At 47.5% G+C, this 72,089-nt stretch overlaps 1 protein-coding gene across 1 annotated transcript; it reads left to right on the top strand.

Moving 5' to 3' along the window:
* Window positions 1-14,990: 14,990 nt before the first annotated feature.
* Window positions 14,991-20,055, top strand: LOC142591654 (uncharacterized). The gene is made up of 4 exons (XM_075703939.1): window positions 14,991-15,077; window positions 17,769-17,979; window positions 18,961-19,148; window positions 19,927-20,055. The coding sequence occupies exons 1-3, from the start codon at window positions 15,066-15,068 to the stop codon at window positions 19,128-19,130; spliced, it is 393 nt and encodes a 130-aa protein (XP_075560054.1). The 5' UTR covers window positions 14,991-15,065; the 3' UTR covers window positions 19,131-19,148; window positions 19,927-20,055.
* The last annotated feature ends 52,034 nt before the right edge of the window (window positions 20,056-72,089 follow it).

The following is a 72,089-nucleotide window of genomic DNA, read 5'->3' on the forward strand; positions in this document are numbered from 1 at the left end:
GTACTCCCACAAGGAAGCGCGGTTTGTGCTAAAAGCTTCTGGCAAACTACGATGGACCGTATATTGTCATCGACAAAGTCAGCGAAGTGAACTATACTCTCGCGCTCCTCACGAACACTGGTAGACGTTCTGCTAGGACACAAGTCGCGCATGTCGCACGGTTGAAATCACGCAGGCCACGACAAGCTAGTTGACTCACCCAGTGGGCTTTGCCTGCGAGGAGAGGTATGTGTTACGTCCAAGCGCGTAAAAGGGACGCGGGGATCAAGAAGAGAAGAGGAAAACGAAGACTGTGCAGCGGCCATTCCTGTTGTTCGTAGCCTGCCGTGCCTGCTCTTGCACGCCTAAATAAACCCTTTTTTCCCGTGCTTGTAACAACATATATATATATATATATATATATATATATATATATATATATATATATATATATATATATATATATATATATATATATATATATACCAGAAAAAAAGCAGTTCTAGGTCCGGGTAAATATGCACAGTGAAGTAGACGCGCGTATGAAGCGGTTTATTGGCGTTTCGGCCGGGGTCCGGCCTTCTTCTGACGAAGGCCGGAATAAACCGCTTCATACGCGTGTCTACTTCCCTGTGAATTTATGTATATATATATATATATATATATATATATATATATATATATATATATATATATATATATATATATGCGTGTGTGTGTGTATGTGTTCGTTTTAATAAAAATTTTGTTGAGATTTAGCGCTCGTCCTGTCTGCTCCTTTCTCTGTCCGTGTCACTTCGCGCTACAATCCAAGATCATGTTATCTTTGGAGAAGTTGTGCGTAAAGCAGATTGACGCGTGCAGAGAGTTGAAATTGGAAATGAAGTCCAAAAGACTTTGTTCACTGTCGGCCCAGACAAAGACCATGTCATCCAGAAATTGCTTATAAAATATTGGTTTTGTGGCCGAGTTTGCGAGGAAGCGTATTTCTAACGATGCCATATAGATATTTGCATAATTTGGCGCCATTTTCCTTCCCATGGCGGTTCCGCTGATTTGAACATAATGCTTGTCCTTTAACTCAAAGTGATTATATTTCAGCACTAAATTTAGAAGAGTCTCAACTGTATCTTTCTCTAGTTACCTAGGTTGGCTGGAGCCAGCGTACGGTAAAACTGCGGAAGCTGTGCCCTCGGCGTGAGGTATGCTGGTGTACAAAGACGAAGATACACCAACATACCTCACGCCGAGGGCATAGGTTTCGCAGTTTCGGCTTACGCGTACAACTGACCATCTCGGTTTGGTGTATCTGAGAATGACTGGGCACCCGGTCTGGTGTCTTCACTATCAGGGCCGAACTGCCATTTTTTTGTAAGCCTTGATGAAGTTTGGGCCACCGATCGTAACCGTTTAAATTAAATACCTGGTCCGTTTACCTTGTAGCACCACTCAACTTCTATATATATATACATATATATATATATATATATATATATATATATATATATATATATATATATATATATATATATATATATATATATATATATATATATATAGCATAGAAGTGCGCGAAGCGAATCTACCTTCAATAAGCACACTTTCAAGATTGAAATTCTTTTGAACTCCTGGTGATTTCGGCTTTTATTCCTCCCCACGCAGGTCACCATCTGCACCACCCTGGTTTGCACTGCCCGTTAAGACGGTATCAGGTAAAATAGAAGCGCGAGCCAAAGTAATGAATTGGTGGGACTCAAATGGAAAACTTTTCTTACTGATGAGAACGCAACATATTTTGATTAATATTTCCGGGACAAAAGTTCTTATTTTTCTGAATCAAATCCGCTTTTCTGATTATTTTTATGGACAACTTTAGTGTGGTACACACATAGGACAAAATAGCGTTTTTGCGAAATTTAGGCTTTTATTTTGGGGCTTGTGAACAGCACTTAGGCAAAAATAAAATTTTAGGATATAGTACCGTTTAAGGATAGTTCTATAAAGCTAAGTGAAGTTTTAACCTTGATCATTTCTTGTCAAAAATTTATCAAAAGCGCTATAGTTTGCACATTTTCACCTCGGTGCTGATGAGTAAACAGGAAGGTATTTTGTGAAACTGTTTTATAATCACGTAGCAATATTCAAACAACGTAAAAAACCAAACTTTTAAATGATGCGCAACAGGGTCAATTTTTCGCAAAGGTCTTTTCGCATCTGGTTTTACATCATTTCGTGAAATTCAAATGGCGCTCACTTGGGCAAACATATCTTTCCGTTCAAAATATTTTAGGTAAATACTGTGCAAGTAATGCTTATCAACGTGTGTTTTTTTCATAATTTTTTTAGAGAAACGATTCTTCTCGAGCGCCATGGTTGGGATAGTTGCCATGGAATGACCCAGCTTGTATCATTACGAGAACTTCCTTGCATCAAGAGTTTGCAGATTGTTATCGATAGTATGACGGGACATTTTGAGGCAGTGTACACATACACAGGAAAATTTATGTATTTATTTTTTTTATTTTCAATACTGCCGCTCTCGATCCAGAGCATAACATTTTGCATCACAATTCTGCTTAGTTAAGCATAGCTAATTTATCATAAAGCTGTGGGTGCGTATTTAAAATACTCTACACGCCAGCCGGGCCAAATTACCGAGCGCCGCCGGAGCAGATGACGTGACTGAACTGCCGGTAGTTCCATCGCCAGCTACTGGGGGGCCGTCGTCTGGCAGACGTGCATATGGAACTCAGAAACTGAAATGTATAAGAAGGATGATACACATGGCATCAGCTCTTGTCTCCGATAATAATCTTTGCAAAATACATTCGGTCACTTTAGATGTGATTTCATTGCGATAAAAGACAATCGGAATAACTTTATTAAAATGCCGAAAACCAACGCTTAACGCCTCGTGACGTTAGCCAAGCGTCGATTCGAGGTTATGCCTTACTCTGCGTTACCCCAGTTAAGCCCGTTTAACGTGGGTCATGAGGGTTCTGCTGTTCGAGTGCACCACGGACCTGCTGGATGGCCCAAAGTTTGGTGTCCTTGTCTGCAGACTGCACTGCACATTAAAATTCGGGCGGGTATGCCCTGTAGGTAGCTTCGGTCGGGAACCTAGCACAGTCCATCATGATGTGCCATTTCTCCGCTGGACCCACTGCACAAACACATCACACACAACTCGCATAGAGTTCTGGGTGAAGCACGTGTAGCATGGCCGCGGCGAGGAGTGACCCGGTCTGCATCTCCCTTAGGATGACGGCCTCCTCCCGACTGAGTTTCTGGTGGGGAGGCGGCATTATCCGTTGAACTAAGCGGTAACACTTGGTAACTTCACCATAACTGGTCACTCTGTCCTTGGTGTCGTACCACCACACAGAACGGTCACTCTCGTACCGCCGAATGGGCCATCTCGCTGTGGTTCGCTGAGCATGCACACTGTCCGGCGTTCACCGGGAACCACTTGATATGGATGTTGCTGCCGCGGTCTTGCAGCTGGAGCTTCTCAATGATAGTAGCCACCGGGGCGCATACTCGCCCCTTGGCAAAGTTGCGCACGGCGTTCCTCGAGTTGCTGAGCACGGTGCGACACTCGGCCACGGAGATCACTAGAGAAATGCCGAATTCCTCGACGTCTATGGCGTCCGTGCACCGTACCCTCGCTGCCGTTGTCTTGGTGCCGGTAGACGCCGCTATGACTACTGCCGTGAAGCCTTCCCGCTTGTATTCCTCTGCGTCCACATACCGGGCGTGCGGGTCTTGGGCGTCTTGTTCGTTGAGGGCCTTGGCCCACGCCTGCCGCCATTCCAGGCTTCCAGGCTGTACTTTGCGTGCATGTTCTTCGGGATGGGGTCCACGTGGATGTGGGCCCGTGCTTCCTCGTTGATCTCACACGGTTGCCTGCTGAGTGCTCGGGGGGTTGTAGCCCACGGACATTAGTATACTGTGGTCCGTCTGGGTGGTAGAGAACCACTCCATTTGCGCCGTGAGCTGAGCCTCGGCTATTTCTTCTAGGGTGTTATGTACGCCGAGCTGCAGGAGCCGAGCTGTAGTCGTGGTCTCCATTAAGCCTAGCGCCGTCATGTAAGCACATCTGATCAGCTTGTTGATCTTGGTCCTCTCAGTGATCTGCCAGTTAAGGTAGGCCGCAACGTAGGCAATGAGACTGATCACGAACGACTGGAGAAAGTGCACTCATACCGGCCCGTCGTGTCAAGACTCCGTGTATGAGCCGGATGACGTCCATCGCCTTGCTGGTGAGCTTGTTGTAGGCCACGTCGTTGCGGCCGCTCTTGTTAATCAGCACGCCCAGTATACTGATCTTGGCAACTTCTTGGATGCGTTGCCCCGATGCAGTCACGATCTTGATTTGATCGCACTCCCGAGGGAAAGCGCATTTTCATCCCGGTAGTTGCGGTGTGAGGACGAACAGCTCGATGGCGGAAACCGCCGCTTGCAGCTGTTTCTCAATGCTGGCGTCGGTGCCGCCGGCCGCCCACGGGGTAATATCATCGGTTTAGATCATATTGACACGTGTACTTATCTCTATCGGGCGACCACGTTTCGCCGCCAAACAAATGTTATCGCACAGCGCGGGACGCGCCTGCATGTATCCGAAGTTTCTGGAAAGTTATCGATGCTTCTATCCGCTGTCTGTTGTCGCCGAACCTTGTATTATCTGATTTCATCGCGTGACGCGAATGGTGTAGAACTTTGTGGAAGGCACGCGGGTCCGAACGATTAGAATGGAACATTCGACGACTGCTGTATAAAAGCCGACGCGCTTGACCCGCAGATCAGATTTTCGACGATCGCCGACGGTGTTGGCCGCTATCGTTGCGCTTTAAGTGTAGCCTGTTTTGTGGGCACAGGTTCGCCCAATAAAAGCTAGTTTTGTCTTTCACAGTACTGCTACTGTGTTCTTTAACGTCACTACCACGTGACATCTGGTGGAGGTGCTAGTGCGTTCATGTACCGAACGCCCCCGAAAAGCCGCGATCCAAGCCCGAAGCCCAAGGGCAAAACTAACATCGCCCAAGACCAGCGTGCTAGCCGCAGACTGCAAGGACTGCCCCCAGAGCAAGGACTTCTACCTGAGTCGACAAAGGAGATCGTGGTCAAAGCAACCCCAATGGCTGCCCCAGCGTCCCCCGTTATCCTACAACAACCTCGAGACCCATCGACCTTCCATGGAGCAGCGACTGAAGACCCAGAATCCTGGCTGGAGACCTACGAACGAATCGCGACTTTTAACAACTGGGACTACGACGACAAGCTGCGGCATGTATACTTTGCCTTAGGAGATGCCGCCAGAACATGGTTTGAGAACCGGGAGTCGACCATGACGACATGGGACCTCTTCCGTACCGGCTTCCTGCGCACCTTTACGAGCTTCGTGTGCAAGGAAAGGGCCGAAGCCATGCTGGACGCCCAAGTGCAGCTACCTAATGAGAACGTTGCCATCTTCACGGAAGAAATGAACCGTCTTTTCCGCCATGCCGACCCGGATATGCCCGAGGAGAAGAAAGTCCGCCTTCTCATGCGTGGTGTGAAGGAAGAACTTTTCGGCGCAATGATACGAAGCCCACTGAAGACCGTAGAAGAGTTCCTTCGCGAGGCCACCAGCATCGAGAAGACGCTCGAAATGCGGAACCGGCAATTCGACCGCCGTACAAGCTCTACCCACTACGCAGGAATTCAATCACTGGCCACGGACGATCTGCGTGAGACCATCAGGGCCATAGTGCGCGAAGAACTGCTCAAGGTCTTGCCTTCGTCGCAGCCTCAAGTGGCCTCGATCGCCGACATCGTGAAAGAAGAGGTGCACCGATCGCTTGGAGTTCCTCAGGTGCAACCAGAATCACCACAGCCCCAGCCGGAAGCGATGACCTACGCCGCCGTCGCACGCCGTCAAGGCCACCCTCCGCGACCGCGCCAGGGCCCGGTGACGCCGCGATTCCGTCGTCCGCCGCCGCCGCCGCCAGCACGCCCACCCGCCGCCCAGCGCACCTACGCGAGGAAGACGGACATTTGGCGAGCCCCCGACCACCGCCCGCTCTGCTATCACTGCGGAGAAGCCGGCCATGTGTACCGCCGATGCCCATACCGCGACTTGGGAATGCGCCGCGTGCACAGCTTGGCGAGCGCCCACGTGACATCGCCGATTACCTCGACGCTACTCAGTGGAGCCCTTGACGGCCGTCCCGCTCGCCGTCACCAGGCCGCTACCTGTCGCCGCAGCGCCGACCATACACCGGCCCAGCCCGCGGCCGCTCTGCGAGCCCATATCCGGATAACTAAAAGCAGCAATCGATGGAGGTGCGGTTGCTGTTCGTCGAACTGACGAAGATACTCCGCCGCCGACGAAGACGACGAAGAAACCATCTCGACGACCTAATGACGACACGCCGCCGTTCCAACGAAGTAAGGAAGCCAAGACTACGCCGACGAAAGACGGCTTGACGACGCGACGTTCCAGCTTCAGTTCGACACGACGCAGCCGTGATCCGACGCCGAAACCTAACTGTAACGCCAGACAAAGAACCACCGACCTCGACGTGCTTCTCGACGGCCACGCTGTTACCGCCTTAGTGGACACAGGGGCTGATTACTCCGTCATGAATGGACACATCGCCGCCCAGTTGAAGAAGGTTAAGACTGCATGGGAAGGCCCTCAAATTCGCACCGCTGGAGGACACATGATTACGCCGACTGGAATCTGCACGGCAAGAATAACCATTCATGACCGGACTTACCCTGCTACCTTCGTTATCCTCCAACAGAGTTCACTAGACGTCATTCTCGGTATGGACTTCCTGAACCAACACGGCGCAATCATCGACCTGAAGTCGAAGTCAATAACGCTGTCGGAAGATAAAGCAATACCACCGGAGAGCCCTCGTAGTCACCACGCCTTGAGTGTGCTCGAAGATCAAGTGAGCCTCCCGCCTCGCTCCAGCATTGTTATTTCGGTCGGCACGGAAATACCCGCTGACGTAGAAGGTGTCATCGAAGGCGACCAACGTCTACTGCTAGACCGTGAAATTTGCGTCGCAAGAGGGATCGCTCGACTGCACGGAGGGAAAACTGAAGTGTTGCTGACAAACTTCAGCCAGGAGTTCAAGCACATCAACAAGGGCACGACGATCGCGTACATCGAGGAAATTCTGGAAACCAGTAATGCGTTTGTCCTCTCGGATTCCGCCACATCTACCCCGACGACCATGGTTCCCGAACCAGACTATGACATTAATCCAAGTCTCCCGGTGATTAAGCAACAGCAGCTCAGAAGTCTGCTCCGACGATACAAAGGCTGCTTTTCGACGTCATCGAGGATTCGACAAACACCAGTCGCCAAGCATCGCATAATCACCGAGGAGTACGCTCGACCACTCCGCCAAAGCCCTTACCGAGTTTCGCCGCGAGAACGCGAAGCTATAAGAGAACAAGTCGACGAAATGCTGCGCGACGACATCATCCAGCCGTCGAAAAGCCCGTTGGCATCCCCTGTTGTCCTGGTGAAGAAAAAGGACGGAACCCTACGTTTCTGCGTCGATTATCGTCGTCTGAACAAGATCACGAAGAAGGACGTATACCCCCTTCCACGGATAGACGACGCATTGGATCGGCTCTGCAACGCTAAGTACTTCTCCTCGATGGACCTCAAGTCTGGCTATTGGCAAATAGAAGTCGACGAAAGAGATCGCGAAAAGACCGCCTTCATCACCCCAGATGCCCTCTACGAGTTCAAGGTTATGCCATTTGGACTGTGCTCGGCGCCTGCAACGTTCCAGCGCGTGATGGACACGGTTTTAGCGGGATTGAAATGGCAGACCTGTCTCGTTTACTTGGATGACGTCGTTCTATTCGCCGGAAATTTCGACGATCACCTTAGGCGGCTTGCCACAGTACTAGAGGCCATCAAGTCATCAGGGCTCACTCTGAAGCCAGAAAAATGCCGCTTCGCTTACAATGAGCTTCTGTTCCTAGGCCACGTCATCAGTAAATCCGGAGTACGCCCCGACCCCCAGAAAACTGCTGCCATCGCAAAGTTCCCGCAGCCCACCGACAAGAAGGCAGTGCGTAGATTCCTTGGCATGTGTGCCTACTACAGGGGCTTTGTCAATGACTTTTCACGCATCGTCCAGCCGTTGACACGTCTAACTAAATGTGATGTTGAGTTCAAGTGGGAAACGCCGCAGGCCGACGCATTTGAACAATTCAAACGACGCATGCAGTCGACGCCGGTACTTGCACACTTCAACGAGTACGCCGATACAGAAATCTATACTGACGCCAGTAGCCTAGGCCTTGGTGCCGTTGTAGTCCAAGAAGAAACGGAGTCGAACAGGTGATAGCTTACGCTAGCCGGTCGCTATCAAAAGCGGAAGGCAATTATTCTACGGTCGAAAAGAAGTGAAAAAGAAAAGGAAAGGAAAAGAAACGCCTCGCCATCGTTTGGGCTACAGCTAAACTTCGCCCTTTTCTTTATTGCAGGCCATTCAAAGTCGTCAGTGACCATCACGCGTTGTGTTGGCTAGCGAGTATAAAGGATCCTTCAGGACGACTGGCACGGTGGAGCCTCAGACTACAAGAATACGACATCACTGTAACCTACAAGTCCGGACGAAAACACTCCGATGCCGATTGCCTATCACGCGCCCCCATTGACCCGCCGCCGCAAGATGACGAAGATGACGACGCCTTCCTTGGAATGATAAGCGCGGAAGACTTCGCTGAACAGCAACGGGCAGACCCGGAGCTAAAAGGCCTCGTGGAATATTTGGAAGGGCACACCGACGTTGTCCCCAGGTCATTTAAGCGCGGATTATCTTCCTTCACGCTTCAAAACAATCTACTCGTGAAGAAGAACTTGTCACCAGTCCGCGCCAACTACCTTCTTGTTGTCCCGTCAGGACTTCGTCCAGAAGTATTGCACGCCCTACATGACGATCCGACCCCTGGACACCTCGAATTTTCCCGGACACTATCGAGGATACAAGAAAAGTATTATTGGCCGCGCCTGACCGCCGACGTCGCCCGTTATGTCAGAACATGCCGAGACTGTCAGCGACGCAAGACACCGCCGACAATGCCAGCCGGATTACTACAGCCAATCGAACCTCCTTGCCGACCATTCCAGCAGATCGGGATGGACTTGCTGGGACCCTTTCCGACGTCAACAACCGGAAATAAGTGGATCGTCGTGGCGACGGACTACCTCACCCGCTTCGCTGAAACTAAAGCACTGCCGAAACGTAGCGAAATTCTTTGTTGAAAACATCCTGGTGCGACATGGCGCCCCAGAAGTCCTCACCACCGACAGAGGAACGGCTTTTACAACGGATCTCACCCAAGCCATACTGAAATACAGTCAAACAAGGCACAGGAGGACAACAGCCTACCATCCGCAGACGAGTGGTCTTACGGAGCGGCTGAATAAGACCATGCTAGCGATGTACGTCGACGTCGAACACAAGACCTGGGATGCCGTCCTGCCGTACGTAACATTCGCTTACAACACGGCGGTGTAAGAAACAACACAGATCACGCCGTTCAAGCTGGTCTACGGCAGGAACCCGACGACGACGCTCGACGCCATGCTGCCGCACGTCACTGACGAGGAGAACGTTGACGTCGCTACCTATCTCCAGCGCGCCGAAGAAGCCCGACAGCTCGCCCGCCTGCGAATCAAGAGCCAGCAGAGGACCGACAGCCGACACTACAACCTCCGACGACGCTTCGTCGAGTACCAGCCCGGAGACCGTGTTTGGGTATGGACCCCGATATGCCGACGAGGACTCAGTGAGAAACTACTCCGACGCTATTTCGGACCCTACAAGGTCATCCGACGTATTGGCGCTCTGGACTATGAGGTCGTGCCAGACGGCATTTCGCATTCACAGCGGCGGCGCGCACGATCTGAAGTGGTCCACGGGGTGCGCCTTAAACCCTTTTACGGACGCTGACGAAATTCCTTATTTTTTGTTGTTTTCTTTGCTACGGGTGTTTTTATTTCGCTTGTATGTAACATCGGGTCGATGCTTTTTAAGAGGGGGGTATTGACACGTGTACTTATCTCTATAGGGTGAACACGTTTCGCCGCCGAACAAATGTTATCGCACAGCGCGGGACGCGCCTGCATGTATCCGAAGTTTCTGGAAAGTTATCGATGCTTCTATCCGCTGTCTGTTGTCGCCGAACCTTGTATTATCTGATTTCATCGCGTGACGCGAATGGTGTAGATCTTTGTGGAAGGCACGCGGGTCTGAACAATTAGACTGGAACATTCGACGACTGCTGTATAAAAGCCGACGCGCTTGACCCGCAGATCAGATTTTCGACGATCGCCGACGGTGTTGGCCGCTATCGTTGCGCTTTTAGTGTAGCCTGTTTTGTGGGCACAGGTTCGCCCAATAAAAGCTAGTTTTGTCTTTCACAGTACTGCTACTGTGTTCTTTAACGTCACTACCACGTGACAATATGCCGGACGCCGGCTGCCGCTACTTCCCTGCTACCCCGATCATGACGAGGTTGAAGATCAGCGGTGACAGGACCGAACGATGCGTGCTACCCGTGCGGCCGAGCTTGCGTTCGGGGACCATGAGGTCTCCGGTGTGCAGTTCCACCGTGTGGGTGGTCAAGAAGTCTTGGATGTAATTGTAGCTCGTTACCCCCATGTTGAGTCTTCATACTTGTGCTAAGATTGCTCAGTCTTTGATTTTGTCGAATGCGCTTGAAGCCCAAGAATTACTTTGCTGTCTCGTGTCTAGTTGTGGATGATTTCTAGTTTGAGTTGTAGCATGGCATCCTGTTAGCTGAATCTTTGCGGGAAGCCAATCATCGTGTCAGGATAGAGGCCTTCCTTCTCCCGGTATTCCTGCCACTGGTTGGCTGCCACGTGCTCCAGCACTTTGCCCACGCAGTACGTGAGCGAAATGGGACGCAGGTTGCCGATGTCCAGTCGTTTGCCTGGTTTCGGGATCAGGATCGTTCTTGCCGTTTCCCACTACCGAGGAAGCTTGCCCGAATTCCAGCGTTCGTTTAAGTAATGGGTTAGGGCATCCATGGATGCATTGTTGAGGATCTGTAGCATTTGTTGCTAACGGGATCGGGGTTGGCTGCAAAGCGGGTGCTGAGCTCGTGGAGCACTACCCGCACCTCTCACATGCTAATCGCTCGGTCGAGCCACGCGGTGGGCATGCACCCGTACGGCAGGTGGGTTTCCGTTGGCGTGCTCAGCAGATACTTGGCTTGCAGGCTTTTCATAACAGCGTCTTTACCTTGTTGTTGTGTGGTGGCGTGCATGAGGCGGGTCAGGTGGACACGCTGGTGTGACTTGGTCTTCTTTTCGTTTAGAAGGTGACGAAATAGATTCGAGGTGCAACCGCGATGAGGTTCCCTGTCAGTCGGTTGCAGATTTCGTTCCACTGCTGACAGCACAGGACTTTGCAGCGGTGTTCGACAGCCCTGTTTAATTCGCTCACCTTCCTAATTTGTGATTCAGCCGTTGCCTCTTCCAGCGCGCCTGTATCGAACGATGGGCCTCAATGAGATGTGCCAGGCCAATCAGTGCATGGCGATAACGTCCTGGTCCGTTTCGATGGTCTTGGCGGCCGAGTGCACTGTATCGCGGAGCTCTGCTGTCTAGGTTTCGATGTCCGTGATGTCTTGTGCTGTGGTGGGGCGTCCCTTACCGAAACCGTCCCAGTCCATTCACTGGTGTATTATGGTGTTGCCCCGTAAAAGGTTGGGTATCATAATTTCTAAGATGTAGTGGATGCTGCCCAGGTCGACGCCTGTGTTGTGAAATGTTACTTTGCTCATGTGGTCGCTTTTGATGAATGTAAGATCTGGTGTGCAGTCTCGTGCTACGGAGTTGCCGATGCGGGTGGGATGAGCGGGTGCGTCATCAGGGCACAGTTGTGGTCCAGGGTATCATATAATAGGTCCTGTCCCTTGGCCATGCCCTTCACGTAACCCCCCGCTCTATGGACGGCGTTGAATTCCCCTCCGATCAGCAACGTGTTGCTTTCGCTTGGGCGCTGGCTGTGGGTAATAGGGTCTTAGATTTCGGTTTTGGATGCTTGGGGTTACTGTAGATGTTGGAGATGTACAGGCTGGCTTTCCATTGTTTGCTTGGGATGATATCTGTGAAGGTGCATTCCACCCTGCTACGGCCGTGTTTGAGTTGCTGTTCGATGAACGTGAGCCCTTTGTGGACAAACGTTCAGAGGCCCAGACCAGCCGCCGGGAGTTACGTGAGTGCGATACCGAGGAACTGTGGGGGTCGCCGTGCCCGTTCCGTGCAGCAGGATGATGTCGAGTTTCTTGTTTATAGTGGTGATGTGTTGTTGTGATAGTCATAGTATTAGTAACAGTAATAAGAATAGTATTGCGACCGTAATTATAGGGACAGTCCCGTAGCATTTCTGCCATCGGCGTCACCGGGAGGTATCCTAGAAAGTCCAACGTCGATAGTCGCTAAGTCGTCGATAGTCGTACAACATAGTCGCTACGCGCCGTATGTTGTACGTGTGTGTGAAAGTTTGCGAGGGTGAGCCGGTGATCGTGACTCTATCTCGCGCGTGAAACGGCGGAAAGCGGTGAGGAAGTGTGCCGCCTTCCGTCGCGCACAAGGCTTCGGAGGGAGGATGAGGGACGGGGGTGGTTTACTCCGGGCGGCCTGCGCGCACCCGGCCGGGCCATTGTGTCTTGAAAGCCATATGCGACGGGTAGAGTGCGCGCTGCGCTATGTTTTAGCGGCTTAGTTCACGTTGGAATGCGAGCGCCTGCACCAAGGTAAATTCGCTGGCTGTTGCTGCCGCGTTTCCTCACTGCAGTGTTTCAAAATATTTCTTTTGTCCTGTCACGTTTTTTCCGTTCGTACGGTATATATGCACCGCCGCGCGCGAAAATCAATGCTACAGTTGAAAGTGAAGCGCTGTCTCTGTGTATCTCTTTCTTTCAACGTCCTCGTTCAGTCGCGCTTATACACTCTATCATGGATTCTAGCCAACTAGCCCGCCAACGTGTTTGATCCAAGTGTTTTCATGGCAAGTTTCCGCAGTTATCGAGTGAGGTGTGTTCATCATGGCTTGTTTTCGCTTGACACCATGCATCTTAATTTAATTATTATGCCTATGTTTACAAGCTTATATGGCCAAGAAAACTACTATCCTTATTTCGTGAAGCTCGCTGTCCACTAGTTTGCTATCACAATCGATGCTTCGCCTTTCGAGCGAAACCGCGACATATTTTTGGTGCTGGCTCAAAAAAAAATTTTCTTCGTTTTATTTTGTTGTTGCCTTCTGTTAGTAGGGCGACAATGAAATTCGCAGCAACGGTCCTCATGCTCAAGTCCACACTAAAAATTCGCTAACAAGAAGTCGAACTCCCTATAGCATCTTCTTCACGATTTTAAAGTGCGTATCGGCAACCGTCATTGATTTTACGTCGAATATTTTTTGGCAACAATCTCACCCACCTATATCCTCATGACCTACGACAAACTTTCATCAGTACTTATTCTGCGCAGCATTTTGCTCATTTCGTGCAATTTATCTGAACATTGTAACGCCCAACCTACTTACACATAGTGCTCGGATAATTTTTAAATAAATAAATAAATAAATAAATATGCTCGTAGGTATAGCTAGCTGAAGGTCAGTCAAAATATGGCTAGTATTACCGCTTATTTCTTGTCATCGAAACACTCCAACTAATCGAAGCCTGTTTACGGCATCGTACTTGTTGCCTCCACAATGTCATTTGAAGCGTTGCAAGTGATTCTGTGGTCGGTTTTTCAAGCAGGGAACAAGATGTCAAGCAGATTCATAGTCTCTTGCAGATATACTCTCGATTTTGCAAGACTAGCGCGGCAAAAGTTGGGCCAAATACCATCACAAACCCAAAAGATTCTCGCTTTGTCTACTTGGCTACTGACTGGGAAAGTGTTCACCTGCCACCGTCCAGAGACGAAACCCAGGAAACCGATTACGACGGGCTCCGTCAGTGCAGTTATATAGATTTTTTTTGCGCTGGAGAGGGGAGGAGAGGGTGCCTGCCGTCGTACATAACACATGCCGCAGTGACATTCGACTTCAGGTAGATATAAACAGCAACGAACATCTTAATTCGGAAAAATCGGAAAACCGTTTCTACAAAGTTTATTGATCTATCTATTTATTATCTTTTTATTGTATTTTTGTTGAGGTAGTAATCGCGTTCAATGGCAGACATTAGTGTTGCAGAAAGACAAAACATTGCAACCTAGGTTAGTTTACACCAAAGCCCAAAGGAGCCGAATATCCCAGTATCCAAGTAGGACTAGCAGTCTAAGAACTATTCACCACAGGAGTGGTTTACCACGGAAAGGATCACTCGCAACAAAGCCACGCTACTTAAGAGAAGGAAGACCGCACTGCTCTCACCAAAGCGTAAGTTTTGAAGCCCTGACACTTTACTTGTTCTGTCTGCACAGAATGCAGTGAAGAGTACGAAGCGGATCACTACGTATGACAATGGCAGTGTTTTATTGCAGAAAGGGGCAGATTGCTTTGTGAACTGAAAAAAAGATAATTTTTACACGGGTGAGTGTTCCCGGTAGGATGCACCACGTAAAGTGAAAGGATGTGTCGATTCTCTTATTTTTACGCGACTTTTCAAGGACCGGGCCGTTCATGCTGTTGACAGCAGTACATGGGCGACGCAGTTGCAGCCACTGACTTAACACCATCTACAATACCACGCGCAACACCGGCACATTTAGCGAGAAGCGCTCACCTGCCTCAATTCTACGCGCTGCGTAGGGACATAGCAGTCAGGACAGTTATAGTGACGCGTGTTCGCAATTCGGCCTCCGGCTACCCACGCGAGCACGACCGACCGCCGGTGGAGTTGACCTTCCTTTATCGTACGCTCTCCCTCTCCGAGACATGAAACTGCAAGGCCCGCGCGCATTAGGCACGCGCTGTCTCGCCCGAACGAAAGCCCCGCCCTCCGCCGTGGGGCCGGGCGTATAAAAGCGGGCGCTCGGCCGCTGCCGAACTTGTCCGTAACCACAAACTTCAACGGCACCCATGAGCACGCTTGTGAGTTCTGCGCAATTATTATCTTCATTGAGACCGTAATGGGCACTTCATGGGCGCGTTTCATTGACGCTCACTTGGTTGCACATACAGCAGAATGGAAGGAAGAACTTGCCCGCACAGGAAAATAGTGGTGTACGAAGGAAGGACTGCTGCAACCCTTGTGTTCGATATAGTGAAGTGCACGAAATTTCTTTTTTGAAACAGAACAGCGCGGTTTTGACGGGAACAAGCAGGGAGAAGCGACACCGACGAGCGCTGACTTGCAACTGAAGTTCATTGCTTGGAACGAAGAATATATATGAGCTCCAACGAACAGTAGAAACGAAAAAAAAACATACATATATTCGCAGTCAATCATGCATGCCGCACGTAACAAGGGAGATAACTTATCATATATCCCCCCCCCCCCCCCCCCCGCGAAAAAGGCCTGTTCTTTGGACGTAATCGATTAGGAGGAGCTACTGACGCATGCGTCTTTTGACCAGGCGATGTGCGCTGCTTCGATGATTTCCCGCGATAGTTGGTTACTATGTTCGCTTGTTTACTATGTTAACTAAAGCGTGCAATCATCGAAGCAGCACACGTTCTGTCTCAAATATGGCTTACCAACTCGCCCGTACGTCCGTTTTAACGAGCATGAAATTTAATTTCATTGAAATAAACAGTGGCGCTTTAGAGTTTTGTTGGTCCTGTTCGAAGAAGCAATCAAGCATGCAGAGCATCAGGGTAGATTGTCTATTGTTTCACGCAGCATATGTCTCTCAAGCAAGAAGCATTAGGAGCGTAACAGAAGTGATAATCAAAATCATCCGCACATTTTTTATTTTATCTGTAGGCTGTTTTATGAAATATTCCACACTAACTCATTGCAGGAATTTGTGCACGTTTAGCTGGAGGTTGTCAAGCCGGGCTCGAAGAACGTTCGTGTACTTGCGACCCCTCCCTCCTCGTGCCCACTTGATTGTATCCGTCAATGAAGTTCTTTCGACTGTTCTTTTCTTAAAGACTTGTTCCTTCGCATTTTAGAGCACGGTAACTTCAAAGTTAATTCTTTTCGACGTCGCCATATGGAACGTCACTGAAAAGTGTGCTAATCTTGCGATTGCAGCTTTCTTACAGAATAGACCTGCTAAAGTTTAAAAAATGCAAAATCCGTCTTAAATATTATTTTCCATGAATAAAGGGAAAATCAGACATCCACCCGTTCGTAGCAATTGCTACAAAGGAAACCCACACGGGTTCCTCGAAGGAAAAGCCTCATAGCTGAAGAAAAATTCGTCGTGGTCCGGGACTCGAACCCGGGACTACCGCCTTTCCGGGGCAGCCGCTCTACCATCTGAGCTAACCAGGCGGTTAGGAGATGGCAGTGCGAAGTCGAATTTGTCGACCACACGAAGCGCTATTTTCCATGAGAGCCAGTGAATTTGATCTCTGACGTCATATTATATTTCTTTATTTATGCCAGAAGGTAATCCTCGCCTCTTCAAATAATCCATGCCACGCTGCAAAACATAACTGCCGTGAGGTTTTCAAAGCTGAAACGAAAACTCAGGGTTCGCGCATTAAAAAGAACGATTGCAGTGCATGCACCTCTGTTGCAGCAAGTACATTAGGCCCCATAGTTTCTAAATAAAGCATGAATGGACAAAAACAGATAAAGCCTGTTGAGCTACATGCACCGAACAGCTAAGCTCGATTTTGAAACAACAGTGCTCCACGACGATTTCGAAATGCTACCTTGTCGTTTGCGGTTATATATATATATATATATATATATATATATATATATATATATATATATATATATATATATATATATATATATATATATATATATATATATATATATATATATCCTACGCACAGAGCAATTATTCTGGCTACCTTTCAAATGTTAAGAACTTGAGTTGTGCTACAAGGTAAACAGCACAAGTATGCAATGGCACCAGCTTCGACCAATGGACCGATCTTCGTCAGCGTTTACAAGAAAACCCTCAGGAATATCAGTCGCCCGGTCGAAACTGAAATGAAATACATGTTCTGTTCTACTACCTTGCAGCTACGCTCAAGATATATATATATATATATATATATATATATATATATATATATATATATATATATATATATATATATATATATATATATCTGTGTCTGTGTGTGTGTGTGAGCGTGTGTGCTGTATTGCGCTAGGTTATACAACGCGAGTTTACCTTTACCAGGAACTTCATGAATGTTGGCTATTGATTATTGACCGTTGTCTAGTGCTTGGGCATTTGAAGGGCAGTTTTTCTATTTATACTTCTTATAAAGCAAAACCGTAATCCACACGTGTGTAGCACGAAGCTGTAAAGAAATTTGCATCTGGACCAAGACAAATTGTTCCTTAACGAGGACGCTTTGTTTTGAGAATTCGTGGCGGGTTTCCTTTGTAGCTTCGAGCTATAAATGGGTGGATGACGTTTCCTCATTTCGTGGAGCTCCAGCTTGCTGCATTCTGCGGAATTGATTTGACACAATACTCCCTGTTTTATAATATCACGCCAAATGATTTTCTATGCGCACGCTATATGCGACAGTGCAGCGGTGTATTGCAGAAAGTGGCATAACAGGAAATACGGACTTCACTGAATGCGATGATAATTTCTTCTGCATTTGTGTGCAGCTAGTGTCATATGTTGCTTTTCGCAGACACTACTCGCTTTCATCGGCCTCGTTGCCGTCGCGCTTGGCGGCTACGTGGCTGCCCCAGTGGCTGTTGGCTACGGCCACGGCTACGGGGGTTATGGCCTTGGATATAGCCACGGCTACGGTTATGGCGGCTATGGCGGCTACGGATATGGTCACGGTCCCTTCGCCATCACCACCGTCACCAAGACTGCCCACGTCGCTCCTGCCCGCGGTGAGCTGAAGTACTTCTGTGTTGTGTTTTGTGTGAGCGCTGTTAGTTTTATAGCATTGATGGCTTTCCATTCTACAATTTGAAGGTATGTAATTGTTTTGGCTGTACAACTCGATGGAATAAACGAAGCTTCGGCGCGCAGTCAGAACAGTTCACTTTACTATTATAAGAGTTATGATGTTGTTTTTACAGGGGTGAGTATTAGCTCCCTACATGGTGTTTCGCTACATGGTGTTTCGATACATGGTGCTTGTACGAAAAATTTAAACATTGAAAAAGAACCGTGCTCAATAAATGGACTCTTCCTTCAGAGACACGCCGACAGTGCTGCTGAGTAAGGGGCGACGGTTAAAACGCAGTAATTAGTCGCTAACTAACAAAAACTAAAAACTAAAGTTTTAACTTGTATTTCCAGTGGGTTGATTGTAATTGGGAAATTCAAGTGAGCTCTCGGCGCAAGTCATATCAACTTCTTTACCTTGGAAACTGCAATTACCTGCACAAGTTTGGAATGGGAGTTTTCGGTAGGGAGACTCTGTGAAACCGAAAGTGGGACGCTCGCACGGCCGCGTCTCTCGAGGCGACATTCTGTTCACGTTACCCAACAGCGGGCAGCCAGCGCGCTGATTTCCGTGCGCCTCGAGGGTGGCGATATGGGTTTGTCGGTCGGTCATCGTGGAATGGTATCTGGATAGTGCAGCAAAACATGGACACAAGAAGAAGTGAAGACAAGCGCTTGTCTTTGGCTTCGTTTCTTCTTGTGTCCTCGTTTTGTTGGGCTATCCAGATGCCTTCCCGTGCTCCTCGCTTTGCTATGGTTTCGGTTTGTACTTTTGGTAATTCTTATCATTTTGCGTGTCTACGTCTGCAGTATAGCTTTCTGCACTTATTAAATTAAAATGTCAGGACGAATTGTTTTTGTTCAAAGTATTTTTCTGCGTGTGTTAAAGAATACTCACACTTCTTGTTACCAATTTCTAGCTGTGGCTGTCGGCTACGGACACGGCTATGGACACGGATATGGTCTCGGCTACGGACACGGCCTTGGATATGGCTATGGCGGTCATGGTTACGGTGGTGTTGTGAAGGCTGTCGGCCTCGGCTATGGTCACGGATTTGGCAATGGTCATGGCTACGGCTATCATGGCTGAATTATCAGTTATTGAAAGGTAATTATCTTTTTCATGTCAATGCGTGCGTCGTTTTAATACTGTTTATTTTGTCCGCTTCGTTTACGTGCGGTTATGCAGTAAAATTCAAAAGAAAAGCCGAATAGGGTTATTGTTCGGATAGTAATAGACAGTAAGGTCTTTGAATAAAGAAAACACTCACGCATGTATAAAACCACAAATATTTTTTTACACCGAAATCTATTTCTGATGCCACCGATTCGCGCAGTAAAACTCTCCTATATAGTCCACTCAAATAACGAAGTTAAATAATCTTCCGTAATGCTTCATTATTTGAATTGTGTAAAGAGCCTGCAGTGTATCTCATTTCTGCCAGTGCGTAAGTAATATTATTAGTCTTAGTGGGCTTCGGAAGAACCACGAAACATGATTGGTTGGGGTGCTACGCGCAACGGTGGCTCAGTCGCTATGTCATTTTGCTGCTGACCACGAGGTCGCTGGTTCAGTTCCCAAGCGCGACCGACATATTCCAGTGCAGACGGAATGGAAAAACACTCGTGCACTGAACTTCACGTAAATGTGAAAGGACCCATTATGGTCCAGCTTCGTCGAGGGCCCTCTAATAGGGCGTCCCTCATTGACCAATGTGCAGCGTGTGGATGTAAAACCAGACTGTTTATATAAATTTTAGGTTAGAAGTGCATGGTAGTTTCAACGCGGGACAGTGAATGAAAATATCCACAATGAATACAGCTGTGGTTTGCAGTTCCATGCACGGTGGTAAACTCACTCTTGCACTTTTTTTCATTTATTCCAGGAGAGAGTTTTAATACCGGAAGAATGGGGCCGGCAAAAGTGCCATGAAGACGGTTTGTTCGATGCATTGGCCCTCCAAATAAACAAGTCTATTTATTTCCGAAATAAAATGCGAAGAACATTTTTTTTTACAAATGACTTTTGCTATTGGGACTTGTTGCAGCTTTTGTGTTGATGGTTTTTACGTTATACGTATGAGGAGCTCAAAGTTAGCACATAATAAGTTTCACACAGGGCGTGCGTTCGAACAGCCAAGCGCTAAATCTGAAAGTTCATGCAGGCAAGTTCTGCCCGAAAAGCGTGAGATCACGAGTGTGATTCATGGCCATGAATGCGGCAAGGTATTGTGTTTGTAACGAACTATTTTCTTGTGCCACGCTTTCGTTAGGAAACCGAATGTGTTGAAATTAAAATCATGTCTTTGACTACGGTGTAATAGCGTCAATAATAAACTCTCATTTCCGCTTTGCTATAGCAAGTGCTAATAAATGAAATTTAGTGAAAAGCACGTTCCGGCCCAACCACGCACATAAAGCGTGCGAGCCAACTGAAAATAACAGGAGCCACGCACAGCGTAACGTACTTGTGCTTCGTCTGAGCACTGGTCTTCCAGAACTCACACTATGCTACACCAACCAGCTCAAGTAGAAATCAAAGTGGCTTCCCAGCCAAAACGCCATATTTTGTGGCAAAATTTGTGGGCATGGTCCGCCTGATGCTCTAAAGGTTGGGTTAGTAAGTACAGAAGGCCCTAGTACAGACCGTTTGTTGTGAATATAGAGTTAGTGACAACTTTATGGGATGACTGGTCCTAGAACCACTTGTTTGTTTCATTCCAGACGCCTTTATTTTACCACGCAGTGAAACAGTCAGTTGCTCTAAGCAGTGAATAATCTTGTAGGTGGGAGATACATGGAAACGTTACTGCAAGAACGGCAACGTTATTCGGCGGTATTACGATAAGCAGGTGAAAGAAATAATGATCCATCAATGTGGTCCTCATTGGGCGTTCTGCCACAAGTTCAATTTTGGATTCCCAGCCGCGTAGGCCACATCATTACGAAGACTGGATGTATGAACGCTGGAGTGTTGTTCTTGCGTCAGGATCATGGTAATACAGTTCGGGTGCTTAAAATATACGAGCTGAATACATCGGGGAATAGGTTCAAGCTGGAGTGGGTGTACATAAGAGAGCAACAGCAGATGATACAGTGGGATGGAGCGGACATGACCTTGTATCGCTGCCACTTTGTAACGCCTTGTCTTTGGCGTCGTGTTTTTCTGCTCAGCTCGTATTTTCTGCTGAAAACAAGTGAAATGTCGTTGCAAAGTAATAGTAAACTTTAATTAGTGCTCTAATACGATACGCTAGTGTCTTGGTTAATGCGGCAATATGTATGTAAAACGTTAAATGATTGTCCAGTTTGATGCCTAACGACTAAGCGTGGTCAGGCTCAGCAAGAAGTCTGTTGATAGCGCGTATAGACGAACTTGCAGGGACCCTTCTTTGCGGAGGTGTGAAAATTAGAAAGCAAAATTTTAGTGGTAAATTAGGGTCCATTCTTGTTACGCACGTTTAATATATTTTCTGCATCGGTATTTAGTATGGATAGGAAAATATCGACATGTTCATTAGAAGAAAGAATGGTTGTTTTGTCAGCAGAGAGTATACGTTCAGAAAATGTTAAGCTCCGGGGGAAGTCATTATTATAAATTAAATATCAAAGCAGTCCAAGCATCGAACGTTATGCTTTACAGCGGGAGATCCCTTGGTGAAAGACATAAGGGGGATCGCCTATGACATCAGTGTTAGTAATAATAGGCTTAGAATGGCTACCAGATATAAACACAATTTGTTCCCCATCAAGCAGGTAGTTGCGGATTAATGTTAAGGCTGAACCAATGATCCCAGTGGCGTTAAATTTGTTAAACAATACTTCATGGACAATGGTGTCTAATAATTTCGTAAAATCTCAACTTAACGTGCCAACTAGATTGCCGTGCGGTAATGGAAAGCTTAATTTTGTCAGTTAAATCTATTCATGCGAGTTCAGTAGAAAATTGCTGCTGAAACCAAATTACTGTGAAGACAAAATGTTGAACTTAGAGAATTTGCCTTTGTAGGAGCAATTTAACAAATAGTTTAATTAAAAATAACATATTGGCTAACAATCTACAGTTTGGTGCCTGTCGTTTATCACGACTCTTGAAAGCCGGAATTACTTTTGCTTTTTCTAAAGATATGGGAATACGCCTGTCTTAAAAATTTGGTTGATGATGTGGGAAAAAGGATGGAATATCAATTGAGCTATCAGTTTAGTTTGGGAAGCATGGAAATTATCAGGACCACGGCTTGGATCCTCAAGTTTGTGGTTGACTGTAAATACGACATCAGGCCATGCAGGATAAAAAGAAACGCCGCGAGGTGCACGAAGGTATGCGTGATCGAGTGTAACAGTACAAGCATTCCGGTCAGCGCTAAAAATTAACAAACCGCATCTAATAGGTCAATTGGCTTATCATAGCTGGGATGGCAGCTGTAATAGGAGATGTGATGGCAGTACGGGAACTAGACCCACCTAAGCCGTAATTCATGCTATTACACCATTTCCGCAGGTCATTTCCAGCCTCTTTATTTTCATTTCATAGCACCTTACCTTCGCCCGCTTAATTTTGCTACCAGATTAGAATAGTAGTTGTAACTTATGCATCAGGGAAGGTTAAATGGCGAGTGTTTTTTTTTTTGTTGTTCTGCACCTGTTATTATTCTTCTTACCCAATTAAGAAGATTAGATGCCATCCATCGAGTTGGCATTGCTAAATATCTTTCCTTGCATTGAACCGCAGTAGGAGACACTGCACGAGCGTCACAAAGAATGTTGGCAAATTTTTGAAAGGCTTTTTCAAGGTCACCTTCCACAAGGACCGGCTCCCAGTGGCTATAGCTATTTATTTAAATTGGAATGAGTTGAAGTGCTCCTTTGGCAATTCTAAGTAAAGGCAATCCCTCGCAACATTTAATGGCACTAGGGCAGGATAGTGATCTGTTACTGAAAGCTGAATGAGACAACCATCTGGGGAGTTTATAGCTATGAAATTAGGTGACCTATAACAGTAACGGGTAGGAAAAGTTATCAGGCATTTGTAAGGATAACGATTTAGGTGATCACTCTATTCATAGTATAAGGAATTAGTATTATCGAGCACGCTATTATTTACGCTTCATGAAATAATCATATCCTTGTATTCCGTCGCAAGTTTGTGAAACACGCCATTGAAAGCCACACAAAATTTTGTTCCAGACGATGAAGGTGATCCGTACACGGAACCTACAACCATCTTCTTGTCGTGAGTAAGGAATGCATTCATCACATTCACCCTAAAATGACTCGGAATGCCTAATATTCAGTTGGAGTTCTGGCCTTAAGTAATTGCGATAATGCGACGCAATATACGTAGCCACAGCACCATGACTATTCTTGGTACAGTGACAGTATTAGGAGCAGTACTTTGAGAAGCTGTATATGTTTGTCAGATGTAATTAAACAAGTCTGACTAATACTGATAATTATGCTGATAGAAATTCATGAGAACTTCAATAATTTTTATTCAACACATTTGTGATTAGTTAAAATGTTTTTTTTTCAAACTACGAGCATTGAAACGAATCACGGACTTGCAAGGTAATGAAAACAAAGATGTAAATTCAGTAGCTGCAAAGTACGATGCCGCAGTGAAATAAAAAAGCCAAGTGTGGTAAGAATGACGTTACAGGGAGATTTACATGTCACTATGGGACCTTATGGGCAAGACCCGACTGCCTACAGTGTTTCTTTTATTTATTTGGCAGTTTTCCGACCACATCAAAAGCCAGTGCTTCTGTGTTCTGAGTGCTAGTGCCTGCAAATAAGTGTCTTGACACGCGAGAGATACTCATTTACAAGCTTGAGTGCTATGGCTTGAACAGTGAATATTTTGAGTATTCATCCGTACCTTGCGCGGTTCTGTAAAAAAATATTCTTTTTAGTTCTGAAGCAAACGCGGGCTGCAGCTAACGTGTCGCGGTCCGCGGCCGAGGCAGGGCATTCGATCTTTTTTGGCAATTGAAGCCACACTTCTGGCGCAGCCTTCTGCTCATGAAAAAGGTGCAAGCCTGGTTTAAACATGATTAAGACTCGAATATTGCTCGGGATCGCCTATTATTTCTTTCGTCAAAGCTTCGTTTTAAGCTTTTAAGGCCTCATTGTAATAATCATCAAGCAGCTGCGTGCGTGGAATATGGGAAAGATCATTGATCACCTGAAGCTTCCGTCGTGCCGGCATCAATTCCCTCGTCAAGAAGTTTGTCTTGAAGGCCTGCCGTAATTTTTTCGACGACCTCGTTCCAACTTTTCCCGAATTTTGTCTCTAGTTCACCTAATCGTCTACCAAGTCCACCGTTAGTCAACATTGCATACACGTAAGAAGTAAGAAAACAAAGGCACTCAAATCTATATTGTAATGCTAAAAACGTGCAGCAGCACTTGGGGTAAACAAGTATAATCGTTTATTGAAGAATACATCCAGGTCCAACGGATGGGTTGCTCAGCCTAGGGACCCACTGGCGTGCGCGGCATGCTGTGCTTGGTCGAGAAGGGCTTACAAGCCACACCTCCCTCTGCAAACTGTCGAAGTTTTGCCCGAAAAGGTGTGATTGGATTTGTTTTGGCCTACTCTGGCACCACCATGTGATAAGGTCAAGAGAAGGCTTCCCAGCATCATGGGCACAAGTTGGGGTACCGGGTGGGGTGTATATGCATTAGTAGGAGCAGATGTGGGTATGCACGTGCTTACAGTCTGTGCCAGTCCCGCATTTGGGCAGAGTCCAAGGATGGGTCTGGAAAGCTATACCGTTGCCTTCATCGTCTCTGTGCCTCCAAGGTATCTTTTGTTATGATCGCACATTCTGCGTGAGTGCGTTCCATCACTCGGTGGCGCTCCCCTTCATTTGTCGCTCCCCTTCATTCCGCCGTACACCGGACACCATGTAATAGCGTTGTGTTCCGCAATATTTCTTTCTAGGATTTTGATTGCGGCTGTGGGCCAGGTGCCTGCCATAAAAAGGTGATGTACCGAGGGCGAGTGGCTTAGTTTTAAAGCAGAACGTGGTCTCCTATCAGCGTCACGTATTTCTAGAGCCACAACTCTGCTGTGCCCACTGACTACTTCATCAGTTAGAGAAATAATTTTTGCGTTGTTCGCCACCAGAGTGAAAGTTTGGTCAACCTGTTTTCACGCGTCAGCGTAATACATCTGCGGATTTCTATCAAACCTGACCCGTGGAAGGCGCCGTTGTCTGTCATATTTCTCGCTACTGTTTTTTAGGGATTGGGGGCACGGAGATCTGAGCTCGTATGTACGTTGGCAGAAGTTCTGTTTTGACGCTGCAAGTGTCGGTCTGAGTGGGCACCCTAATCGGCGAAGTACTCGAGCTTGCTCAGTACCAATGAGCCTTTCTCGTTGTTCCATCAGTGTTCCAGCCACCAGTTTCTCACAAGTGTTACTAATACCCGTACCCTCAAAGAGGGTCGTGCTTGCGCAGATCTCTAGGCCAAGTGCTTTGTTATAAGCTCTGCGCAACAGGGCGTTTATTAGAGTTTCCTCTGAGTCTGATACGGCTCTTAGTTGATAGGTTATGCGGCTTATGATAACTTCCTGCACGAGCCTTGTCGTCTCTTCCTCCTTAAAGCCTTTCCTACTTCTGGCTACTCTGTCATTCTAGACACACTGTTGAACACTTTCCGGAGAGTTGCGATTGTGTGCCTTACTGCTCAAGTTTCTCGTATCAATAGTGAGAGCATACGAGGCTTAGCTACCTGCGGTATTGTTTGGCCTCCCAGAGCATGCGTTATCGGAGGTATATCGTCCTTTAGAGTATAAGGCGCTCTTACTCGGATTTTATCGGACTTCTCCAGGGCAAAGCTCATGCCAGCTTTCGCCACATGGTTCTTTACGATTCTAAGTGCCTTCGGGAGGGTTTCCTGAAGTTCCCCTAACGATCCCTTAGCGGTCGAAAGAATTGCGTTGTCTACGCAAATAGCTTGTCCTAAGTTTGGGATCCGTTGTAGTTTCACTGCTACTCCTTTCATTTCTATACTGAACTGAAGAGAAGCAGTGAAAGAATTTAACCTTGCGGCGATCCTTTTTCGGGGGTCCGTACCACGTCTGAGCACGTGGATCCTTTACCTATCGTGGTTGTGCGGTTGTCTAGAAAGGATTTTGTCCTATCGAACATGCCGCAGGGCATGTTCGATAGTTCTGTTAACACACTTTCGGGCAAGGTGGTATCGAAAACATTTTTGATATCTAATGCCACTATGGGGGGCGGGGGGGGGGGGTAATATGTCGTCATTTCGTCACTGAGAAATCCATCCTCTACCGACATATCCTGTCGAAAGTTGAACATGCTCCAAATAAAAATCACTAGGAAAGTGAAGGGGAGAGGAGGAGCACTTAGGGCTGTGCTTGTAAACACAACCACTGCTGCTGTGAATATGCTGCAAGGTCTAGGGTGGCGTATAAACCGTATTTCAGCTTGGGCGGTGTCGATTCGGACCCAAATAACTTCAATATGATGGGAGGTTTGGTTACGATGCTCATCGTTGTCCCAGATACGACGGCTGCGCAGGCGTATACAGCAGATGATCCGAGAACTTTGATTGATCCTGCAGAACATCTGTATGAACGGGGCGTACAGTTTGAAGTAAACAGGAAGGCCTTTTAGGGCTGTGCTTGTACCCGCAACCGCTGCTGCTACAGTTCTCAGAAAGAATAAATATTTGAATGAGTTATCGTTTTCTTCCTGCTTAACGTTATGTTCCGGTTAAATGCAATGGAAATCCTTGCTTACAACATTCTCGTCCAATAACTTGACAACGCAATGCATTGGTATGTTCAAATTCTACCGAAATGCATATAGCTGAAAAGAAAGCCGCAGCTTCCCCCGGAAGGCAAAGCATCCATTGCGAAAGCAAATTTCTGCATAGCTGAACCGAGTAGGGATAGTACTTTTATGGGCCGCATGAACTTGTAAAAATAGCTATACCAAATAAATAAACAAGCATGGTGTCACGCGTGCGCAACCAAACAAGAACACATCTCACTCGATGACCGCAGAAACTCGCTGTGAGAACACTGGAGTGACGGAGTGCGGCACCAGCAGTGAGCGAAAGGACCTTCATGCTGCCTCTCGCATCAACGCGAACGAACCCACGAAAACACTGAGCACGGCGGACTCCGTCCCTGTCGCAGATGGCTCTGAAGATACAGGGGCCAGGGCCGCCAGGGCCGCCCAGAAAGGAATGCGTACTCCTCCCTATCCTCCCCCAGAAGCCTTGCGCGAAACGGAAGGCGGCGCGTTTCTTCACCGCTTTTCGCCCTTGCGCGCGAGAGACAAAGCCGCGTTTGTCGGCTCATCCTCCCAAGCTTTAACTCGCACATGGATAATGCGGCTCGGGGCGACCGATTTAATCGCCCTTACATTCCATAAAGAAAATCAGGGTGACACCTACGGCAGAAGTGTGCGTAGTGCATCTATATAATTGCTATCGCAGCAAAATATCCGAGAATGCCTACGCACTTATGAGTTTTGAACAGGAAAGAAGTACATCAACTTTAACGCTACTCAGTGGTCTTTCGAGTTATCAACCCCACGCCGGCAAGCAAGCGCCTTGATACGCTTGGTCGAGGCGTTGCCTTGGCGCATTTTGATTTCGCCTTTGCGAGGCGATGTCAGATAGCAGCTGAGAGCTTGCAAGACCAAGAAACACGCCGATAACACAACCTTCCGAAAGAGAGAGCGAGGGTGACGGGGAGTCATCGCGTTAACCTCTCCCCTCACGCAGCACCTGGCGCGCAGATGTTCCCTTTCGCCCGCTCTGGTCCGTCGAGGCGCGCTGGTGACGTTGCATGATAGCCAATGGGAATTGAGGTGCCATTTTATAACGAACCTGTAATGGCTAGCCGATCCGTCCGTCCGCCCGTCTGTCGCCTGTAGGGCGAAACATCTTCCGGCGCAACCGAATTCGCATGTGCGAAAAAAGACAGAGAGGTGCTCGATTGGCTGCGCTAGTAGTTACGTCCTTGCTTTCCGTAGCGACCGAGTGCAGGCGCAGGAATCTCCCTCCGGCTTCGAAATGAGGCCGCGCGTCATACGTACTCCTCAGGAGCAGGCAGTTTTCGATCAGCAACGCCGCGAGCAGAACCGGGAAAGAGCTCGTCTACGCCTTACCGATGCTGCAGCCCGGGCACAAGAACGGGCTCGTGCAGCCGAGCGCAAGCAGCAAGTGCCTACCAAGGATGCGGCAGCCTACCAAGCCGTCTTCTAATGAACCGTCGGGTTTAACCCAAGCATAAACACGGGGGCCACACGTTTCCGCTTCGCTGGTTAACAATCTCTACGGAGTACCTGGTCGGTGATTTTTTTTATGTTGTCTGGACGTAATATGCCAGGTTTTTCGCTCAATGGGCCATGTGATGCTTTTGCTTCAAAAGTACTTACCCAATTTTTTTGTGAGATTGTTTTATGGGCCGTAGAACATGTAGTGAGTATATGAGGCATATACCCAGATAAAATGTAATGCTCAATCATAAGTACTGCTATTTGTGTTATTTTGAACAGCAGGCAAAACAAGTCTTCAAGGTTATTGGTAATACAAGGACGGACAGTGTTCCCGTGCTTAATTAGCATTCCTCATCCATCGCAGAAATCAGCTAGCTTTTCTAGTGTTTGATTCAAAGCAATTTGATAAAGACCAGTACAGCCTTCTGTAAAAAATTGTAGGCGACCTCAATTTTGTTTTAGGTTTCTCTTAATGCCACTCGCACCTCGGCGTTAGTGTTTTTTTTTTTTTTTTGATGTCGAGTGAACGAGCGTCATTCCCCTGGCAGGACATGCGAGCTAGGTGCAAGGAAGAAGCGCAATGCGCGCCACCTGGTGGGGCGTAGCCCCTTAGCGAGCGGCGTACGCAGCGTGCCTATCCAGTGCTGACGTCGAAGCATGTAACGAGAGCGTGCGCACAGCTATTGCGAGCGAGTGAGCAGGTGCGCGATGGTAGTGGAGAAGCGAGAGAGGAGGGAGTGACGTCACATCTGTTCATCTAGGCAGATGTTCAGGCTATGGCAGGCAACAGTTTTTCATTAAGTAGCTGGTTAAATATCATGCCACCTACTTGTATGTGACATCATCAGTGATGTCATTACTTCGACTTTCTACTTCCTGGTTTCCCAAAATTTCGCCAAAGTGGTGCTCACTTGACGGGTCTCTAAAATCTACAATTATGTGCTTTGATGAGCGGTAATCAGTGATTTCTAAGTAAATATAAATATTGCAGACATTTCAGTCACTCAACTCGTAATTATACTTATGCTTTGATGTTATATCTCATCTGCTGTATTATATTATATCTCAGCCTATGATATTGAATCTCAACTTATGCTCTGATATTATATACTCAGTACAAACAATTCACGATTTTCCCGAACACAATAACTAATAGAAAGCAAACTGACGCTTTATCCATGCATTTCAGTAAAGCATCGGAAAAGTGACCCACAGCAAATTACTTAACAAATCAGGTTTTATACTTAGAAACGATGAGCTATTAAAATGGATACAAGCGTACTAAACCAACCGTTTCCAATTTTTTAGGATAAACCAGACTTCCTCCAACGCATTACCTGTTGCTTCTGGCGTTTCCCAGGGATCTGTGCTGGGTCCTCTTATTGCTTTATATAAGTTACATAGGCAATAATCTATCTGTCAAAATTAAACTTTAAACAAACTTTAAACAAATTAAACAAATCAGGCTACATAGTGACTCTGGCAAAATAGTTGCATGATTCCATCAATGGCAAATGGCTAGTAACTACGAAAAAGAACGTCTTTATGAGAATACCACTAAGGAAAAAGCCTCTTCTCTTCCACTATTTTGCCCAGAACAGTTTTTCCCAGAACACCATTTCCGAAGTATCTCCCTACAGATATCCCGGTATACGCATATCTCACATTCTTTCCTGATCAAACAATACTGATACTCTAATGGCTAATGGTCTTCGCAAAGTGTTCAGCCTCAGGCAATGGCTAAAATTCTCCACACCAGCTGTCCGCCTCCTGCATATAATAGAATTGTTCGTCCTACTTTAGAATATGCAATAATCATTTGGCACCCCTACATAAAAACAAATATTGAAAAATTAGAAAGAAAAAAAGGAAGCTGTCTGATTTATCTAAAATTTTTACGGTCGAATTTACATAACAGATCTCCTCGAACGTAGTGGCTTTTCTTCGATTACAGAAGAAAATCGTATTTCTCGACTGAAATTCTTTTTTTCAGGTGATGAATGACCACTACCATATTGATACCTCACGCATCTTAACACATTTAACTGGTTATGCTACTCGTCATAAACAGTCCCTCGCAGTAAACCCATCAACACCGCATAACAACTGCTTCAAATACTGTTATTTTACAAGGACAATAGTGTATTGGAATAAACTTCCTGATGAAGTCGTTACACAAAATATCTTATCCCGTTTTCAGGCACACCTGCATTCATGACTGAACCTCACATAGTTTATTAGCTTTCTTTTCGTGTAATTTGTCATTTCGCCATGTTGAATTCAAGCGTCGGCATGATTGCTTGAACTGTATCTTTGTATGAATGTAGTTGTATTTTCCCACCCTGCTAAGATCTTCTAAAAGATCGCAGTATCTATAAATAAAAATAAAAAGAATATCTATAATAAAACCCATGAATTTGGTACTGTGCAATTTTTTTCTATTTGTTTTTCGCAGTTATGTTGAATTCCATCCCCCGTTCGTCACAGGAGGTGAGCCGGACGCGCTGCGCAAGTAAAGAGAGTGTCACTCGATGCTCCTGTTGCTAATAAATTCAATGTGGACATAGACGCATGACAGGAATGATGTCCTCACACATCTTTTTGTTCATTCCACAGCTTTTTGGTGCCCTGGTGCTTGGCTGGGAATGCCATGGTATCTCTCGTCATGGTGGCATGCTCTGCAACGGTTCGTTAACCACGGAAGCAAGTTTTCAAGACATCTGTACTTCACATGCCTCGTCTTATCCTGGCGACTGCTGCTTGCCTCCAAATGCAATGCTCCCTGTCGATCAGTGCCTCAGCGCAACGGTACAGTTGGTGAACCCTGCGATGAAGCTGCGATGGCGGGTGCTTTCCCAGCTTCCATGTCTCCATGCGCTGCCGCCCTCCTCTGGCAGGGCGTTTGCGTCACGGGTCACTTGTCGCCTGATGCCCACTGCGCACCTTCAACGTCTTTGGCTGCGCGGATAGCGAGTCACCTTAAAGCCGGTGCTCCGAACGAAATCTTCAGTGGGCATGGACGCACAATAGGAATGACGGTCTCACACATCTTTTGGTTCTTTCCACAGGTCAGTTGCCTTTCCATATCAAGGCTAAAAACCGACGATCCATTTATGATCGTGCTTCCATGCCCAGAAGCAGTGCTTGATCCTTTTTGTTCTTTGTTATTGCTTCTGTGCGGTGACGTTGAGAGTACTCCCGGTCCTCCGAGGGAACAACGATCAGATACATTATCCGAATTTCTGAAAACTTTACGCGATTTGAATCAAAGGTCTAACAGAATGGAGGATAAAAAAGCAATGATGGATACTATTACAGAGTTAGAAACATATCAGGAAACGGTGACGGATGCGATACCTGATAATAAAGAAAGACTTGCTACTATACAAATTCAGACCGGTAATTTTGTAAAATAGCAGCATGAACTGGTTGACGTGCGTTAAGCGGTTGGGAGTATAGCAAAGCAGGTTGCATTCCTACACTCCCGATTGGATGATGCGGAAGACCGCTTTCCTAAGGATAATCAACTTTTTTTATGGTTTAACGGACATCGCCACCGAGTCCGCTGTTCAATCGGAGTGAAAGATACTGGACATTCTAACTAACACTCTAAGTCTCAGCATAACTAGTGACAACATATGACGCGCACGTCGTAATGGTAGACTCACTCCAGGGAAGTCACGTCCATTGATAGCAAATTTTGCTGCCTATAAAACAAAAGAAGAAATATTTTCGAACCGTCTCATGCTAAAAGAAATGAGTTTCTGTGTTAGTGAAGATTTCAGTCCCGCTACACGTCACGCCAGAAAAACCCTCATCGAACACGGAAAAAGTCAGACTGCACCATTTGAACTAAGATACAAGAAGCTACTAATTGGTAGAAAATGCCATGCATACGACACCACTGAACAAAAGATCCATTAATTGAAGCCGTTAAGTAGTACCACAGATGTTCTCACGGCGTCAGTTCTATCCTTAAGATCAGACCGCAATGTTCCAACAGCGCGCCCATAGGATAACGCGAGGGATAGGGACCTCGATACAATAATATAAAGACTGCCGGTTCTTTTTACTAATATTCGTAGCTTCCTACCAAAAAAAGATGATCTCTGTAGCCTAATAAATGATTCTGATGAAGACAATTCCATTAACCAAAACGTGGTTGACGAGTAAAGTAGCACACTCCGAGTTATTCCACTGTATTAAAAATGATAAAGTTTACCGTACTGATCGCGCTAACACATTAGGCGGTGGTGTTTTATTTGCTGTTAATGAATGCTTTGACTGTTTCCCTGTAGCCATATCATGTAATATTGAATGTGTATGGTGCTGCATTTCTGTAAATTTCAAAAAAATTGTGATTTGTGTTTCTTACCGACCACCATCATCATCCCCGAATTTTTGCGATAGAAAGTACGATGGCTTGTGCCAGATAAGTGTTCGCTTCCCCGGAGCGCCAATATTACTTATGGGCGATTTTAGCTTCGCCAACATTTCCTGGTCAGGCACGTGCCCTTTATTAAATACAACTTCCGCAGAATCGAAGCTTTTTGTAGAGAGATGCGATGATTTCAGCTTGGTCCAGGTTTTTACTTCCCCTACACGTGTAACGAACACCACTTCATCTCTTTTAGATCTTGTTTTAACATCATCAACAGATATCATATCTAAGGTTACACACTCACTCGGCTTGAGCGATTACGACGTCTTGCAACGACGTCTTTTCATTAGCCTGGCAATTCTACCATCCAAAAACAGTATTAAAACCATTCGTGATTATAAAAACGGGAACTTCACTGCTATCAGCTACGAACTTGCTCTTTTCCTTGATAGTTACGTGCCTAAAGTGGTTGTGCGCTCACTGGATACTAAGTGGAATATATTCAAATAAAATATGCGCGATATTGTTAACAAGTTTATTCCGAATTGGAATGCATCATGTACCCGCGGAAACGACAACCAACGAGGAAAGCAACACACAAGACAGGCGCGGAATTTCAACTATTGTTGAAGTTTCGCGCCTGTCCTGTGTTTCCTCGTCCATTGTCATCTGCGCGGTTGCATGATGCATTCCAATGACGGCCACCAGCTAGCCCGCCTCTCCCTCTTAAAAATTTATTCCGAAGAGGCGCGTTTTTTCGAATAACAATGCTTCATGGTATACTAAATCTTTGAAACGCCTATACAACAGAAAAAAAACGTCTTTCCCGCACAAAGCCAGGCTAAATGGTCTGCTAACAAAGAAACTGCCTCGGCCTACTCATCTGCGATAAAGAATACAAAATTTTGTTTTTTCAGTAATACCCTTCCCAACATGCTCATAAATAATCCAAGAAGCTTCTGGAATGTAGTAAGGCCTAGTGCATCGAAAATCATATCATTTAGCAGGTCTTCCGGCGAGCCTACACCTCAGCAGCACCGCGCTACCATTTTAAATAATGTGTTTATAAAAACTTTCACTCTTTCACCACATGATTACACCTTCCAAGGCTATTATGCTGCATTTTTTTTTCCTATGGATCCCGTAATTTTTAAGTCTACTGGCATCAAAAAATAATACGCACTCTTCAGCTTACGTCTTCTTGTCGAATAGACGAAATCACGAGAAAATTGCTAAAAAAATACTACTGCGTATTCCTCTATCATCTTAGAGAGTATTTTTTCACAATCGTACCTGTCTTCATCGTTGCTTCATGACTGGAAAACACCAAAGATTGTTCCTATCCACAAATCTGCCGAAACTCAAGATCCATTAACTACAGGTGCATATCGATTACCTCAGTACCATGCAAAATAATTCAGGACATCAGATTTTCTAACCTTGTCAACTTTCTTGAATAGAATTTTTCTCTAACAGTCAACGAGGCTTTCACAAATTCTTTTCTTGTGAGACTTAGCTGGTAACTTTCAGTAATGACTTACATGTGTACCTCGATCGCGGTTTTTTGACTGATTGCATATTTTTGGATTTTTATAAAGCTTTTGACAAGGTCAAACACGTACTGCAACTACACAAGCTGAGCGCACTCAACATTGACCCGGGAGTACTCAGCTGGATCCAATCGTTCCTTCCGTCTCGTTCCCAATTTGTTGTAACTAATGATTCCACATCTAATGCGGCTCAAAGTTGAATCCGGTGCTCCACAAGAGTCTGTTCTTCGTCCTCCTTTATTTTTAATATATATTAACGATTTACCTGATAACATTTCCTCACAAATTTGTTTATTCGCTACCGACTGTGTTATATATCGAAAAATAACTAATGCATCTGATATAGCTAGCCTTCAATCCGTTTTAAATAACATATCTAATTGGTGCCTACTTGATGCAATGAACTGAACACTAATAAATGCAAATCTTTGCGGATTTCTCGTTCTAACAAAACTTGCCCTACCTATGCCCTTAATGACTGCCCCCTTCAATCCGTTACATGCTACCGTTATCTTGGCATTCATATAACTATCGATCTTTCTTGGAAGCAGGATGTACAATTTGTAATATCTAAAGCTAACCCCTCCTTAAGATATTTGAAGAGAATGTTTTTGCTTGCGCCACTTTTATTAAAACGGCTGTTTTACACGACATACGTCCGCCCCCAATTAGAATATGCCGCACCCGTTTGGGATCCTCATCTGATCGCCTTTATTAACGAAATTGAATCAGTGCAAAATCGCTCTGTTCGTTTCATCTTAGCTAACTGCCATCGCACTACTGGTGTTATATTAATGAAGAGTACCCTTCAAATCCCATTATTATCTGTTCGCCGAAAAGAATCACGCCCCCCCCCCCACCCATTTCGCTTCTTCGTAAAATCTACTGCCACAACGCATCTTTTCGCCCTCTTTGGATCCAACCTGTGCCTTATTATTTGGCTCGTCGTGACCACGTACATAAAGTTAACGTACCCCGTCATAACAAGGCCGCGTGCTCACAATCTTTTCTTCCTAGGACTTCAGTCGACTGGAATGATCTACCTACATCATTAGGAAGCATCAGTCACCCCACTCGTTTTAAGAATGCACTAATCAACATAAAATAATGTATGGCGGCAACTGGCATAATTATGTACTTATTCGTGAACATTTACTGCTTGCTAAAGTGTACTCTTTCTCTATTTTCATGTTACGTAAGTCCCTGTTATTTGTTATGAATGCATTACTAGTTTTCTTTATATTGCTTTTGTTCCTTGGAAATTCCTTGAACGAATCCTGTATTTTTGCACTTGGAATGTATTCTCGCCCCTCCCCTCTGCAATGTACAATTATGTACCTTGAGGGTATCACAAATAAATAAATTAATTAATTAAATAATTAAGTAAGTAAATAATTAACCTCGCAGCATACACAGAAAGAGCGTTATGACCGGTGCCAATGCGATGTACCGTTCGCCCCAGGTACATGGGTGCTCCTTCAGTCACCATGTCATCAGGTAGGCCTCTGCCATAAGCTTCTCTCTCGCTACACAGGGCCTGATGAAGTCCTGCGTGAAGTTAACGGCGTCAATTGCGATATTTCGCCGTTACAGTTTGATACATCCTAAAATCCGACACCTGTTGGCATCGTGGATGTTTGGCGGCTGAAGCCATACTTCGCTCGCAATTCTTCGCCTACCATGCGCCGAGATGGCGCTTCAGCACCTGGTGATTCTGTTATGGAACAATAAAAGAAGAAAAAAAATATTGAATCGCTCTGTCAAGTTTGTCAAACACCTCGCTGAATTCATAGCCTCAGTGAAAGTCAAAATAACATGAAGCACGAAAACTAAAGCTCAGGAATAAACACCGCAGTCCTAGGTTACAATTTACGGTTTAATGTAACCTGAAGGGACCGTGGTGTCTTCTCAAAACTAGCCAAATCATTTCTCAGCGCTATCTGGGTGGGGAAGCGAAACTCTGCCGAGTGAGGTTAGCTTAGCAGGACTCTTTGAGGTATTATCTGAAATTGTTTGGAATATTATTGGCCTTAGTGAGATTAGAAGAGCTGGTAAGGCGTGCACATTACTAAATAACGGCCAAGTCCTCTGCTATAGAGCTCTCACTGATAAGAAGCGATTCGGCGTAGGATTCCTAATCCATAAGGACATAGCGGGCAACACTGACGACTTCTACAGCAACATCGAGGGTAGCAGTAGTCATAATCAATCTTAATGCGAGATATAGACTACAGGTAGTACAAGCATACGCCAACACATCCAGTCACGATGATGAGGAAGTAGATCAGTTTTGTGAAGATGTTGGATTAGCGATGAGAAAAGTGCAAACTCGGTATACAGTAGTAATGGGTGGCTTCAATGCACAAGCAGGCAAAAAGCAGGCGGTTTAACAGGCAATTGCCAACTGCGGTGTCAGTTTAGAAAGGCTAGAACGGAGGTTCTGGTAGAATTCGCAGAAAGTAATAAGATGAGAAACGCAGCAACAGAAAGATGACCCGAAGAAGCCCTAATGGTGAAATAAGAAATGAAATTGATTTTATACTTTCTGCCGATTCTGGCATAGTGCAAGATGTAGAAGTGATAGATAGGGTAAAAGGCAGCGAACATAGGTTAGGGAGGGCCAGGATTAACCTCAATTTGAACAGAGAAAGAGTAAAACCGGTCAAGAAGAAATTCGTGAACTTGGAGGCAGTAAGGTTAAAAGCAGACAAATTTAGGCTGGTACATGCAAACAAATATGCATCCTTAGAACAAAGAAATGATGATGAGGATTTCATTAAGGTAATGAATGAAACCGTAGCGAGATTGGCTTCAGAGGGAGCAATTCAAGTGAGAGGCAAGGCACCAAGGAAACCAGTAGCCAAGCTCTCCCAAGTAACAAAAGACCTCATAAAGAAGCGACAAAGAATGAAAGTGTCCAACCCAAGAGATAAGCTAGAATTCGCGGAACTGTCAAAACTGATCAAGGCAAAAATAAGTGATATTCGACATTATAACGTAAGAAAGACTGAAGAGGCTGTCGAAAATAGACGCAGCCTGAAATCAGTGAAAAGGAAACTTGCCATTGGACAAAACAAGGTGTATGCACTGAAAGGTAAGGGTAATATCATGAGCATTCTCGAAGGTATAATAAAAGCAGCGGAATAATTCTATACTGACCTGTACAGTATCCAGAAGAGACAGGAGAACTCCATTCGAAACAATAATGAACAGGATACAGAAACTGAGGTCAGAAAATCCGTGCAAGACGTGAAACAGGGAAAGGCGGTAGGAGAAGAACGAAATAACAGTCGATATAATGAAAGATGGAGGAGACAATGCTCGAAAAACTGGCGGCTGTCTACACTAAGCGTCTATCGACTGCAAGGGTCCCAGAAAACTGGAAGAACGCAAGCATTATATTAAGCCACAAAAAGGGACACGTTAAAGAACTGAAAAATTGTACACCCATTAGCTTACTTCCGGTATTACATAAAATATTTACCAAAATAATCTCCAATGAAATAAGGGCAACACTGGACCATGGTCAACCAAGGGAACAGGCTCGCATCAGGAAGGAATGGATGACATCCACGACATTATTCAGGTTATTGAGAAATCCACAGAGTACAACGAGCCGTTCTCCATGGCTTTCACAGATTACTAGAAAGCATTTGATTCAGTAGTGATACCAGCAGTCATAGAGGCATTGCGTAATCAAGGAGTACAGACCGCTTACGTAAACATCTTGGAAAACATCTACAGTGATTCCACAGTCACCTTAATTCTACACATGAAAAGTAGAAAGATACCTATAAAGAATCAAGTCAGACAAGGAGGCACAATCTCTCCAATGCTATTCACTGCGTGCTTGGAAGAAATATTGTAGCTAGTGAAATGGGAAGGTTTCGGAGTAAGGATCGACGGCGAATACCTCAGCAACCTTCGGTTTGCCGATGACATTGTTCTATTCAGCAACACTGCAGAAGAGATACAACAAATGATTGAGGACCTTAACAGAGCGAGTGTAAGAGTGCGGCTGAAGATTAATATGCAGAAGACAAAGATGATGATGAATAACCGGGCAAGGGAACAAGAACTCAGGATCGCCAGTCGTCGTCTACAGTCTCTGAAGGAGTAGGTTTCCTAGGTTAACTAATCCCAGGGAACCCTGATCATGAAAAGGATAATTCACAGAATAAAAATGGGTTGGATCGCATACGGCAGACATCATGAGCTCTTGAATGCAAGCTTAACGTTATCATTCAAAAGGAAGGTGTACAATCAGTGCATTTTACTTGTGCTGACTAATGGGGCAGATACTTAGAGCTTGACAAAGAAGCTTGAGAACAATTCAAGGACCATGCAAAGAGGGATGGAACCAAGAATACTAGGCATAACATTAAGAGACAAAAGGAGAGCAGTTTGGACCTGAGAGCATACGGGTATAGACGATATGCTATTTCACAATAAGAGAAAAAAGAAATGGCGCGGGGCAGGTCATGTATTGCGCTGATTGGATAACCGTTGGACCATTAGAGTGGCAGAACGGGTATCTGGAGAGAGGAAGCCGAGCAGAGGACGGCAGAATTCTAGGGGTGTGACGAAATTAGGAAATTTTCGGGAATTGGAATAGGTTGACGCACGACACGGGTAATTAGAGATCGTAGAGAGGCCTTCGTACTGCATCGGCCATAAAATATGATGATGATGATGAAGAAGAAGAAGAAGAAGATTATGATGATGATTAGGTTCAAGATAATGTTAGAATGGGGCCCGGAATGTTGACGTAAAAAATAATCAGAAATCAAAACCAGCTTAGAACTTGCATTCCGTTCTTTTAATTTTTAAAATATGTTCTGTATAGCAAACATCCCCATTCCCCCCCCCCCCCCCATATTCTGTTCATCTTAAATAAGTTTCTACCGAGTGTGTTGTCAGGAAAGTTTTACGCTGTATTTTATTTATTTTTTCACTGGAAAGTCGTCCATGTTGATTGCTAACACATATGTTGAAATTATTTCAGATGAAGGCCCAGATATTATTGGGCTAAGGCACCTATGGGAACGAATAATCACCGAAACGCGTCTGATTCTATTTTTAGATGAACTGGAAGTAATGACGCTAGGTATATAATTATTTTACTGTAAATATAAGCCTGCCTAAAATGAAGGATAGTTTTGCAGACACTCCGAGCATCACGTAATCTTACGGTGGAAATAAACGTTTCCTGTAAAATCATTAAGACTGGATCCAAGAGTTCTTCCCATATTTTTAGGAATGATGCGACTATTTTCTGGTTCCTGTAACATTTTAACTCCTAAGCCTACTAAATTGTTGATTGTAGATCAGAAACACTCATGTGATTGATAGCACCCTTAGTATTTCTTATATAGAAACGCGAACCTGGCTTCAAAACGAACATTGATTAGCCAAGATATGTTTTATTGAATGTCGCACACATTAAATATGTTAGATGAATCTCATTCTAGGAATTACTGTGGCAGTGGTATAGAAAGACGAGGGGGCAATATACCTGTATAATAATGGAAAGGTAACCCTTCCTATTGTGGTAAATTTCAAAGTTCAGTTCTGACGGCACCTTCATGTGGATTTCGGTGCAGTGACCTCCGGAAGTGATCTCCGTGACCTTTGGAAGCTTGGTAATTTACTTTTATTTATTTATTTCACAAGAACACTAAAGGCCCTCTACGGAGGATATTATATAGGGTATAGGTTGCATCGGTGAGGCAAACAGTGCGTAAATGTAGATACGATAGAAAAACGAAACTGGGACAAAATTAATTACAGTCCATCCACGTATAAACCCAAAAAATTAAAAATAAAGATAGTTATCAGTACAGCAACTCTAAATGATTTGTACAACCTATGACAACGTCGTGGAGGCTTTCGTTATCGGCGCATTAAAAAATTCAGTTTACATATCAGAGAGTGCCATAATATATTAGGTATGCATGGTGCTGCGTAGAGCGTCCATAAATTTCGAGACATTTGTTTCCGTGACAATATGCGATGACAGATTGTTCCACTCTTTCGCGGTGCGATGTATAAATGACTAACCAAATGCGAGGGAATTACACATGATGCATTTGACTTTGCAAGAATGATCCCGACGCGGAAAAATGTCTGAGGGTTCTCAAAGGAACTCGTTATGAAGAGATACGTGATAGTAAAGCTTAGGGAATAGTGTTAAACGAGATATATTACGGCGAAGGGACAGAGCTTCAAGCTCGGCGTGATTTTTTAAGACTGTTACGCTGGTTTTTCGTGAATAATCTGAAAAGATGAAGCGTACAGCACGGTTATGCAAGGCTTCTAAGTCAGTTATTACGCATGTTTGATGGTAATCCCATATGGCTGACGCGTGCTCTACTTCAGGGCGTATTAGTGTTGTGTGTGCCAATTTCCATAAGTGTACGGGAGTATGTTCGAGGTTAGGTTTAAGGAAACCAAGTGAACGGTTTGCCGAAGCGAGGATATGGTTAATGAGATTATTCCACGTCAAGTTAGGGGTTAGGTGTACGCCAAGATATTTGTAGCTGGAAACTTGTTCAACCAGGCTGTCGTTTAAGATGCAAAATGTTGATGTTCGGGGTGTCTGATTACTAAAGGGCGTGAATTTAGTTTTAGGAAGATTTAGAGGCATTAGCCAAGTTGAACACCATACGTTTATTGCGTTTAGGTGAGATTGAAGAATTTCATGATCGCAGTTAGAGTGAATATTACGATATATGACGCAATCATCAGCAAATAGTCTGATATTGGATTTGATGTCGTCTGGTTGGTCAATAATATAAATTAGAAAAAGTAGGCGCCCAAGCATACTGCCCTGTGGTACACCAGATGTTACGGGGACTAGAGATGAGTTGATTGTTAACCGATGTAAATTGCATCCTGTTAAAAATGAAGTCTTTTATCCATGTGACAACAGTAGTCAATGTTCAGCTGTGTAACTTTGTGAATAGGTCGATGATGAGGGACACGGTTGAATGCTTTTGAATAAACTAGGAATATGGCTTCTACTTGAATTCCGGTGTCTATTGATGAATGTATGTCGTGAATAGAACCAGAGGGCTTAGTGTGACATGAATAGCCTTTGCGAAAACCGTGCTGTTGCTTAAATATGAGGTTATGTTCTTCAAGGTAGTTAATGACCTGGGAGTGCATAATATGTTCGGCTAAGTTACAAATGTTACATGTTAAAGAAATTGGCCGATAGTTAAGCGGTGAAGAACGGTCCCCAGACTTGAAGAATGGCACTACCTTAGCCACCTTAGCGATTGTGAGGGATAACGCCTGTTGATAGTGATTGTGAAAATAAGGCGGACAGTATTGGGAAGATGCGTGGGGCTATATTTTTTAGAATTGTTTCATTTGAGCCAGTATTATCAGCGGAAGATGAAATCTTAAGATTAGTAAGGAGGGAATAAATTCCAGAATTGGAAATTATTATTTCCGGCATAAATCAATCAGGGCGAGTAATGGTGGCTAACGGTTCTAAACATTCTGGCATGAATAGCGATGGAAATGTTCGTCGAGTGGTTGGGGACAATCAATGTCAGTTATAGCTGCGCCGTCATGATCAGAAAGGACAATGTCAGGATTATGCTTGGGATTAATGACACGCCAAAAGTGCCGAGGGTTAGTTGTTAACATCGATGACAGGTCCCGTTTATAGAATTGTCTCCGCGTGGCTTCGAGTAAACTTTGGTATTCTTTGTCACATGCTTTGTACCGACGCCAGGATTCAGCTGATATATTTCTGTCAGCTTACCTGAATAATCTTTTTTTCTTGTTTATTAGGCGACGAAGGTTCAGCGAAAACCAAGGAGCAGTGTTATCGGTTTTTATGGAAATGATCGGGATATATTTGTCGATGAGATTAGTGAGTGCGTTTATAAGTAGTAACCAGTTTTCTTCTACAGTCCGCTACAAGCAATCTCTCAGAAATTCGACAGAAAAAAGCGATAGTTCATTGCCAATACGATCATAGTTAGCTCTTTTGTAACACCTAATCTGCTTGCTGATAATTCGCCTTTTGCTAGGTGAAGGATCGAAGCGAGCAGTTAAAATATCATGATCGGATAGACCTCTAATATGAGTTATTTCAGAACATGTATCTGTATTGTTCATTAGGATCAAATCAAGAATATTAGAATAGTGCGCAGAACATCGTGTCGGGCGTGCAATTAACTGGGTAAGACTCAAATCGAGACAACACTGGAGAAACGCATGGGACTCTGACTGCGTGCTATAGGTTGATTGTGTGGAGCACGCTATGTCTGGGAAATTAAAATCACCAAAAATGATTACATTAGACTGTGGAAATCGGTGAGTAAGTTCGATAAAAATGCGATGAAATTCTGCTGTGAACCCATGAGTTAGGTCCGGTGGGCGATAAAAGACACCAACAATTTCGTTACATGATCTGAATTTAAAAGCACTTACTACGCATTAAAGGAAAGTGCTAACAACCAGGGGCACTACAATATAGTCTCTGTTTATTGCAATGTGGTATAATTCCACGAAAGCCGCACGGAACTCGTTATCGAGGCTCGGAAACTGCACAATGACCGGGAGGTACGTAGTAATTAGCCGTGACACACGTTTGAAGAAGCGACTCAGTGTCTGTTGCGACCCGTTCAAGTGAACACAAGTTGAAGTGTGCCAATTCCGTAAAAAAAAGGCACAGGAATCAGAAATTAGAACATTGGTGGAAGAAAGCTCCCATGGCTGCTGCCGTTCTCTTCAAGTACCAGGTAGTCCAGTAGGTTCTTCTCAGGACACTTCGTGAACCGACAGCCTGCGAGAAATTCGATGTTGGTAAAGCTTGCGTGCGGTTTAGACAGTACCTCAGCCGACCATGTGGTACATCAAAAATGTCACTGTCGTCATGACGCCGCCAAATAGCTCGCCGATGCGCAGAATATAATTCAAAAACAAAGCGTAGTCCGCCATAACACTCGAGTGAAGCAGTGGCTCACGTAACTTCAGTGCTACTTTGAGATTTTCAAGGGAAACGCTCGAGATTTTCTTAACTTTGGGAGCGTTTGCAGTCGATGGGGACTTGTGAAATGAAAAGAATTCACCGAAGATTTCGATACCCTTTAAAGCCAAATATGAGCGCAGCTTTATACGTGTTTTCATTCCGCGATATATTCGCTCGGTCGGACAATACTGTCGCCCGCGGCACATTCCAAACGGAGCAAACTGTGGCGCAAATACCTCGCTAATCGGTAAATCGAGATAGGCTGCGCGTGGGTGACGTGTGGGCGGGGTTCAAAGCGGCCGTCGCAGACTGACATATTCTCATGCAGCGCTTTGTTTCCATATATGGTATCGGTTGACCCGCTCGTTGCATGCCAACGGTGGACAGACGACGGCTCGATACCCTGGCGCCATCTGGTAGCGGTCGTTTCCTCTGAGTCCGTCTTGAGCACCACTACACTTTTCTTCTCACGCTTTCGTCATACAATGCTTCGCTTCCCGCCTCATGGTGTCGCTGCACCCTCTTCTTCTGTACTCCTCTGCTCCTGCTCGCGCTGTCTTCGCTATCAGCTTCGTCCATCCCCCGCTGCACTCCGCGTTCGCTCTTTCATTCTAAAGGCTCAACCACGGGTGCCTGTCGGCAAGCTTCCACACAAGCCAAAGCGTCAGCAGCATCGGTTGCGAGCAGGTTGAAGCGTGTCGACGCAGAGAGACTTTGTCGACTGCCGATGCTAGAAGTTCACTGACGCGTCGCGACACGTCACCGGCGTGCACCAATTAGAGGCGGCGACGTGTCTCCAGCGTCAACCACATGGAGGCTGCCAGGCCTCCGTCTGCTATGCCTATGATGACCGCCGCTCCAAAGGCGCTGGCACCAACGATCGTCCGAGACCCACTTTCAGAACACTATCTTTCAGGAACACTGTCGCACGCATCGTGCATCGGTGTTCTGAAAGTGGGCTGACAACGAGACGACTGATGACTGTGGACTGTGGCAGTGCTACATGGATCCGAAATGGCTTCAAAGGACGCTCACAAATCCAACCCGCCCACTGGGGTCTGCCGGTCTCAGTGCAATCGCCTGGAAAACATCCAACTGAATTACGACTGCCGCAACATCTGTGTATTTTGTCGTGATTGACACAAATGGAAGCATCCTTCCGAATTCCACATGATCTGCATGATCAACACTCGCCTACCGCCGGTGTAGCTTACGTTACATGTAGGCCTAGCCCGTCCATCAAGTTCGTAACTGGCGAGTGAAAGCTCAGCAGAAAAACTCTGTCGAAGGAAATTAGTTTTGAGTTTCATTTGAGGCTGCAGTGATTTCAAATATGACACTCCTGACTTCGTGTGCTGTGTGATGTGATGAATGAACCGTGTGGTTCTTAGGGTAATGAAGCGCGGCGTGTTTTTTTAGGAGTGAAGTGACTCAGGTTTAATGCGCAAGCTCTGCACTGTTGTCAGTGGCAAAGGGAACTATCGAAAGCATAAGACACTAGTAGCCGAACAATGGGAAGTACGTACGTCATCAGCCAAGACGCCCGTTTCAGCTTACAGTGCGCTATTCTGTTCGGCATGTGAATCCCGTTAAGTACAAATTCACAGTACTCCTAGCTTCGCTTTTTCCATGTGCATGCCTCTTATGGGCTAGTTGGGGATAAATCGCTCGTGCAGCCCTCAATAACGTTGACGCACTGATGGAAACAAGACACAGCGCCATCATGAGTGAGTCAGTGTGTCCTTATACCTCAACGCCGCAAAAAGGAATGATGCTTGCAATATGTGCGCCATGTGCAATGCATAGAAAGACCTGCATCGTGCAAGACCTATGCAGCCTGTGCATGCAGCCGCGTATACCACGATTGCTTCGGTGACTACTTGAGAAGTAGTACGTACTGAGTCACTGAAACTGTAATTGGTTTTTGATCTGTTTTTTTTTGTTCATGGCGAAAACAGATGGCGTGAGTGCATTGCGGAGAAGGCCAAAAGGTGTGATCAGTGCTTTGTACAGCCGGTATTGTTGCGATTCGCCTGCGACACGTGGTTTTGCCGGCGCGACTGCGGCGGGGCGGCAGACATTTTGGCCCGATCGTCGTCGCCGCAACACTCATCGCCAGGTGTTTCCAGGCGCGACTGCGGCGATGCGACCGCCTAGGGATCATCCTCGCATTCCAGTCATTGTGCCCGAAACAGGCGATGCCAAAGCAGGGACCATCCTCTCATTCCAGTCATTGTGCCCGAAACAGGCGATGCCAAAGCAGGGACCATCCTCTCATTCCAGTCATTGTGCCCGAAACAGGCGATGCCAAAGCAGGGACCATCCTCTCATTACAGTCATTGTGCCCGACCGGCAGCGCTACAACAGGGTGCTACGAGATCGTGCTCGACAGGGTGCTACGAGATCGTGCTCGTCATGGTGCTACGGCATCGCTACGACAGTGTGCGTCACCATTAGCCCATTGTACATTCACGTGCTCGTCTTTTGAGGGGTTCCTTCTTGCCCTCAACTGCGAGAGTATAAAAACAGCTGCCCCCGGACGCAAAAGGGAGGCCTCCGATTTCTTCTGTTGAGTGAAGTGCTCTCCCGTCTCTCTACTTCGGTCAAACCTGACCGCCAACTCTTTGCGATGTTAAAATAAACAAGTTGTTTTGTTGTTACCAGTCGACTCATGCTTTGCCGGGACCTTCGGATGCTTCCAGTTGTACCCCAGGCCGCCAGGCCAACGCTACCCTTGGGGCTTGCGACCCAGGTACAACCACGGGCGTCAGCGCCGAGTTCCCAACAGATCGTACCAGCGTCGCGATCCAAACATCTGGTTGGCAGCGGTGAGATCGCCTCCGACTTCAAACAACTGTCTGCCAGCGGTGAGATCGCCACAACGGAGGCCAGCAGCGAAGAGATGCAGTTGACTGTATGCTGAGCAGCTCATCGACGATCCGGGAGCAGTGCAACGAGCCCTGTGTGATGACTGGTTGCCTGCAGCGGAACGACTGCGCTGGACTCTTGGCTGCGAGGTTTGGTGAGTGCGGGACTTTCTTCTTCTGAGCTTTGCCAGGCTTTTGTTAGTGTCAGAAACAGAGCTGGTAATTGTGGTTGTCGTTGCTGCCGGGTTAGTTTGCGGCAAGACAATAGTAAGCAGTAGAGAAAGCAGCATTCAGAGCAGCCATGGATTTGAAGTCGTTGCGCAAACCGAAATTGTTGGAGCTTGCAAGAGAGTTGGGTCTGGATGTCTCAGACAAACTCAGAAAACCAGAACTGCTAAAGGCTATTCTTGAGTTAGAGGCTGAGGATGACGAGCTGTCGGAATGCCTTGAGACTATTGAAGAGAGGGAGACTGCAAAAGAAAAAGAAGAGCGTGAACGTAAAGAACAGAAAGAGCGAGAGCAACAAGAGCGTGACCGTCAACACGCTTTGGAAATGAAGCGTCTTGAGGTAGAAATGGAACGCGCTCGTAATGGAAGTCAGGCACACGGTGCAGGAGAACGCGTATTGTTCAAAATGACTGACCTAATGCGGCCGTTTAAGCTTGGAGAGGACATTGGTTTGTTCCTGGTTAACTTTGAGCGAACGTGCGAGAAGCAGGGGTTCTCTCGGGAAACGTGGCCACAGCGCTTGCTCACTTTGTTACCCGGCGAGGCGGCCGACGTAGTCGCTCGCTTGGATAGAGAGGAAGCAGAGGATTTCGACAAAGTAAAATCGAGTCTGCTAAAAAAGTACCGGCTGTCTGCGGAGGCGTTCCGTCGGAAGTTTCGGGAAAATGAGAAAGGCAGAAGTGAGTCATATACAGAGTTTGCGTATAGGCTTATGTCGAACATGCAGGAGTGGCTCAAAGAAGAGAAAGCGTTTGGTGACCACGATAAAGTTCTGCAGTGTTTCGGGCTAGAACAGTTTTATAGTCGGTTACCTGAGAACGTGCGATACTGGGTCTTGGATAGGCCAGACGTGAGTACGGTGGCTAGAGCCGCTGAGCTAGCCGAGGAGTTTGTGACGCGTCGGGCTCGCGGAGCTAAGGACGGTCAAAAGGGTGAATTTGGCTCGAAGTTTGAGAGGCCGAAGTTCGCACCCATGAGAGCAAAGGGGAACACGCGTAGTGAGGATGCAAGTGAAAGCAGTCCGACCAAACGTAAAGAGAAGGCGGCAGCCAAACGCAGAAAGCGGTTCGAGATGAGGCGAGCGCGCTTGTGTTATACGTGCCAGAAGCCGGGTCACTTTGCGGCGCAGTGTCCGGAAACAACACCAAAAGTTGTGTTTTTTTCAATAGGCAGCACTGACGAGAACATGAACCTTCGCGAGCCTTACATGCGAGACCTCCTCGTGAACGGGAAAGAGTGCCGAGTGCTTCGCGATTCCGCAGCTACAATGGATGTAGTTCACCCGTCTTACGTAGAACCCCATATGTTCACGGGCGAGTGCGCCTGGATCAAGCAAGCCGTGGAAGCTCATAGCGTGTGTCTGCCGGTAGCAAAAGTGCTTATTGAAGGACCTTTCGGAGCGCTTGAGACGGAGGCGGCAGTGTCATCTATGCTGCCCCCCCAGTACCCGTACCTATTTTCAAACAGGTCCGATCACCTCCTGCGCGAGAAGGGGCTTTTGTTTGGTGAAGCTAGTGTTCAGGCCTTAACCAGATCGAAGGTTCGGGAGCTCGCTGCAAAGGCGGTAGTTGCGGGGCCGACGTTATCAAACAACGAAAAAGGGTCAGAGGCGCAGCAAGCTGATATTCAGAGCACGCCCGAACTGAATAAAATTGAGTCTGTAGCGTTGAAGGCGCCAGATACTGGAGAGGAAAATCCCGATTCGGGAAAGTTAGAAGAGCTATCTACTGATTTGCTCATCGCGCCTACGTCAGACGGACTTGATAGGTTGCTAAAAGTCAGCCGGTCGGCTTTGATAGCCGAGCAAAAAAAAGATGGCAGCCTGGAAAACGTGCGCTGCAATGTCAAAGAAGGTATCGCCAGGAAAACTGCGCGTTTTGTGGAAAGAGGTGGAGTCCTGTACCGGAAGTATCTAGACCGCAGAGGAGTGGAGTTCGATCAGCTGGTCGTGCCTCAATGCTATCGTCAGGATCTGTTGCGCTTGTCACACGGGGGTTCGTGGTCCGGACACCTAGGAGTTAAGAAAACTAAGGACCGTCTCTTGCAAGAGTACTATTGGCCAGGGTGTTTTCGGGACGCAGACCATTTCGTGAGGACATGTGACACTTGTCAGCGGGTGGGCAAACCAGGGGACAAATCGAGGGCGCCGTTGAAATTGGTACCTATCATTACGGAGCCTTTTAGACGGCTCGGTATTGATACTGTGGGACCTCTGCCGGTAACAGCCACGGGGTACAGACACATTTTGACTGTGATCTGCCCAGCGACAAAGTTCCCTGAAGCAGTGCCGCTTAAAGAACTCAGCTCAGTTGAGATAGTTAATGCACTACTGTCCATATTTGCGCGAGTTGGTTTTCCTGCGGAAATCCAATCAGATCAGGGCACAGTGTTTACTAGAGCTTTGACGACAACTTTTCTCGAAAGGTGTGGGGTAAAGCTGTTACACAGCTCAGTGTACCACCCACAGTCGAATTCCGTTGAGAAGCTCCACTCCGTCATGAAGCGCGTGTTGAGAGCGTTGTGTTTTGAACATCGAACTGACTGGGAGCTGTGTCTGCCTGGGGTGATGTTTGCTTTAAGGACCGCGCCGCATGCGGCTACGGGGTTTTCGCCAGCTGAACTGGTGTACGGTCGCTCGCTTCGATCTCCGCTTCGCATGCTTCGAGAATCATGGGAAGGTAGGGGCGACGACCCAGTCGTGGTGGAGTACGTACTTAAGCTCCTCGAACGCTTAAGAAGGGCACAGGAGTTGTCAGGTGAAGCAATGACAAAGGCCCAGCAGAGGGCCAAGGTTTATTATGATCGGACAGCCAGGGCCCGTCGTTTTGAGGTTGGCGATGAGGTCATGATATTGCGCACATCGCTAAACAACAAACTAGACGTGCAGTGGGAGGGCCCAGCACGAATTGTTCAGAAACTGTCGGACGTTAACTACGTGGTAAGTCTGCCAGGAAAGCGGAAAGCACAGCAAGTTTACCACTGTAATCTGCTCAAACCTTATAGACAAAGGGAAGCAGTGGTGTGCATGATGATAAACGTTCCTGAAGAGCTTCCAGTCGAGCTTCCAGGACTAGGCTCAGTGACGAACAGCGAAGACACCGGTCAAGTCATTAGTGACCTTATCAGTAAAGCACCGCTGTCGCCCGAGCAGAAAACCGAACTACACCAGCTATTACAAGAGTTTCAAGGTCTGTTCTCTGAGAGGCCTGGTAGGACTTCGGTACTTACTCATGATATAGAACTTACCTCCCCAGAGCCAGTACGATCCAAGGCGTATCGGGTGTCACCCCGCCAGAGCGATATTATGGAGGCTGAGGTAAAGAAAATGCTACAGCTCGGTGTTATTGAGGCAGGTGAGAGTGATTATACCTCCCCTTTGATTTTAGTTGAGGTACCGGGCAAGGAACCTCGTCCTTGCGTCGACTACCGCAGGCTTAATTCCATCACTAAGGATCAAATTTATCCGATCCCTAACATCGAGGAGCGCCTTGAGAAAGTTAGTAGCGCTCAGTTTATTTCCACCCTAGATCTTGTCAGGGGTTATTGGCAGGTTCCACTTACAGAAGAGGCTAGTAGGTATGCGGCGTTCATTTCACCAATGGGAACATTCCGTCCTAAAGTGTTGAGTTTTGGTTTGAAGAACGCGCCATACTGTTTTTCAAGCCTCATGGATAAAGTGTTGCGGGGACAGCAAGAATTCGCTTTACCGTATCTAGACGACGTAGCGATATTCTCCGCATCCTGGTCTGAGCATATGACACACTTGCGGGCAGTGCTAACCCGCCTGCGCGAAGCGGGCTTGACAGTCAAGGCTCCTAAGTGCCAGTTAGCACAGGCCGAGGTTGTCTACCTCGGTCACGTGATTGGTCAGGGTCGTCGCCGCCCCTCTGAAATAAAAGTGGCCGCTTTGCGAGACTTTCCGCAACCGCGCACCAAGACCGATATTCGGTCGTTCTTGGGTGTCGCCGGCTACTATCAGAGGTACATCCCTAGGTACTCTGATATCGCGGCTCCCCTGACGGATGCTCTAAGAAAGACAGAGCCTCAAACAGTCGTCTGGGACGAGACCAAGGAAAGAGCTTTTAGCGCCCTAAAGAGTGCCCTAACAAGCCAGCCTGTGCTACGATCGCCAGACTATACAAAAGGGTTCATTGTTCAGTGCGATGCTAGTGAGCGAGGCATGGGCGTTGTACTGTGCCAACGGGAAAATGGAGAAGTAGAACACCCCGTCCTGTATGCTAGTCGTAAGCTGACCAGTCGTGAGCAGGCGTATAGCGCCACCGAGAAAGAGTGTGCATGTCTCGTGTGGGCCGTTCAGAAATTGTCATGCTATCTAGCCGGCTCGAGGTTTATCATTGAGACGGATCACTGCCCTCTCCAATGGCTGCAGACCATCTCTCCCAAAAATGGCCGCCTCCTGCGCTGGAGCCTCGCTTTACAACAATATTCCTTTGAGGTGCGTTACAAAAAGGGGAGTCTCAACGGTAACGCCGATGGCTTAAGTCGAAGCCCCTAACGTAGGAATCAGCCTCAAAATTGTTTGTTACTGATGTTTTTCTTCCTGAGGCAGGATTTTTTTTAACATATTGCTTTTGTTTAGTGTTTCAAAGTGATGATATGCTTTCTAGTGCAATTTTTCAATTTGTGGACGCGTTCTGAGTGATGCTAGACTACTGTAAGGAACTAGGCAGTGGTATAAAAAGGGGAAAGAGCCTGGCAGGGCTTAGTGAGGGTTGTGCCGTGCTTGCTGACTGAGCGGTTGAGTTTCAGCGTAGTTCTAACGCTTGCCGGGAACAAGAACAAAAATGTGAACTCTCCCGAAGTCACTTTGCAGTGTCCCGTGCGAACCTGAACGAGAGAACGAGGCCTTCTCTGTGCGCTGCGCTCAAGAAACGTCGAGGGACGCCCGACTTCGGTTATGAGCATCATCGAGCGACATCCCTCCGGACAGCGGATGCAGTCCCCTGTCCATCGGGATCTCCTTCCCCCGGCGGGGCGGTCTGTTGCGATTCGCCTGCGACACGTGGTTTTGCCGGCGCGACTGCGGCGGGGCGGCAGACATTTTGGCCCGATCGTCGTCGCCGCAACACTCATCGCCAGGTGTTTCCAGGCGCGACTGCGGCGATGCGACCGCCTAGGGATCATCCTCGCATTCCAGTCATTGTGCCCGAAACAGGCGATGCCAAAGCAGGGACCATCCTCTCATTCCAGTCATTGTGCCCGAAACAGGCGATGCCAAAGCAGGGACCATCCTCTCATTCCAGTCATTGTGCCCGAAACAGGCGATGCCAAAGCAGGGACCATCCTCTCATTACAGTCATTGTGCCCGACCGGCAGCGCTACAACAGGGTGCTACGAGATCGTGCTCGACAGGGTGCTACGAGATCGTGCTCGTCATGGTGCTACGGCATCGCTACGACAGTGTGCGTCACCATTAGCCCATTGTACATTCACGTGCTCGTCTTTTGAGGGGTTCCTTCTTGCCCTCAACTGCGAGAGTATAAAAACAGCTGCCCCCGGACGCAAAAGGGAGGCCTCCGATTTCTTCTGTTGAGTGAAGTGCTCTCCCGTCTCTCTACTTCGGTCAAACCTGACCGCCAACTCTTTGCGATGTTAAAATAAACAAGTTGTTTTGTTGTTACCAGTCGACTCATGCTTTGCCGGGACCTTCGGATGCTTCCAGTTGTACCCCAGGCCGCCAGGCCAACGCTACCCTTGGGGCTTGCGACCCAGGTACAACCACGGGCGTCAGCGCCGAGTTCCCAACAGATCGTACCAGCGTCGCGATCCAAACAGTATGCTGAAAGTGCTCAAATCTCTTCAGCTTCGACTAAATTTTTCTCCTGCAATACCACAAACTCTAGTCAGGAAAAATATCAATTCAAAGCCAAATTCCTAATGTATCTTCGCAGAAAGTATTTGGTTAACAAGTTAACACTTCCAGTGCAACATTATGATGGCGTACAACTACGCGCTTCAAAAAAAATACGTTCTGTAAAAGTGAACCACTAGACCTACAATAAAAAACTGTAGTCGCATTGCAAAAAGTGCTACCATGGGTATCAGCCACAACAAAACTGATGCGTTCTCAACCTAATTCCTCAGAGTCAGCCCTATGAACACTGTTCGGGCTCTTCCCATTCTGCCTGTAACATTCAGCCCTTTTCTGTACTTTTCTGTATATTGACACGTCTACGTGTTGATCTTTACCGGGTGACCATGTTTCACCGCTTAACAAATGCTATCGCACAGCGCAGGACGCGCCTGCTTGTATAGAAAGTTTCTGGAATGTTATCGATGCTTCTATCCGCTGTCTGTTAGCGCCGAACCTTGTGGTATCTGATTTCATCGCGTGACGCGAATGGTGTAGAATTTTGCGCAAGACGCGCGGGACCCAGCGATTAGTCTGGAACATTCGACGACTGCTGTATAAAAGCCGACGCGCTTGACCCGCTGATCATATTTTCGGCGATCACCGAACATGTTCGCCGCTATCATTGTGCTATAAGTGTAGCCTGTTTTTGTGGGCACAGGTTCGCCCAATAAAAGTTAGTTTTGTCTTTCACAGTATTGCTACTGTGTTCTTAACATCACCACCACGTGACCTCTGGTGGAGGTGCTTTTCGTTCATGTACCGGACGCCCCCGACAAACCGTGATCCAAGCCCGGACCGCAAAGACAGCACCAACGCAGTCCCGGACCATCGCGCAAGCCGCCGTCTTCAACAACTTCCCCTGGAGCACGGACTTTTGCCTGAGACCAGGAAAATCACCACCAAGTCCACCCCAATGGCAGCCCCAGCATCTCCCATCGTGCTGCAGCAGCCCAGGGAGCCTCCGACGTTCCGCGGTTCAACGTTCGAGGACCCGGAAAGCTGGCTTGAGACATACGAGAGGGTCGCTGCTTTTAACAACTGGAACAGCGACGCCAAACGGCGACATGCCTTCTTCGCATTAGAAGACGCGGCCAGGACGGCGTTCGAGAACCGAGAAGCCACCTTGACGACCTGAGCTGTTACGAAGCGGCTTCCTGCAGACATTCGCAGGCGTCGTACGCCGAGAACGAGCCCAAGCGCTATTAGAAACCCGGGTGCAACTACCAAATGAGACCACCGCGATTTTTACAGAAGAAATGAGCCGCCTATTCCGCCACGCCGACAAGGAAATGTCCGAGGAAAAGAAAGTCCTCCTACTCATGCGTGGTGTGAATGAGGAACGGTTTGTCACAATGGTACGAAGCCCACCGAAGACCATCGACGAGTTTCTTCGTGAGGCGGCGAGCATCGAGAAGACAGTCAAGATGCGAAACCGGCAATTCGACCGCCGCACGAACTCGACAAACCGCGCCGGAGTTCAGTCACTGGCCACCGACGACCTACGCGAGACTAAACGAGCGGGAGTGCGGGAGGAGCTACAGAAGCTGTTCCCATCATCACAGCCTCAAGTGGCTTCGATTGCCGACGCCCAGCTCCAACAAAAACTCGGAGTAGCCCCTGCACCGCCGCAGCCTCAGCCGCAAGCGATGAGCTACGCCGCCATCGCCCGCCGTCAAGGTCTCCCTCCACGACCACGCGAGGGCCCCGTAACGCCGCAATTCCGTCGACCACCACCACCACCGCCGCCCACACGCCCACCCGTTGCCCAGCGCAGCTACCTGAAGAAGACAGACGTTTGGCGCGCTCCTAACCACCGCCCGCTCTGCTACCACTGCGGAGAAGCGGGTCACGTCTACCGACGATGCCCATACCGGGAGATGGGACTGCATGGTTTGCCCGTGAACGCTCCGCGCCCGCAGCAAGGTGAACGCCCTCGCGATATCGCCGACTACCTCGCCGCTACTCAGTGGAGCTCTCGACGACGGTCGCGTTCGCCATCACCAGGCCGATACCTGTCGCCGTAGCGCCGACCATACACTGGCCCAGCCCGGGGACGGTCAGTGTGCCCAAATCCGGAAAACTAAAAGCAGCAACCGATGGAGCTGCAGTTGCTGTTCGTTAAACTGACGAAGATCCTCCGCCGCCGACGAAGACACCGAAGAAACTACCTCGACGACATAACGACATGCCACCGTCCCGACGAAGTCTGGAAGCAAAGAGTACGACTACAAAAGACGACCCGACGACGCGACGTTCCAGCTTCAGTTCAACACGACGCAGCCGTGATCCGACGCCAAGACCTAACTGCAACGTCAGACAACAAACCACCGCCCTCGACATGCTTCTCGATGGCCACGCAGTTACCGCCTTACTGGACACAGGGGCCGAATACTCCGTAATGAGTGGATACATCGCCGCCCAGTTGAAGAAAGTTAAAACTGCATGGGAAGGGCCTCAAATTCGAACCACTGGAGGACACCTCATTATGCCGACTGGAATCTGCACGGCAAGAGTAACCGTTCATGACCGGACTTACCCTGCCACCTTGGTTTTGCTCCAACAGTGTTCACGAGACGTCGTTCTCGGCATAGACTTCCTGAATCAATACGGCGCAATCATAGACCTGAAGTCGAAGTCAATAACGCTGTCGGAAGAAAAAGCAATACCGCCGGAGAGCTCTCGTAGTCACCACGCCTTGAGTGTGCTCGAAGATCAAGTGAGCATCCTGCCTCGTTCGAGCATGTTATTTCGGTCGGCACCGAAATACCCGCTGACGTAGAACGTCATCGAAGGCGACCAACGTCAACTGCTCGACCGTGAAATTTGCGTCGCTAGAGGAATCGCTCGACTGCACGGAGGAAACACGAAAGTGTTGCTGACAAACTTCAGCCAGGAGTTCAAGCACATCAACAAGGGCCCGACGATCGCATACATCGAGGAAATTCTGGAAACCAGCAATGCGGTTTTCCTCTCGGATTCTGCCGCATGTACCCAGACGACCGTAGTTCCCGAACCAGTCCTCGACATAAATCCAAGCCTCCCTATGATTAAGCAACAGCAGCTGAGAAGCTTACTTCGACGATACAAAGAGTGCTTTTCCGCGTCATCAAGGATTCGACAAACGGCAGTCGCAAAGCATTGCATAATAACCGAAGTGTGTGCTCGACCACTCCGCCAGAACCCTTATCGAGTTTCTACGCGAGAACGTGAGGCCCTAATTCACCAAGTCGACGAAATACTGCGTGACGGCATCATCCAACCGTCCAAAAGCCCGTGGGCATCTCCTGTAGTCTTGGTGAAAAAAAAGGATGGAAACTTACGTTTCTGCGTCGATTATCGTCGTCTGAACACGATCACGAGGAAGGACGTATACCTCCTTCATGAATAGACGACGCATTGGATCGACTCTGCAACGCTAAATATTTCTCGTCGATGGACCTCAAGTCTGGCTATTGGCAAATAGAAGTCGACGAAAGAAATCGCGAAAAGACTGCCTTCGTCGCCCCAGACGGCCTCTACGAGTTCAAGGTTGTCATTCGGACTATGCTCGGCATCTGCAACGTTCCAGCGCATGATGGACACGGTTTTAGCAGGATTGAAGTGGCAGACCTGTCTCGTTAACTTGGATGACGTCGTCGTCTTCGGCGGAAATTTCTACGATCACCTCAGGCGGCTTGCGACCGTACTAGAGGCCATCAAGTCATCAGGGCTTACTCTGAAGCCAGAAAAATGGCGCTTCCCTTACGATGAGCTTCTCTTTCTAGGCCACGTGATCAGCAAATCTGGTGTCCGTCCACACACGCAAAAGATAGCTGCCATCGCACAGTTCCCGCAACCCGTCGACAAGAAGGCAGTGCGTAGATTCCTTGGCATGTGTGCCGACTACAGGCACTTTGTCAAGGACTTTTCACGTATCGCTGACAACTAAATGTGATGTTGAGTTCAAGTGGGAAACCCCGCAGGCCGACGCATTTGAACAACTCAAACGACGCATGCAGTCGACGCCGGTACTTGCACACTTCAACGAGTACGCCGATACAGAAATCTATACTGACGCCAGTAGCCTAGGCCTTGGTGCCGTTGTAGTTCAAGAAGAAACGGAGTCGAACAGGTGATAGCTTACGCTAGCCGGTCGCTATCAAAAGCGGAAGGCAATTATTCTACGGTCGAAAAGAAGTGAAAAAGAAAAGGAAAGGAAAAGAAACGCCTCGCCATCGTTTGGGCTACAGCTAAACTTCGCCCTTTTCTTTATTGCAGGCCATTCAAAGTTGTCAGCGACCATCACGCGTTGTGTTGGCTAGCGAATATAAAGGATCCTTTAGGACGACTGGCGCGGTGGAGCCTCAGACTACAAGAATACGACATCACTGTAACCTACAAGTCCGGACGAAAACACTCCGATGCCGATTGCCTATCACGCACCCCGATTGACCCGCCGCCGCAAGATGACGAGAATGACGACACCTTCCTTGGAATGATAAGCGCGGAAGACTTCACTGAACAGCAACGGCAGACCCAGAGTTAAAAGGCCTCGTCGAATATTTGGAAGGGCACACCGACGTTGTCCCCAGGGCATTTAAGCGCGGATTATCTTACTTCAAGCTTCAAAACAATCTACTCGTGAAGAAGTTCTCACCAGTCCGCGCCAGCTATCTTCTTGTTCTTCCGTCGGCGCTGCGTCCAGAAGTATTGCGCGCCTTACATGACGATCCGACCGCCGGGCACCTCGGCTTCTTCCGGACGCTATCGATGATAAAAGAAAGGTATTACTGGTCGCGCCTAACCGCCGACGTTGCCCGTTACGTCAAGACATGCCGAGACTGTCAGGGACGCAAGACACCGCCCACAAGGCCAGCCGGATTACTAGAGCCGATCAAGCCTCCTTCCCGACCTTTTCAGCAGATCGGGGTGGACTTGTTGGGACTGTTTACGACGTCAACGTCCGGAAATAAGTGGATCATCGTGGCGACGGACTACCTCATCCGCTTCGCTGAAACTAAAGCCTTGCCGAAAGGCAGCGTAGCCGAAGTGGCAAAATTTTTCGTCGACAGCATTCTGCTACGACATGGCGCCCCTGAAGTTCTCATCACCGACAGAGGAACGGCCTTTAACGCGGAGCTCACCCAAGCCATTCTTCAGTAGTCAGACAAGGCACAGGAGGACAAGTGTCTACCACCCACTGAAGAATGGTCTTACGGAGCGCCTGAATAAAATCCTCGCCGACATGCTAGCAATGTACGTCGACGTCGAACACAAGACCTGGGATGCCGTCCTGCCGTACGTAACCATCGCTTACAACACGGCGGTGCAAGAAACAACTCGGATCACGCCGTTTAGGCTGGTTTGCGGCAGGAACCCGACGACGACGCTCGACGCCATGCTGCCGCACGTCACTGAGGAGGAGAATCTTGACGTCGCTACCTATCTCCAGCGCGACGAAGAAGCCCGACAGCTCGCCCGCCTATACGGATCAAGAACCGGGAGCGTACCGACTGCCGTCACTACAACCTCCGACGACGCTTCGTCGAGTACCAGCCAGGTGACCGTGTTTGGGTTTGCACCCCAATACGTCGACGAGGACTCAGTGAGTAATTATTGCGACTTTATTTCGGACCCTACAAGATCATCCGACGCGTTGGTGAACTGGACTATGAGGTCGTGCCAGACGGCATTTCGCAGTCCCAGCGGCGCCGGGCGCGATCTGAAGTTGTCCACCTAGTGCGTCTTAAACCTTTCCACGCACGCTGATGAACTTCCTTATTTTGTTATTTGTTTGCTTCTGGTATTTTTGTTTATTACTTTCGTTGGTTTACAGCATCGGGTCGATGCTTTTTAAGAGGGCGGTATTGACACGTGTACATGTTGATCTTTCCCGGGTGACCATGTTTCACCGCTTAACAAATGCTATCGCACAGCGCAGGACGCGCCTGCAAGTATAGGAAGTTTCTGGAATGTTATCGGTGCTTCTATCCGCTGTCAGCGCCGAAAGTTGTGGTGTCTGATTTCATCGCGTGAGGCGAATAATGTAGAACTTTGTGGAAGACATGCGGGTCCCAGTGATTAGTCTGGAACATTCGACGACTGCTGTATAAAAGCCGACGCGCTTGAGCGGCTGATCAGATTTTCGATGATCGTCGACCGTGTTCGCCGCTATCATTGTGCTATACGTATAGCCTGTTTTTGTGGGCACAGGTTCGCCCAATAAAGGGTAGTTTTGTATTTCACAGTATTGCTACTGTGCTCTTAGCGTCACCACCACGTGACAATATGTCGCCAGCACTGAATCTAAGGATCGTCGAATTCTTGCATTTGTGTCGTGTGTCCGGCTTACCTGCTGACCTGAGGTTTGCCGAGCACTCTACACTTCTATCACTGTACCACCGCTTGAGTACCGCTCATCAGTATAGTCCCTGTACCAAACACAGGTCGCTGACGAACTTGATTTTGTTCAGCGCTGAGCAACACCCACCTTCTACTCCCGTCCTTTTGGTAGTCGCGAGCTCATGCCAACCTACGAGGATCGCCTTAAAGCTCTCAAGTAGCACACCCTACAATGCCAGCGGAACATTGCACTAGTCTTTCTATTCTGCGGGGTGTTTGACGGGTCTCCAGACAGAATTAATATTTATTCAGTTCATCTGTACAAGCGGTCAATATAGCTTGAACCCCATCACGCCTGTACGACCGGACACCGCAACTACATACTGATACATGACATCCCGAGCTTTCTCTTCACCCACCCCCCTGAACATCCGCACTCCTCTTCGTTGCGACCGAAGTGAATTAGAACTCCTCCGTATTGTGCACCCGTCGACTACGCGTGTTTGTGCATTGCTCTGCGATTGAGCAAGTGCGGGTGTTTGTGTGTGTGTGTGTGTGTTTGTGTGTGTGCACGTGGAGGGGGCGGGTGTCCTCTGCACCCTGCATATTCCTGCTCTAGAAGGCTGGCTTTCAGATGCTCAAGCATACAGGCATCAGCCTTTTTTGTTTAGTGTTTGGAGCTGTCTAGAGTGCCATGTTACCACTAAGATTGTTATTATTATTAGAACAATCACAACGATTCAAATGAATGTATGAATGCCATCGTGGCACGTTTTTCAATATATTTGTGGAACTTCATGCACTCTCACTCTTCTATAGAGAGCGCCAATCATGAGCGCCTTCTTGATGAAAATGGTGATGGCTAGAACACTGCTGATGGCGTGGGACACTGCTGATTTATGCTCAGTATATGGTGTAAAAGATGCTTCGTGTAACCTTCCTTCCCGCTCTCGCATGGTGTGTACGCCATTAGCCAATGAAGACCTTGTTTACAAATGTATGAAGCCCCTCGATCCTTTCCTTTTTTGTGGTACTGATGGTATTCCTTCCGCAGTGCCCTTTCAGCCCTTTCAGACACTGTCTACACAATTGTGTCCAGCAAGATAGTGTATCAACAGCAAAAGCACTGATTAAACTAATCATATATAAAAAGTGTGTTGCATACATCTTGAAACACTTATTATGGGACCTGTGCAGAAATTTTCAATAACGTGTACAATATATTAGCAAAATGAGTGGGAATGTGGACGGTTGGGTGTTTTTAGTCTGTGCCAGTTTGTTGTAAGTAGCGAGCTTACTTTTATTCTTTTTATAATGTAATGCACCAGCAATACATTTCAAGCGGCTGGATAAGCGCTGTTCTGGCTTTTAAAATATTAAATTGTTCATTTTTATATTTGATGTTTCATATTTGATGCGAGTTTCCGCATGTAGAAGCAATTCTGTAAACTTCACATAACTCAATAAACAATTCAATAGTAATAATCTCTTATGGAGCTGCATGCTTTCTATGATTCTGGAGATGCAAGAAATGTGGCGAAAGCAAGTTTGCAGTCAACGGGATCAAGTGGTGTCTGAAAGAGTTATTGGAAGACTACTTGTTATGGAAGACTACATGAATGGAAGACTACTTGTTCCCTGTTCTCACAAGCATAACGTGTGGCATGTTTTCTAGCACTCGGAAGGCAGCGTAGACATTACACCTGAAGAAATTGGGTGCTAGATATGCAATCTACTAACTGCTGGCCCATATCTAACTTCTGCAGTGCGTCAAAGGTATTTGGATCAGTAATGCATTCCTTGCTTTCTGGTAGGGCTAAGAACACTCCAATAAATGAACAGCATAGCTTTGTGTGCCAACGATTAAAACTATTTCAGACTGACCACAGTGTTCACCACTGCATCAACCTCCAAAATGATATTTTTCACTCTCGAACTGGTGCAGAAAAAATAAGGTACTCTTAAATACTTCCAATACTATGACATTAGGCTATATGCGAAGAACACACAATCTGCAATTTAAATACACCGTTCGGGATATTGCCCTGGCAAGGGCGGATGAAATGAACGATCTTGATGTGTACTTCGACAAAACGCTAAGCTTCTGTTCTCAGAGATCCTCACACATCGTGGCCTTCACGCCCAATGAAGTGTATTTCCTATATGACATGATTTACACTTACCTTTTCGGTTCCTGAAATTGTATTCTGCTGTTTGCCTTCCACTACTAGCGTATGCCTTATTAAATGGGGGTGCAACGTGCAATTCTATTTCCAACCTCATTGAAAACGCCCCGAATAAATTTATATCTACTTTCAAGCACCACTTTTGACATTCTGGCGACCATAGCTCAGCCTTCTGAAATGTACCTCAACTTGCACCTCTAGAATTAACTAGACTTTTTGTTCCTGTGCAAGGTAGTAAATTTAATTATACATTTCCCAAAGCTTCTTGGTCATATGAATTAGTCCGTGCCGCGACAGTATACCACGCAGCATTACGCATTGTTTGCCTGGCCTTGTTGTATAAAAGACTGCGCTCTATATTATTCGACTCCAAAAGACATGTAGTAAGAATTGTGCCTGTATTGAAATACTTCAGAGTTCCTTTCCTGAGTTTTGTGTATGTGTATATAAATGATGAATTATTAACCCCCTTTTACCATTTCTAGTTTTCTTTTTACTCATTTGTTTCTCTGCCTGGCATTGTTTTGTCTACTACATTCATGTTTAATGCACATTTTATCTCACATATTGCTTTTTAAGTACACCAGTACGAAGGCTCCCTTGCTGTTCCTGGGCACTATAGTAAATATTTCATTGATTGATTATTATTGTAATTGGGAATCGTCCGTTTCAACTATGTACTAGTGTTTTACTTCAGTGGACTAGTTTCTGTGCAATTAAGAAAAAGATATGAAGAAATTCTATGTGCCTGATCATACGCATCACGCTATTAATTTTCGACGGTCGCCGACTTTGTTCACCGCTATCGTTGCAAATAAGTGTTCCTTTTGCTGGGCAGAAGTTCGCCTGATAAAGAGTTAGATTTGTTACTCCCAGTTATGACTGCGTCATTTTTCATCGTCACTACTACGTGAGAATATTTTAACACACATTTTTCAGTGATACTTTGCATGCCTAATTGTTTCATAGTTGGCTTCGCAATGAGCTGCGAAAAATAAAATCGCACAGCAGCTATTCATATGATGTGGCATGGTCGTACAGGTGTTTCCAAAGCTATCTTGTAGGCGCACGAGCGCTGATGTCGATAATTTGTGCACTAGTGTTATTCAAATAGGCAAAAATCTATTGCGCGAGGCATACATTCATTAACCAAGCGTGTTTTTCTAATAGAAAAGTGCACACAGACCACTAACTTATTGTTTGAAGCTTAGTATAGAGCAGGCTCTTTTGGGCCGGTTTTGACGTGTGGGGTAAAAATAGTCTAGCAACAGTGCGCCGCCGCCGAGGAGCGAATGTCGGCGCGCTTGAAAGATAAAAAGGTGAAAAAGTTTGTTCTGAGAAAATCAGCAAAAAGAATTGAAACAGCTGCACACTCAAAAAACAACTAGAGTAGCTAAAATTTACGTAATTCGTAGCTTGTCTCCTCTCAGTTCTTGATTCTGTCAAATCTTGCCCATCGATTACTATTATAGATTGTTTTGAAGCATCAACCCCACATCGGGAGACCTTCAAATGGAGTGTATTGCTAGACAAATTTTCAATTTGTAAAGACCATGTTCTATCGTAACTGGTTTCAACATGTCAGGTCTGTCTTTTTCGACATTAACGAAATGACATACCGTCAGATAATACAAGCTGGAGAATAGGAGGGCTTTAATAGGTTTCTTTCGTTGCCCATTCGCCAAGTCATAGTATTGAAGTATGGCATATTAAGGCGAAAGCCTTTCTATGCTCGTGGTGAAGTTTGTGTCAGCAGTCCTTACCGCCGGAGTGTCCGCCGAAGCATCGTCACGCCATATGAAGACATATTAAAGACCGATTAAGAATGACAATAGTGAATGAAGACGTTATAACAGACACTTGTAGAGGTTAATAATAACTAGTAGTGTGTAATAATGGCTACTAATGAATCCGTAATAAGCCATATGTCTAACGACGGCTTGCAATGACCACAACTGATTAGAAATGACTGTGAATCTCTAGTAAGGAGCAGTAATGACTAAAAAGGCTACTAATTACATGTAATGATTCCTAGTGACTACGAAATAACCAATATGTCTAAGGACGGCTTGGAAAAACCACAATTGATTACAAATGACTAAAGGTGCTTGCTAGCGAGCAGTAATGACTAATAATGACTCAAACGACTTTTAATTTTCCATCTGCTCCTGTTTCTTTAAAACTCATCTGTTACAAATCTTTAGTCCTAAGTAAACTTGAATATGCCTCTTCCTTTTGCGACCCCAGCACTGCTATGATAACATCCGCCCTAGAGCTTGTCCCAGATAACTCTGTCCGCTTTATTCTAGGAAACTACAGTCGTATGGCCATTATCACTTTAATGAAACAGTCTCTACAGCTTGCGTCACTCGCCTGTCGCCGCAAGTTTTCTCGCCTATGTCTTTTCCTCAAGATATACTACAGTCCTGCCCTAAACAAAAACCTTATTCTTTTTCATGATACATTTCCCCTCGTTTCGATCATGCACAAAAGGTGGGCATGATGCCGTTCTGAATACAAACACGTTATCAATCATTTTTTCCACGCACCTCAAAAGACTGGAACCACCTTCTCGGATCAGTCACGTCCACTTCTAACGACTACAATTGATTAGAAATGACTAAAATGATTAGTAATGACCGGTAACGACTAATAATGACTCAAATGACTTGTAATGACTAGTAATTACTACGAAATGGTCAATATGTCTAACGACAAGAATTCATTAAAAAGGATTTAAAATGCGTCGGAAGGAGCAGTAATGACTAAGGATGACTGAAATGGCTTTCGCCGTTCACCTCTTTAGAGGTATCTTCAGAGACCATGTAAGTTTTCGACTATGGGGGCATCCCATATGCATAATATATATATATATATATATATATATAAATATATATATATATATATATATATATATATACATATATATATATATATATATATATATATATATATATATATATATATATATATATTTATATATATATATATATATATATATATATATCGTAAAGGGGGTTTATTCGGCTCGTAGAGCAGCAGCGACAAACTCAGCACCAGCAGGTAGCGCGCAGCCAGCGAACGAACTGGGTACGTGCCACGCGATTGCAACGGGGCTTTTCAGCCTGCCGATCTTCTTCGTCACAATCACCCCCGGAATTGAAGAGTAGCCATCCTGGCGGCCTAGGAAGAGGTGGGCGGATCGTAATACTGCTTCAGCCGGTCAATGTGCACAGTCTCTCGCCCCCGACGATGCTGATCGGAAGATGGAGATACGGGTTCGACCACGTAGTTCACTGGTGATGTTTGAACAACCACGTGGCAGGGCCCGTGGTACTTCGAGAGCAGCTTGGGCGAAAGGCCAGGAGCAGCAACAGGCGGGACCCAAATCCACACGAGTGAGTCGGCGGGGAAGGGGTGAGGTCATGGCGTTCTTTTTGGCTGCACTGTTGAGCAGAAGTCAACGAACGGGCCAGTTGGCGGCATTTCTCGGCGTGCTGAGCAACCGTAGAAACAGGTGAGCATTCAGCAGGGTCCGGCCGGTACGGGAGAACCGTATCAATGGTGCTGGAGCGATGGTGGCCGTAAAGCAAAAAAAATGGTGAGAATCCGGTAGTGGCTTGAGAGGCAGTGTTATATGCGTAAGTGACGAACGGAAGTACAAGGTCCCAGTTGGAGTGGTATATTGCAACATACATTGATAGTATGTCACCAAGAGTTCTGTTGAATCGTTCTGTTAAGCCATTGGTCTGTCGATGATAAGCAGTAGTAGTGCGGTGAATAATTTGGCATTCAGATAGGAGTGACTGCAGGACATCCGAGAGGAATACGCGGCCCCGATTGCTCAGCAGTTCACGAAGTGCGCCATGGCGGAGAACTAAGTTGTTTAGAATGAACGAGCCGATTTCTTTTGCTGATGCGGCAGGCAAGGCGGCGGTTTCAGCATACCGTGTCAAATGATCTACGGCGACAACAATCCATCGGTTGCCAGCGCCAGTAGATGGAAGAGGCCCATATATATCCATGCCGACACGGTCAAATGGCTGAGCTGGGCACGGAAGTGGTTGGAGAGGTGCGGTGGAGAGATGCGGGACACATTTGCGTCGCTGGCAGGCAATGCAGGAGCGTACGTATTTGTGGACGAAGGCGTACATCCCTCGCCAATAATATTGTAGGCGAAGCCGTGTGTAAGTTTTTGACACTCCGCCGTGACCACACTGCGGGTCAGAATGAAAAGCGGAGCAGAACTCTTGTCGTAGGTGGCGAAGCACTACTATGAGCCATTTACGGCCGTCATTGTGGTAGTTGCGGCGGTAAAAAAGTCCGTCCCGGATTGTGAAATGCTGTGCCTGTCGGCGTAGCGCTCGAGGTGCCGAAGTTGCCGGAGGATTTGACAAAAAGTCGAACATCATGACGATCCATGGATCTTTTTGTTGCTCCGATGCCATGTCCAGGATGTCCAAGTGGTGAGATGTCATGTCTGTCGGTAGAAGTGGTGCGGTCTGAAGTAACTGGGGAGCGCGAGAGGGCATCGGCGTCGGCGTGTTTGCGTCCAGAGCGATAGACGACACTGATATCATATTCCTGGATTCGGAGGGCCCACTGAGCGAGGCAGCCCGACAGGTCTTTTAGGTTGGACAACCAGCAAAGAGCGTGATGACCCGTCACCACGTCAAAGCGTCGACCGTAGAGATATGGACGAAATTTTTGAAGAGCCCATACGATAGCCAGGCACTCTTTTTCTGTTACTGAGTAATTGGCCTCTGGTTTCGTGAGGGCACGACTGGCATAGGCGACTACGTATTCGGCATTAGTGTTCTTGCGTTGTGCGAGCACGGCTCCAAGGCCGACACCACTGGCGTCAGTGTGAAGTTCTGTAGGTACGCTGGGATCAAAATGGCGCAAGATTGGCGGAGACGTGAGTAGGTGACAAAGAGTCGTAAAGGTATCATCAGAGGCTTCCGACCAAGCAGAAAGTTCATTGTCGCATTGGGGAAGTTGGTTTAGGGGTGCGATCACAGTAGCGAAATTGCGAACGAAACGTCGAAAATAAGAGCATAGGCCAATGAAGCTGCGTAGTGCTTTCAAGTTAGTGGGCTTTGGAAATTCGGATACGGCGCGAAGTTTAGGAGGATCAGGAAGAATGCCTTCTTTGGAGACAACGTGGCCTAATATAGTCCGTTTTCGAGCGGCAAATCGGCACTTTTTTAAGTTAAGCTGGAGACCAGCATTGCGGAGACAGGTCAAAACTTGATGTTATGGCAAAGAAGTCCGACACGGCTGTGGACGACACGAAGGACGCGGACAAGAAGACGCAACAGCGTAGGCTTAGCCAGTCACACCACGAACAGCGTCTAGCCCGAGCCCCACTTCTGTAGCGCTGGCGATGCGGCTACGGAGCTCGGTGCGGCGCACTTCTTCCTTACAACTTCCCCCCTCGCTGAAGACGGAGCCGCACAGGAGGCCTAAGGCGTCGTGTGGACGAAGGGCTCGTGATACGGTTTGAGCCGATCTACGTGCACAATTTCGCGGCCTCGGCGACGCAGGTCCGTAGGGGGCGTCATAAGTTCGATAACGTAGTTCACCGGAGAAGTTTGGCGTAGAACCCGGTAAGGTCCATGGTATCGGGATACCAACTTGGAGGAGACACCTTGTGTCGAAGTAGCAGGCACCCACAACCAAACAAGAGCGTCAGACGAAAACTGGTGGTGGGGGCGCCCATCGTCATGACGAAATTTCTGTAGCGCTTGTTCTTGCGTTGTAAGGGAGCGAGCTAGTTGCCGACATTCTTCTGCATACCGGGCGGCTTCGGAAACCGGTGTACCCTCTGATAAGTCGGGACGGTAAGGGAGAATAGTGTCAATAGGAAATGATGGTTCGCGGCCATATAGAAGAAAGAAGGGAGAAAAGCCCGTCGTTGACTGGGGTGCCGTGTTGTAGGCGCACGTGACATAGGGAAGGATGAGGTCCCAGTTGGTGTGGTTGGAGTCGACATACATCGAAAGCATGTCGCCAAGAGTCCGGTTAAAGTGTTCTGTCAATCCACTTGTTTGCGGGTGATATGCGGTGGTACAGCGATGAATATAGCGGCATTCAGCGAGAAGTTCCTGAATGACATCGGCGAGAAAGACGCGGCCACGGTCGCTCAGGAGTTCGCGGGGAGCGCCGTGACGTAGAACGAAGCGTTGAAGGAGGAAGGAGGCAACGTCACGAGCCGTCGCGGCTGGCAGAGCGGCCGTTTCTGAATACCTCGTGAGATGGTCTACAGCTACAATGACCCAGCGATTGCCAGCAGCTGTGTATGGCAGAGGCCCGTAGAGGTCTATCCCAACCCGGTCAAAGGGTCGCGAAGGGCACGGCAAAGGTTGCATGGGTCCAGAAGGGCGGCAAGGATCAGGCTTTCGGCGTTGACATTCTGTGCAAGAGCGAATGTGCTTTTGCACAAATGTGTACATAACACGCCAATAAAGCCTATGACGTAGTCTGGTGTAGGTCTTGGAGACCAGCGTGTGCACACTGAGGGTCGGCGTGGAAAGCGGCGCATACATCAGTGTGGAGCTGCCGAGGTATTACAAGCAGCCATTTGCGGCCGTCGGAACTGTAGTTACGGCGATAGACAATTCCGTCGCGGATGGCGAAGTGCGAAGCTTGTCGGCGTAATGCTCGGGATGGTGGGCGTGTAGTTGAATTAGAGATGTAATCTATCAAGGATGAAATCCAGGAGTCCTTGCGCTGCTCCAAAGCCATGTCGACAGAAGCGAATGGGAGAAGTGGGTTGTCTAGGACGGACACACTGACGATGTCGGCGTGGACAGGCGAGCGCGAAAGAGCATCGGCATCGGCGTGCTCCTTGCCTGAGCGGTAGACAACCCGGATATCGTACTCTTGTAGCCTCAGTGCCCACCGGGCTAGGCGGCCGCAGGGATCCTTGAGAGACGACAACCAGCAAAGTGCGTGGTGATCGGTAACGAAATCGAAGGACCGGCCGTACAGGTATGGGCGAAATTTTGTGATGGCCCAGATGATCGCGAGACATTCCTTTTCCGTGACGGAATAGTTGGCTTCAGCTTTCGTCAGAGTGCGGCTCGCGTAAGAAACAACATATTCTTGGCAGCTGGGCTTTCGCTGGGCGAGCACAGCGCCAAGACCAACACCGCTAGCATCCGTATGGATTTCCGTGGGAGCAGTTCGATCGAAATGGAGTAGTATCGGTGGTGTTGTGAGCAGGCGACGTAGCGTCGCAAAGGCATCATCGCTAGCCGGGGACCATGAGGTAAGATTGGGGTCTCCTCGAAGAAGCTCTGTCAGTGGTGCCATAATCGAAACGAAATTTCGAATAAAGCGGCGGAAGTACGAGCAGAGGCCAATGAAACTGCGCAAGTCTTTTAGTGACGTTGGCCTCGGGAATTCTGTCACAGGACGGAGCTTAGCGGCATCAGGGAGAACGCCGTCCTTCGACAGGAGATGTCCGAGAATTGTCAGCTTGCGTGCGCCAAAGTGACATTTTTTCAGGTTTAGTTGGAAGCCAGCGTCGCTGAGACAGCGTAAAACCTGCTCCAAGCGATGAAGGTGAGTAGGAAAATCTGGTGCAAACACTACCACATCATCCAAATAACACAAGCACGTGTTCCGTTCGAGGCCTCGGAGAATAGTGTCCATCATTCGCTCAAAAGTCGCGGGCGCGTTGCAAAGTCCGAATGGCATCACACGAAATTCGTATAGGCCATCTGGTGTGATGAAAACAGTTTTAGGCTTATCATCTGGAGCCATAGGCACCTGCCAATAACCAGAGCGCAGATCGAGGGAGGAAAAGAACTCTGCGCCTTGTAAGCAGTCTAGGGCGTCGTCGATCCGCGGCAATGGATAAACATCCTTTCGGGTTATTTTGTTTAGGCGACGGTAATCCCCACAAAAGCGGATCGAGCCATCTTTCTTTTTAACTAAAACTACTGGCGATGCCCATGGGCCTTCGGATGGTTCAATGACACCACGCTTTAGCATGTCACCTACTTGCTCATCAATGACGCGCCGTTCGGTCGACGACACGCGGTATGGTCGCTGCCGTAGCGGTGAGTGAGAACCGGTGTCATTACGGTGACATAGAGTCATCGTTCGGCCCAGAGAAGTGGTATGGCTGTCAAAAGCAGGGCGAAATTTCTCGAGGAGATGAAGAAGGTCATGGCGTTGCTTGGGGTTTAAGGCATTGTCGATGACATGGTTGAAAACGTCTTCAGGCGATGTGGACGTCACGGGACTACAGTAGAGGGTGTTGACCTCTGACGATCCAATAGGAAGTTGCAACGTGGTAATGGCGTCGTAAGGCTGCACAGTGCCGAGAGATTCACCGCGAAGCAACGTAATCGGGAATGGGAAGTAATTGTATACAGGAAGGTGAGTCGCGCCAGCTTGAAGGCCAAGCAGCGCAGTTGGGAGTAGTGAGAGGTGGCGATGAACGAAAGCAGTCGAAGGGGTGAAGAGTACGGTAGCGCTGGAGGCAACGGAACAGGATACAGGTGCCAGAACGGATGCGTGTGGAGGTATTTGGATGTCGTCAGTGAGGGACAACTTGGTGCAGGAAAGCGAAACGTCATCAGATATGGCATTGCCAAGCGAAGAGAAGGCGACTTCTGCACGGGAGCAATCAATGACAGCTTGGTGACGGGAGAGAAAATCCCAACCTAAAATAATATCGTGGGAACAGTGGGGAAGAACGACGAACTCGACTGCGTAGAGCACTCCTTGAATTTCAAGTTTGGCGGTGCACGCAGCCACCGGCTGGACGTGCTGTGCTGTGGCCGTGCGGAGTAAAGGACCGAAGAAAGGCGTCATGACTTTTCGTATTGAGCGGCAAAGTTTTTCGGAAATTACAGATATGGCGGCACCTGTGTCAATGAGGGCAAGCGCAGAGACACCTTCAACAGCGACATCAATAACGTTGGTCGGCGAAAGAAGAGGGCTTGAGCGTTGCGGTGATGACGCAGTTCTTGCCTCAGGAACTGCGCCACCTAGTTTTCCGTGTCAGCAGGAGAGGGACGTCGACGCATCGGGGAGGGCGAGCGACGACGAGGAGAAGGAGAACGGCAGTCAGAAACTTCACGAAGGCTTGGGCGGGTAAGGGGTAAATCGCGGTCAGGAGCGTAAGGCAACGGATGGTCGTACGCGGCTGTGCGTGGGTCGTCACGTGGATGAAGTGGACGGCGGCGGCACAGGCGTGCAACGTGACCGGGAATAATACCGCACGAATACCAGATGGGCCGATTGTCCGCTGTTCGCCATGGATTAATTACTCGATGAACTAGAGGTCGTGGCGGCGTGGGGGTAAAAACAGGGCTAGACATCGGAGGCGGAGCCCGAAAGATCTGTGGTCGTGGTCGTGCGACGGCGTCGGCGTAAGTCAATGGGGCGGTGAGTTGAGGCGCCCGTTCCAGAGGAAGGACCTCAGACACTTGTTCTTCTATAACGTGTCGTAGGGTCGGACTCAGGGACGAACTTGACTCGGATGGGTTGGAGATGAGGGAGAGCTGGCGAGCAACTTCTTCCCGGACGAAAGCCTTGATTTGCGAGAGGAGGGTGGCATCTGGAAAAGGAGAGGCCAAGCCGGACAACGATTCCTGATGGGGAACACGACGGCGGGTGAGGAGGTGTTGACGGCGGAGCTCGTCATAGCTTTGGCACAGTTCAATAACTTGGGCAACAGTAGAGGGGCTCTTCGAAATGAGCTTCTGAAACGCGTCCTCGTCGATACCTTTCATGATATGCTTGATTTTATTGCCCTCAGTCATGGATGCATCGACGCGTTTACAGAGATCGATGACATCTTCGATGTAGCTGGTAAAGTTTTCACCAGGCTGCTGAGAGCGCGACTTCAGACGCTGTTCGGCACGAAGCTTTTGAACAGCAGGGCGGCCGAAGACCTCGCTGAACTTTGTCTTGAACACCGTTCAGCTTGGGACTTCGCTTTCGTGGTTCCGAAACCACAAGTGGGCAATTCCGGTGAGGTAGAAAGGGACGGTGGTCAATTTCATGATGTCATCCCATTTGTTGTTCCGACTGACGCGTTCGTATGAGGAGAGCCAGTCATCAACGTCGTGGTCGTCAGTGCCGCTGAAGATAGGCGGGTCCCGCTGGCGGAACGTGCCGAGGCATACGGTATACTGGGGAGCAGATGGTGGTAAGCTCGTGGCGCTTTCGGTGGTCATGATGGCAGGGAGAGTCCCGCTGCGCAATTCCAGGATTGCAGGAGACCCAGCAAACCTCCACCAATTATGGAAAAGAAGTCCGACACGGCTGTGGACGACACGAAGGACGCGGAAAAGAAGACGCAACAGCGTAGGCTTAGCCAGTCACACCAGGAACAGCGTCTAGCCCGAGCCCCACTTCCGCAGCGCTGGCGATCCGGCTGCGGAGCTCCGCACGGCGCACTTCTTCTTCCTTACAATGTAAACGCCGAAGATGGGTCAGAAAATCAGGAGAAAAGACGACAACGGCGTCGAGGTAGCAGAGGCAAGTATGCCACTTCAGGCCGCGTAGGATGCCGTCCATCATGCGTTCGAAGGTGGCGGGCGCATTGCACAGACCGAACGGCATTACAGTGAATTCATACAAGCCGACTGGCGTTACAAACGCGGTTTTCGAACAGTCAGCGTCAGCCATGGGCACCTGCCAGTAGCCAGAGCGGGGATCTAAGGAGGAAAAAAACTCCGCTCCTTGCAAACAGTCAAGTGCGTCGTCAATACGTGGCAACGGGTATACATCCTTTCGGGTAATCTTGTTAAGCCATCGATAATCGACGCAAAATCGTATGGTGCCGTCTTTCTTTTTAACTAGGACGACTGGTGATGCCCAAGGACTACTAGAAGGCTGGATGACACCGCGATTGAGCATATCGTTCACCTCGTCATTGATAACGCGTCTTTCAGTCGCCGATACTCGGTGGGGACGCTGTCGAATTGGTGCATGACTCCCAGTGTCGAATGTGTGCGAAACAGTCGTTCTGCGGCCGAGTGATGTTGCTTGGCAGTCAAAAGACGAAGAGAAGCCTTGGAGCAAGCGAAGAAATTCGTCGCGCTGCGTCGTCGTAAGGTCACTGGCAATAGCTGGCGTAAAAGAACGCGGCAGTGACTGAGGAGGCGATGCCTCGAGAGCAGCAAGATAAGTGGAGTAGTCCATCGTGTCAAATATTGAAGATGAGGTCAGTGGCTCTGCTCTGCCAAGGGTTTCACGGCGGCGTAAAGTAATTGGTTCAGCCGATGGGTTGGAGACGCACATGAGAGAGGCGCCAGCTTTGAACTCGAGGACGGCGAACGGCAGTGTTAGTGAGCGGCGGCGAACTAAAAGTTCAGACGGAGCGAAGAGTACTGTGCCGTCATCTACAGATTCGCAAGAGA

This window comes from Dermacentor variabilis, chromosome 8 (genome assembly GCF_050947875.1).
Source record: "Dermacentor variabilis isolate Ectoservices chromosome 8, ASM5094787v1, whole genome shotgun sequence".
NCBI lineage: Eukaryota > Metazoa > Arthropoda > Arachnida > Ixodida > Ixodidae > Dermacentor > Dermacentor variabilis.

Bases quoted from the DNA above. Each gene is read 5' to 3' on its own strand.
- LOC142591654 (XM_075703939.1), top strand. The intron at 17,980-18,960 runs GTGAGCTGAAGT...ACCAATTTCTAG, and splicing joins CCACGTCGCTCCTGCCCGCG to CTGTGGCTGTCGGCTACGGA.